At 43.6% G+C, this 72,089-nt stretch overlaps 1 protein-coding gene across 1 annotated transcript; it reads right to left on the reverse strand.

The window, feature by feature from the left end:
- Positions 1 to 1,476: 1,476 nt before the first annotated feature.
- Positions 1,477 to 29,920, reverse strand: APCDD1 (APC down-regulated 1; the record flags this gene model as incomplete). The annotated part of the gene is made up of 5 exons (XM_084280325.1): positions 1,477 to 1,928; positions 3,951 to 4,272; positions 18,461 to 18,992; positions 20,340 to 20,523; positions 29,863 to 29,920. 5 exons carry the CDS (start codon positions 29,918 to 29,920, stop codon positions 1,477 to 1,479), a joined length of 1,548 nt encoding a protein of 515 aa, XP_084136451.1.
- Positions 29,921 to 72,089: the final 42,169 nt, after the last annotated feature.

Genomic DNA, 72,089 nt, shown 5'->3' on the forward strand with positions numbered 1-72,089 from the left:
CTGCGAGCCAAAACGTGTGCGTGTATCGGTAAGAGCCACAGCCCCTTAAAGCAGGGGAGCAGGGTTCATCTATGAACTTGCACCTCCTTGCTGGCCTTAAGTATCTCCCCTGCTGTCTCTGGAGTCTGCTCAGATTTACATCGCTGCCCGTAAGGGGATATTTGTCACTGGGGGAAACCTGAGGGTTCCCAGGACCAGCTCTTGTGGAAGAATGCTCTGAGGGGCTCTGCCCATCCACCTACCCATCAGCATCTCCCCAAAATAATACTAGTTTAAGCTCCCTGAAACCATGGTATGCGTTGGGACAGTCCAGCAAGGAGAAAAGGGAGGGGGCAGCTGCATTTGTGCAGCTCTTGCTCCTCCCTCTGGTACGACTTGTCCAGTCTCTCTGGGATGGATGCCGGTCTGCTGCTGCCTGCTGTTTTGCTCCGCCGTGGGGGCCGTGGTGTTGCCGAAACCCGTTACTTGTCCCTGTGTGAGACTGCATCACTAGAAATGCGCTGCTAAACAGGGTGACAGAACATATTAGACCCCACTTGCCTTTTTACCTCGTCCACCTGGCTGGCACAAAATCCAAGGCACGAAAACTGCCCGTGGGGTACATAAGGCCTTGGGAATACGAAAGCAGAAGTTGTCCCTGCAGCCTTTTATCAGCGACTGAGGTGTGCTGTGTGCATCTAGCAGGAAAACGCCCCTCCTGTCTGGCTTTAGGGGGGCTGGCTTGTAACTATTCACTAGATACAAAGGGAGGCCTTGAAGCAATTACGTAACTAAGGAAATTGAATTGAGAAAATGCTAAACCACTGGTTATGGTTATGACTTAATTTAAGCTATTTTTAGAGTCATTATTTGGAATATTTTTTAGAGGTATCAACTGTTTAGCACTATCCAGACACAGGGCTGTTCATTTGCTGCTCCTCTTTGTGCTAGGAGATGTGAGATAATGACAAGATAGATCTTTGTGGATTTCTCCCTTATATACATATCTACATCGGAGCTGTGACATCGGAGAGGGAGGTCGCTACCACAGTACTGGCATGACACCGAGCCCTTCCCCAGAGATAGAATTTTGGTGAGAAACCCAGCGTTGGGAGAAGAGTTCCACACTGGTAAGATGGCAGAGACGATTGAAGCAGGATCATAATGTTCACCCCAGCAGTTTAAAAAAAAAAAAAGAAAAATAAAAGGAGACCCCCCCTCCCTCCCCCCAAAAGTCTTGCAGTCCTAAAGTGCAATTACTTTTGTGCAGTCATGTCAGGCCAGGGATCAGACTGGATGAAGTTCAAAGCACAAACATCAAACGAGTGCCGTTCGGGATTCGAGGAGGAGGGGGGAAGTAAGGAAAAGAACAACAGTTCTCAGGCATTCAAGTGCATCAAGAAAATAAATGTCCCTTTCTTTTGGAAGAAAAACAACCCCCAGTCTGGTGGAATCCTGGCTTTGTAGTCATGAAAAATAAGGGGGTTTTTTTCACTTCTAGCTGAGACTGTCCCAATATGACACAGTACAAATAAACAAAGCCAAAGCAAGAGCTGGGGAGCTGGGATATTTTTCTGGTGCCCTGCTGTTATACAGCCTGATTTTATTCTCCTCTGGTGACTCTTCAGCTCTGGGTACTGACGAAGCGCACTGAATTAAAGGCATCTGGTAGGAAGTGGCTCTCTTCTCGGGTCGGTCGGGGCTGGACCCGTCGCTCGGTCTCTGGCCGTTGTACAGCAGGTACCTGCCCCGGGCGTCCTGCTCCATCTTGAAGATTTCGTACTCGGTGTGAGGTAGGCGGATGCCGAGCGCGATGCAGCCGTTCGTGTGGGTGACATCCTGTTGCACCCCAACCTGCCAGGATCCCTGCGCTCCACACTCGTTCCCATTGAAGACGTTGAGCAGAGAGGCTGTGGATATATCCATGGGGGTGACCTTCATGTGATTCACTGCATGAGAGGAAGAGAAGAGCTGTGAGCAAAGACAACATGCAGATTGGGGGGTACCTGTCAAATCAGAATTGTCTCTGCTTGTTCATTCTTTAACCATTTTTTTTTTATATTCTGGGGCCAGCAAATCTATTTGCATCATTTTACAGCTTTGATGGAATTGCTTGTCATACAGGTCGCACACACACACACAAACTCAGTTGAAGAAAACCTGATGACCACATATCTCAGCCAGAGATTAAGCAGAGCTTTTCAGAAATTCTAGACAGTTCTTTAGAGATAAAGCCTAACTGGTTTTATTAGGAGATAGGTAAAAGAGGAAGCAATAAAACTTTACTCGTATTTTATTACCATCCAGATTAATCTGTAAATTGGGCTGTTTCAAATGTATTTTTAATTTTTTTTTTAAAAAACACATTAGACTGTAAAGCTAATGAAATAACTAGTTCCAATTGTAAAGTGCCACAGACGTGCAATCTTCCTATATTACCTGTCCTTTTTTTGCATGAGTTACACAAAGCATTGCTGCACTACAGGGAGATGCTTCTTCTCAAACCCACACAGTGGCTGCAGCTTGCAGTACCAAACGTAGAAGTGCTGCAGCCTCCTCGGTTCCAAGTTGCCTGTATTTCAAAAGAGCTTAAGGCATGTAAGGTTTTATTTTGCAGCCAAGTTTAAAAAAATTGGGAAAAGCCATCCTGAGCCAGCTATGGAAGCTGAACAGAGATTTTCCCTGGTGTGTGTTTCACTGCGTGTGTCAAGAAAAGGCCGGGGGCGGGGAGGGCTGAAAGGATCAAATGCTGACTAAAACAGAAGAAAATAACTACCCCTTGTGCCTCCCAATGCACCAGAATCCCAAATTCTCTTGCAGATCATTAACAGCATGTATGTTTTTCTATAGTAAGATGTGTTGGGAATTTTATTCTGAGGCTTTATAAACAGATACTCAACTCATTAGCTATACAGTTCATGTTATTTGTCCTAGCTGGTGTAAAAGGTAATCTGTAGGAAGTGAACATGAAATTTTCACCAAAACCAAGTAAGTGGCCTTGATCTGTGAGGTTAATTGGCATACCATAGACTAGAAATTCAAGCAAAAACTGTATTTACCCCCAGGAGCTGAGCTGGGACATGCTGCATGCAGCTGTAAAGAGCAAAAGCTCTACCAGGAAAGGGTAGGCATCTCCTGCCTCCTATGAAAATCCCAGATTAGGAAATAATTTCTTACAGTTAGATGCTTTCCTAAATTGGAGCCATACATGAAACTATATGTATCTCACTTGAAAACAGAAATATGGAGAAGAGTCTGTGGAGTGCTTGGGGCTTCTGAGGCTCTGCTGGGGCTGGTGTCATGGTGGGATATCATGTTTTGGATGTCTGTTTGTGACTGGTTGAGGCCACTAAGCTCTTTCTAAGGAGGACATGATGGGGCTGCGTGCACAGGAAGGCTTCTGGGCTGCAGGGACCTGGGTGTTGTCACCACCAAGTGCTGCTTCCTAGACTACCGGAGGGGTTTGGGTTAGATACATCCAGTCTCTTTGCTGTGGTGAGGTTAACCAGAGCTGCCTTTAGGGACATCTTTACGGGCCATTGGAAACGGATGAAAAGATACCTGCTGCTATGCCTGCCTTCAACAGAAAATGAGTTCTACCACTCCTGACCTGAAACGCTTTCTGAAGGTGTGTTCTCTCTGCTGAAGGAGCCCTAGGACAGAGATCTAACCTCAGACACTCTGCTTAGATGCCCGAAGTCTGGCCACTGGACTCCAAGTCTTAGTGATGCGAAATCTTATTTTCTTGTGCTGTACTTTAAGATCTCTGCCTCAAATGAGTATTGCTCCAGCAGTGTGAAATGCTGGGTGCAGCTGTATAGTTTGGCTGGGCATTCACACAACAAAAAGACTTAGCTCACTCCTGAAAAGGAGAGTATGAAATCATCAGCAACCAAATCGTTACGAGCGCATTTTGCTCAGGACCGCAATGACGTGACCACCTCCGCCCTCAGTGTGGTGAGCCACCCTACCTTTGAACACAAACTCCGTGCCGCCCATCACTTTGGCCGAGTGCACTCCCCGGCTGTAGCGTCCCTTGGCGTAGATGGTAAAGGTGGGATGCTTGCAGATGGGGTCGGAGTAGTGATAGTAGTGACCTTCCCAGGTGTTGTTGTTGTCATGGAAGATGAAGTGCCGAGTGAGGAACAGGACCTCGGGGCGCACCTCGCAGCGCTGGCTCACCCACTCCCCGTGTAGCCCTATGGTCAGATCCGCCTTGGGGGGTAAGATGGGAGGGTGGTGCTCGTCTGACCGGTAGATGATTCTGCACGTGATGCACGTGCGGTCGTGGTTCTGGAATGAAGCAGAGAGAAACCCTCATTAGGCATTATCTGTGATAGACAGCAATGAATCAGGCCACCCGTTTCATGCCAAAGTGACTCCAGCTTCACGCTTCAAGGAATATGTGGTCATCTCTTACCACGCAGGTTCTCATCCTTTGAAGCACCTGAAATGTGGCACCATGTAGTTTTGTGTATCTAGGACTGCACAGCAGGAGCAGAGTTGGGAGATTAACACCCTCATCTGCATTTCTTTGAAATGAGCATTTTAGTTCAGCTTTTTATTTGATTTAGAAGAGACTGACTTTATCCTTCAAGTCATACAAAAAGTTGGCAGATGGCAATTTACTACAGCAGAGCCTTGGCAACTCTTGTGTCAGAAATTAGTACATCTGCTAAGCTCTTATTTTGCATCTGTCTCCCTTTCAGTTGTTAGCTTTGGGTACCATAGATGGGCACAAGTGTCCTAAGTACATTTTTCAGTTGGGTAGGAGCCTGGGAAAACAGCAACCAGCAATTTTTAGCTTTTTTAACTTTTCTGAGCCCTAGCACAGGCTTGTGAAGTGTCCAGCTGCCACCAGACATGGCGAAAGCTTTATACCCTCTCCAGCGGGAACAGGGTCCGTGGCAGCTCACCACAGCTCATAACTCACACTGAGGCTTCCACCTTCTGACACCAGAAAGCGGAGCTGCAGAGACCTGTCGGTTGTTCCTAAGGCTGAGTCTTTCTGCCTCTGTAGGGCTTCCTCTTGTTGGCAAAAGAGCTTGGCCCAGCTCTCCTCTTTTCGAGCTGCATTGTGCACTTTTGTCAATGGCACATGAGACGGCAGCATTAGCGTTTGTCCCTACTGAGCTAAACCTCAAAATAAGTTTTACAGACTGATAAAGGATTGTGAAACTAATTTTTTATCTCACTTAATTGATGGCAGATAATTAGATCAAGAAGACTAAATGCCGCCCCGCGAGGTAAAAGCAGTGTTTCCCATTTTCCTGGTGCCTGTTTTGGGTTGTGCTGTTTGTTTACATCTTGGGACATGATGGTAGCAGCTTTCTAGTTGGCTGGTGACATGTGGAAGGATAGCACTTTGGGCTGTGAGCAGGCTTTTTACTGGGAGTGAAAGGCAGAGGCCACGCAGACAGTTTGTGCCTTCATCTTTCATGGACACTCAATCCTCCCTGGAGAGAGGGGGATGCACTGGGTGGGTTACTCACATCCACCTTGTTCAAGCTCAAAGGGTTGTTTTCTGGAGGTGCAATTCACAGTACACCGAATCAAGAGCTGAAGCTCCCCACACAGCCACCAGGGAGGGAAGTTTATAGAAATGCTTTTTCTTTGTGCCCCTTTCTAGCCCTCTTTTCTGAGGTCTCTCTGAGCTCCCTCCACACCATGAACACTCACAGTCATCGCTCACGCTAAGCTCACGTGAGCTGCTATGGAGTTGGCATTATCCCACTCACTGCCTTCAGCTCCCGGCACACAACCTTCATCAGCACCTCAATATTCTCCAATCATGTGACTGTAGGTAGCTCCAGAGAATCAACACACAACTCCCACATTATATCCCTCTTACACTTATTAAATAGGGTTTGTATTTGCCACTAGCCCAGACCAGATAAGACACCACAAGTCAATGGAAGGTCTCCTGTTCTACATCCCTGGAAAGTAGAATAACAGTCTGTGTGCTAAACAGCTATAAATGATGTAGATCAGGTTGCTCAGAACTGGTGCTGGCCAATGGCCCTGCTTTGAGAATCATACAATTACAGAATGCGTTAGGCTGGAAGGGACCTTTAAAGGCTATCTAGTTCAATCCCCCCCTGCACTAAGCATGGGCACCTTTAACTCTAGTTATGTTGCTCAGAGCTTCATCAAACCTGACCTTGAATGTCTCCAGGGATGGGGCCTCTACCAACTCTCTGGGCAACCTGTTCCAGTGTCTTACAAGGTTGAGGAGGGAGGTTGGACTTGGTGACCTCCAGAGGGTCTCTCCACCCCAAAACACGTGTTCTTCTTGGAACTATATGTCAGCACAGTATTGGATGCAGTTCTTTCCCACTGTGGAGCTTGTTAACTGATTTCAAGATACATTTTTCAGCTAAACTCTACAAGCAGGTGCAAGGGCCAATAGTATCTTAGTGAAAATACAAATAACATTTAATTGAGTAATTAAACTGCAACCAGTGAAGTTAACACAGATTTGATTCGTAACTAACAGCAGAAGCTGCTGCAAAACATCTGGTTCTCCTGAACACCTAGAGCACAGACAACACATAAGGACTGAGTGTCTTCTGGAATTGCAGCTTTGGTTTGGGTTGTCTGATGGTCAGGAGAGGAATTAAGATCCAGTTATGTTTCCTCTTTTGCTCTAGATTTCCTGTGTGGCTTTCCTGTGTGACTTAACCTTAGTTCACAGAAATCCAGATGATTACAACTCTTCTTTTTGGGACAGGACAGGTAGGAGGCTAAAGACACCGAGCTGTCAGAAAGCAGGCAGAAATTTCAGGGAAATGGGAATGATTAAAAATAAATAATAATTAATGTGTGTAGCTCTACTGCTGGAACAAATCTTCAGATACAATCTGACAGAAGTCCGGTGTCCACCTTCCTCTTGCCTGCAATAAAATCTCACCAGGTTTCATCTGCAAGCTTGTTTGGGACTTACAAAACCAATTGAAGTTGAATCCCTAGCTCTCTTCAGAGGACGCCAGTCATTATCTCCAGAAAGCGGTCTGGTTCACTGGGTGGTTTGTGGCACGGGGATTGCTGGGGGGCAGATGACTTCCAGGAAATGAGTTGGTGCTGGGGAAAGGTGGAAACTGCCTTGGCATGTCTCAGGCAGTGGCAGAACTGCCCCATTTCCCTTGAGCTCCAGCTGTGAATGGGGAGCCAAAAGCTGAACGTCCACACTGTCACAGAATCATAGAGCGCGTTAGGTTGGAAGAGATGTTTAAAGGTCATCTGGTCCAACCCCCCTGCAGTAAGCAGGGACACCTTTAACTAGATCAGGTTGCTCAGAGCTTCATCAAGCCTGACCTTGAATGTTTCCAGGGATGTGGTCTCTACCACTGCTCTGGGCAACCTATTCCAGTGTCTCACCACCCTCATAGGGTGTCCAGTGCTGCAAGAAGACTGTTGGATGAGGTGTGTGGTTCCATTTGCTGCCAACCAAACCACTGAGAAACACACATTTCTGAAGCGCTAGAGAAACAATACTTTGTCTTCTGGGAGGTCAGTATCTAACAAATGCTGCTGCTGCCTTGCACAGACACCTGCAGCAATCCAGGCTGAGGGGTTGCTCTGTGGAAGAGCTGTCAAGCTCTCACAGTGTGGCTGTCCTGCCACAGGGCAGACTGGTGTCACTAACACTTTAAGGGCTAATACACTGCACTGATGACAATAGCCCCACTCGTATGAAGTGAAGCAAGAAAGTGAGAAAAAGACAGTGTTATAGAACTAAACATAGCTTATATAAGATGAAGGTCAATAGTAGAAGACAATTTCTGCTACAGTCCCTTTTCTGTTGAAGTTGAAAGCTCTGTACGATCTCCCAGAGGAGACCCTTGGAGAGCAGCATGGTCCAGCCAGGGTGGTTTGGTTTATATTCACATTTCCTTCTCAGGAGCACGTCCACCACAATTGGTTTGTGAGCCAAGACAACTTAACCTGGGAAACCAGTGGTTTTTGTTGCCCTTGTTCAAAATCTGAAGAAAACCAAACAGAAACCCAGACTGTTTTCTTCTTGGTCACCCTTGACTGTCTGTGGGATTCCTCTGTTGTTTCTCAGGTCTAGTGAATGGTCAAGAAGGAGATCTGGAATCAGTCCTATTTGCAGCAACATTTTTTTCTTCTTCTTTTTTTTTTTTTTTTTTTTTTTCCCCAGGAAGGACTATCCAGCATAAATGCTCTTTGTACTGTTTTTCTAGCAGTGATTTTAGGTTTCTTCTCTGTACCAGCTCTGAAGGTCTGGCCAGTTGCCCTACTAAGAAACGTCCAGCTTGGAAGCTTTCTAATTACTGACAACGTGCCTGGATGAAGGGGCTGAGGTGAACAGGCACCTTTTGCAACAAACAGGGAGTGGGGCAGGGAGAGGTTGGAGCAGTGAGGAGGGAGGCACAAGTACCGCTGTCACAGGCTGGCTTGGTCAGGTACCTTATGTGGATGGATGTACCCTGGATGCATCCCTTCCCTGAGACCAGTGCTTGAATTTAACCCTACTTAAACCTTATTTTTTCCTGTGATGCTGTCTTTCACAGAGTTAGGAACTTCCTAGTGGAAGAATATGCCACACGTATTCTCCCTCAGTATGATTTTTGTCCAAGTAATGAACGACAGAAAGATCTAGTTTTGTTATGAGGCAATTGGACTTAATTACGGAGTAATTTGTGTTTAACAATTGACTGTATTTTTCACTGATGTTTTTTCAGGTCGCCTGCTCTTAGCTCTTAATTACACTAGCTAACGGCTTGCAAATCACTCCCTTTCCATGTGTCTCAGGGAAAGATTATTTTCTAAAACCACGTTCAAACAAAATAGGGATCAGAGGCAGAGGACATTCGAATACAAGCACGATGAAGTACTCTCTAATAAAAAGCTCATCTGGGCATGACATAAACTATAAATAAAAGGAGCAATAAAATGAGCAGTGGACAGGATGAACATCTGTTCTATGTTTTGATTATCTTAGGTGAACATTCTACCTAATAGGTCGTGCTAGAAGAACCATCCCATGAAGGATGCCTCCTTGCAGCTCCACAATGCCAAATCGATGGTGTCTCAGCTCCTCATCCTCTTGGGTGTTTCTTTAAAGCCAATTACTGAACTAATCCATGAGGCCACGTGGGCTAAAATAAGCCTGAATCTCTGTCTGGAAACTTAGTTCTTATAGTTGAGGAGAAAAAAGTTTGTGATCTGAAAATTTCCACCAACATTTTTCTTTATTCCTCCCTCCCTCAGCCCCCCCTCCACTGCCTCACTCAGCTGAAGTGGTAACAGAGCCAGCGAGCTCTGGAAGCCAAGTGGGGAGGTGTCTAATAAAAAAACCAAACTAGGATGAGGTTCCTTGATCTTTTTCCCAATTGCTGTGGATAGTCAGAAATATAAACCCTCTCAGCACAGTTTAATTTTCTCTTAAGTTCTATGGGATTCTATGACTGCCTAGGACTAATTTGCTTCTAATCATTTCATAGTGCTTTTTATGTCCCGGGCCAAAATGAAACACGCAACTGGGATGCCTTCCGAGCAATGGTGAAATGAGCTTTGAATAAAAAGTAGAGAGATCTTTTGGGAATGTGTTACAGGTTTCTTTGAAGATTTCAGTGCTGCTGTTACAGGGTAAGACATCTATGGACCAAACCCTTTTCAAAATGTACAGAAAATCTAACCTTTCCTTATGAAAGCAGAAGCTGAAATCAACAACGGTCAATATCAAGAAGAGGTCCTGCAGGATATACTGCAAGCTGTATTTAAGGACAAAGCAAACAAGCACTAATGGTAAAGAGGAGGCTGAAAACATGGTTATTTTCAGCTAAACACCTTGTTCAAAAGTATTTGCTGTCTCTCCTATCTATTTATTCTTTATATCCTGAAAATGTCCCTGTATCTCAATCCAAAAATTTCAAACCACTATTTGTCTGAAACAGCTCAAATTGTAACTCGACCCTTCTCTTATAGAGTTACAATAGATGACTATTCTGATATTTGACTATTTACATAATGGAAAAGTAACATTATCTCAACTATAACTCAGGGGGTTTTAAGGGAGGATCAGTTGCTTAGACTGCTTAGAGTCTTACAGATGTCATATGTTCTTAGCAGAACAGACTGAAAAATTAATGGAGTATTTTTCATTAGATTCTTACTGGGACATGGGAAAATATTCAGTTGAGTAAACTGTCTAGAGGAAGAGAGATACAAAGCAAAATTTTGTTTGCTGGTATTCATTTTTTTTTCTCTGAAAAGCAAATGTTTCATTAAAAAAACCCCCACAAAAAGCAATTTCAGGGATTTTTTTTTTGTATTTTTAATGGAGAATTTGGGACTACTTTCTGATAGGCTCTCTCTGTCATGTACAGTTGCAAATAGTTGGTATTTTACCAGATCAGACACATTAAAAGACCAAAGCAAAGAAGGTGGCAATGAGCAGTAAGCTCCTAAAATATGGCAGCTCCTGTTATAGGACGCCAGTGTTGGAGTAGATGAGGGACTGCTGCTGTTCAGAGCTGATCTGGGTGAAGGAGAGTCAGCAGACAATTCTAAGAGGCAGTGAACCTTATCAGTTTCTCCAGTAGAATTTTAATTCACACCAGAAAGGTCTTGCAGGAAATTACACAGCAGTTGCCCAAAATAATTTGGGAAATCATCTCTTTTTGTCTGGAGCCACTGCCCAGTGGATGCATCCTTCCTATGCCTTAACCTCGTTAAGAGATTGAAGTATTGGCTGTGCCTCAGCAAGACCAAAAAGCTCATGCTCTTTGCAAACAGCTGTGCCACCTTTGGAGTCCTCCTCCCTCTTCTCTTCCCCCACCAGAAATGCCAGTGTCAAACCAAAACCCAACCCCAAGCCCTTGGAAGAGTAGTGGCTTCTTCTGTAATGCTTCCCTTGGGGCTCAGACTTTTCAGCTTTCACTTCTTACTCAATGTGGCTATTCTGGCTACATCTTTCTCTCCCTGTCCTCCACACCAACCCATCTGAGGCCTGATGTCTCTTCAAGGGCTGCTGCCACCACCACCCTGCTCAATTATGGTAACCCCGTGCCAGCGAAGCCAAATTTCAAATTCCTGTGGCAATACCCTGCCTTATCAAGACGAGCACTGACAGTAATAATATTTCTACAATGCTCTACTGCTGCTGTCTGAGCCCCCAGGTCTGTGCTGGTGGCTGTAGCATGGGGAGCTTGTTTGGAAGAGACAGAGTCTTAGCTGATATAAATCCATCATTGACCAGTCCTGATTTGCAGTAGTTACTGTCATGTGGTGAGGAGCAGGTCTTGTTCATGGTTGGAAAAGGAGGACAGGTTGCATCTATATGTTATTGCACTAGCAAGGGCTAGCACCCATCACAGTCTTGTTGCAGGGAGGTGTGCAGTGAGGGACCAGGTGCCAGGCTTCCTCAAGCGCAGGCTTGAACAGAACTGTACATGCAGTACAGACCTCACTGCTGGCCTGGAATCTTGCAGGGTTGGACAGCCACAAAAGTTGGTGTAGGAAGCCCGTGCCCTCTGAGCACAGATATTACTGTGAGGGAAAGTATTGAAGAAGAGGGGAAGGAGAAGATGCATTTAGAAATGTTCTGTCACATCCGAACACCATGTGTCCTGGGCAGGGCTAAATGGGACTGGAACGAGGCATGCCTGGTCAGGATACTTTAGACCTCACCACCTGAGAAAACTAGGTGCCAGGTTTTAGTGTTAGCAACTGAGTGCTCCCAGGATGAGCACAAATGGCAACCCTTGGGAGAAGTCAACTCAAGGAAATGCTTCTGACTCAACAAAGCCAAGTCCAAAGAAAGGACACTTTTATGAATTGCTCAGTGCAGTATCAAGCTCTGCTCCTCCACGGCCCTAGATAACTGCAGACCAAGACAACGCTGTAACAAATGGCTACAATCTCTCTCCACCGCAGAAGTGATAATTTGCAGGCTTTCCATGACCTCATGTGAAACTGAGTTGGCTAATGTGCATTAGGCTGGCTCTGGGGAGCTGACAAGCAGGGTTGACACAGTTATAATTCACCCTGCCAGAGGGAATGAAGAATAACAAAGATTTAAAACTTTAATTAAAAATCTTGAATCAAGTGAAATGCTGCAGAGAGTGGTAACTCCTTTGCAGGGCTGTCAGTTTGGGATTTCTTTTGGTGGGGAGCAGAGAAGCTGCAAACAGGAAGGAGGGTGGAGATAGGTTCAGATTTATCTACAGACACGTACCATGTATTTTAAGATATTGAGGAACGTTTTTTTTATTAACTGCTCCCATGAAGGAAAAGATAGTGAAGGAATCCAAAGGCACTACCATTACACAACTGGCTGATCTACGATCTTGATTCTGTTGCACAACCCTGCATAAAACTGAAATAAACACAACTGCCTTGAAATGCAAAAGCCTTCTGGTTGCTCTTTTCTGATATAAACTACTTTAGCCTGGCCAAAAAACAAGAACAGAGAGAAAATTGGCCTTTTTAGCAGATGAATCTGCTTGCGTGTCACAGTATCACAGAATTGTAGGGGTTGGAAGGGACCTCAAGAAATCATCGGGTCCAACCCCCCTGCCAGAGCAGGTTCCCTAGGACAGGTCACACAGACAGGAGTCCAGACAGGTCTTGAATATCTCCAGAGAAGGAGACTCCACAACCCCCCTGGGCAGCCTGTCCCAGGGCTCTGTCACCTGCACTGTGAAAAAGTTCTTCTGCATGTTGGTGCGGAACTTCCTGTGCTCCAACTTGCAGCCATTGCCCCTTGTCCTGTCCCCACAGACCATAGAAAAGAGGCTGGCCATTTCCCCCTGTATCCCACACTTAAGATATTTATAAACATTAATCAGATCCCCTTTCAGTCGTCTTTTCTCAAGACTGAGCAGCCCCAGTTCACTCAGCCTTTCTTCATAGGTGAGATCCTCCAGTCCTTTAATCATCTTTGTGTCCTTCCACTGGACTCTCTCCAGGAGATCCCTGTTTTTTTTATACCAGGGAGCTCAGAACTGGATACAATTATAATGATATTAATTTATGGTTACATGAATATTTTTGGAAGTATCGACAAAAGAATTCATCTTAAAACCAAAGAGGGAGCTTGAACATCCACCTTGAGGAACAGAGTATCTCCAAATAAAGCTGCCTCATATGTTTATTAAGCCTTTTAAAAGCAACCTATACAGGCCTCTCAACCACATAGCAACGTTACCACTGAGTCCTCCCTTCCCTCTTTGAGAAAATGAAGCAATTATGGTTAGATGCTAACAAGAAGGCAGGCTTTTGCTGCTGTCACAGAACAGTGGTAGTCAAATCAACAAAGATGAGCAGTGATTTAAAAGTGATGCTTAGCTTTCAAAGGCTCACACAGAGAGTGAAAAGTGACCCTCTGCTTTAGTCCTTGCCTAGCACTGGTGTAGGCAGTAGGTGCAGAGTGGCACCTTCAAAGGAGGAGTCTTCTGCAAGGCCATGGCCAACACTGCTGCCTGAGCGTGGCTAGAACCAGCCTCTGCTAGAAGCTATCTGCCTCTCTTATCTCTGCAGGGCATCACGCACACTGTTATCCTTCATAAACCTGGAATGAACTGAGTTGAACATTCTTCTGTCTGTCCTTCCTTCACTCCCCTCATCATTTCCCTAACCAAGAGTCTTTTGCAACTAATAATGAACAAAAGAAACCCTTTAAGTGTTGGCCTCATCTGGAAGTCTAGTGGTGCTGCTCTGGCAAACAAAGGAGTTTTGTTCTCTAAAACTGCACGTTTTTGTTGAAATAATGTTTTGCATATTTCTCTGAGGCACTTCACATGTTTAACATCTATTTATTAACTTGCTCTCACATATTCCTGGGAGCTCCTCGTGTATGTAGCGTTCCCCTAAAGATGAAGTCACTGAGTTTCAAAGAGATGAAGACTCAAATTTTGAAAAGCACATACACCTATGTGGACTTTGTCCTTTCACCACCTGGCTAAAGGGAAGCCCGAGGACCAGCCCCTCCATACCTTGAGTCTGTGTTAGCTGCAAATGCCAGGTGCTGCAGAAAGTCAGCTCCCAGCAGCGAATAAACTTGCAACAGAGAATCAATCCATTAGAATTGCATTTTCAAGGAAAAATGTCTCAACTGAAGCTGTGTGGCCAGCAAATGCTCGAGCATGGTAAAGGCAGGAGGAAGGTTATCCTAGCACGTTTCAGGCTTCTTGCAATGTTCCAGACCGTTCCAGCCTTATTCCTAAATAATGATCTAACTAGAATGACTGGTCATCACAGCCCTTCCCGTTACTGTCAGGCGATAAAATAGCACAAGGAGTTCTTTGTTCACAGAGTGCTATTGCTGAGGCAATTAACTGCAAAGTAAGCATCCCAGTATTGCTGTTGTACATGTTCCCTGTAGTTTTACAGCAGATAGTCCTGAAAGCGTCTTCTGTCCTTCTGCACAGCATTGAATACTGCATTCACACCTTCCTTCATGCTACAAGCCCCTCTAAGCATTTGTAATAAAAGGTATGATTTTCTGACCAGCCTCCTTGGTGGTGTCCTAACTGGGAATATTTGGTGTAGCACATGCGATGGTGGCCAAGTGGTTCCCCCATCCTGCCTTTTCCACCCGTGCGCTCCCTCATGCTGGAGAGAGCAGCTGCATGTGCAATAGCTTGATTCCCTTGATGATAAACTCGTGGTGTTGAGAGACATCAATGATGTTCAGCCCTGTTCATCAGCAGGTCCTACTTGTTATCTTGAGCAAGGCTAGAGGATTGCTAAAATAAATCTACACGCTGACCTATTCACCAGCTGCAGTCAGGAGCTTCCATGTATTTTACAGGAGGAATTTTTTTAAGGTATGCTCTTATCTAAGAGAATTTGTAAAGCCTGAGGAGATGACATATTATATATTTTCAAAAGTTCCCTGATTTTATATGAACACTTGAGATACAGTAATCTCTGAATTTATCCAGATTTGTAGCTCAGTATAAAGCTGTCTAGTTTTTGGACAGCCCTTTTGATTTACCATCCTGTGGTGAAATTGCTGCAGGAATCTGGAGAAAGTCCAATTCTATTTGTTTAAAGTCTTGATCATGTGGCTTTGGCATTCCTAACATATCCAGCAATCATTTGCTTTTAATTACCATTCATTTCAACCACATAAGTAATGAATGCGGCTACCACATCCAACTTACAGGCTGGGTAAACTCTTGAGCTGGGTGGAACTTTCTTCTATAAAGAGGCTTAACTATAAATTTAACTCAAAATGTGAATGCTCTTAACCTATTTTAGGCAGGCTTTTATAAGTTTAAAATAAAAATAAATAAAAAGGAAATGAAAAAAGCCTTAAATGAAAGATTCCACACAATACACCTGATTCACTTCAGAAGCAATTTCCTGGCCTCCCCAACCTCTTGGTATGACTGCAGAAACCTTAAAAAAACCAAGTTGATTTAACGTTTCTATTTATTCATGGTGTCCAGTTTCCAGAGGAGTCTGTGACTTGTAGTTTTAAACTCAATTTAGCATTTAAACTCATTTTCAGCTGGGTCCCAGTGGAGCAACAATTAGGAAAGGAAAAGAGTTCAAAGAAGAAGGGTTATAACCTTTCAGCAGTATGTTTGCCTGGACTTTAAGAGAAGAAAAAAGGAAAAAAAAAAAAAAGCATCTCTGTTACTATTCTTCTTGCATTTGGCAAACACCAGGTCAGACAGCCGGGTGGCGATCCTGTTGGTATAGAGAATTTCACGGTTCGGTACAAACCAACACCCAGGAGTCTTTCATGGCAACTGAGGCAAACATTCATTTTTCAGGGGCATCGATAGTTCTATCTTGCTGAAAGCCTCGTATCATCAGCTCCAACTTCTCTTGAGAAGAATGAAATCTCACATCAAATCTGAGCAAGAGGAACCAACCAAAAAAACATAAAGAGAAGCTGCGCTGGTGCACACTTTAGACGTGTGCTAAGCCTACACATCTTGTGCTGTTGAAGGTTCCAGATGGGACTGGTGTCCCAGCAATCCACATGCTGCTTATATACATGGTGGGAGCCAAGCAGGCCTTGCAGGCAACGGTTGGAGGAGAAACAGAAGTACCACAAATCTCCAGAAGTCATACCTGGCCAAACTGGGAGTCGAGCAGTGGCCTGTAAGTCAGGACATGGGGCTCCCTTTTATTAAACTACAGCTGTTTCATCATGGAGAGCTGGTATCGTATGTATTTTGGTGTACTCTGAATTAGCCAGTGCTTTCTATAGTAACAGCACTTTCTGTAGCCAACAAGTACTCTTACAGATGGACTTCCAGTGTCCCAAATCCAGCTTCAAGATTCAGCCTCTGCTAAGACCTGGCTACCAAAAATCTTACTTGGAAGGTCAGGATGGTCACCAATGGATAACTAGTCTGTTTGCTTTCCCCCTCCCCCAGTTCTTGTAAATATATGATATGGAAGCCTCCCCCAGGAGCCACAGTTCAGGCTGTCTCCGATCAGAGCGTATGGGTACCCCTGGGCTGGACCTGCCGGGCCAGACATGTGGGACTGTGGGATAACAACATGCAGGGCAACTCAGGCAGGCAGGCTGAGGATGCTCTTATCTTGCACATAGAGATGTCATCCGCTCAGGCTGGGATGGATCAGGTCATCCCTGAAATAATGGGCTTTGTGACTGTGAATGAGAGTTTCAGTGCTCTCACAGTTTACTTAGTTATCTGTGCTTGAGAAAGAGACCTTTTACACAGATATGATCCCTTAAATTCGGGCATTATATTTTAGAGGGGAAAAGTGATGCTACAGTAGCAGAAGAGACAGGTGGGAAAGTTGTTACCTAAAATTTCAGGACACCTGAGCAAAAATCTTATTTTTATAGAGCTGGTTGCCAGTACACCTGATCAGTCTGACAGTCATGACATTTCTACAAGGTGCAAGTGTGAGCACTTAGTATATTTTTTCTCAGTTTATAAGACAACAACTAGATTTGACCCGATAGACTTGAAAAAAAATAATGAGGTAGGGTGAATTAAATCAAGATTTTGTCTCTGTGTTATGTGGTTGGAAAAAGATGTACTGCATTTTCTAGAACAGATAAAAGATATAACTGGTTTCAGATAACTTGTACCTACAGATACCTGCAAGTAAGAGATTTAGGAAAGAGCCCTCACTCACAAACAAGCAGAGAGAAAGTTGATGTGCTTGTTTTAATTAATTAAGAAAAGTAAAATTGCTGCATCTGACATTTTGATGAGGAACACGCTGTGGATCATCTGCTGCCGTTGAAACTCTCTGCTCTGGGAAAATATATGTTCAAAAAGAAAAAGGAAATTTATCCCTGGTCACTTGAAGAGAGCATAAGAATGACAGACAGAAATGAGAGCAGCTTTCAGAGACATAGTTGACCGTGGATTAAAATTATCACCAGGCCAGGCTATTAAAACAATTAAAGACAGATCAGGTGAGGTCCTGAACTACTGAAATCTGATGTTCACAGAAGGCAGACAGAACCCAGGGTGGATGTTTTTGGATGGAAGGGAAAGCTAAAGCATCGCTTGTTGAAAGTCCCTCTTCCCCTGTTGTGTTTCCTGCTATTACTGATAACCTGTAGCTGTTTTTTTGAATCATTCACATTAAAAACGTTTAAAATTATTATTTAAAGTGATGATTAAAAACAGGGATAACCCATTAGCTGGAAGTGATGCTGTGGCAGCACCCAGCTGGAGCACACACCAGCAGTTGCAGCAGCTGGCAATGTGGTTCCAATCGCCGCCTGCCTTTGAAATGTCACCAGGAAAGACCTACAGACAGCCCTCCCGCCACAGGCCATCGGTGTCTGCTCTTCCTGTTTGATTTCTATTAACTTACTATGGGTAGATCGGTTCCCAATGAAGATGAGGCCTCTTTGAAAATGGAATTATTAAATAGAATTAGAACCCCATTCAAAATTCACCTGTTTTTCATTTCACTGTGTGCCTCCATCTGGATCCATGACTTGTGCAGCCCATCAGGTTTGTTTTTTTTTTTCCCTTCATGCTGCCCCTTTCATGTGTCTACCTTCCAATTTCCTCTTTTTCTTTTCAGGTTATGGAAAGGAAACCCAACTTCCACATACTGACACAACTGGATTTCCTCTCTCCCTGGCACTCCTGCAGCTACACAAACATCCACTGATGCCCATTTCTCTTGTCCTTCCCCAGTCCTGTATCAAACCTTCTCACTTCTTAGCAGCTGGCCTACAGCTGTGGTCCCAGCCAACCTCTGCATACAAGTCTATGATTCCAGCTTCAGAGTGGCAATATTGACCTTACTTCAACAGACTGCTGCTTGCACATTTGATGCAGTCACATAAACCACAGAAGAATTACTATTCTCACAAAATATGTTCTTAGCTTTTTTTTTTAATTGGCTACTTCATCTACAGGAGTGCAAATCCACCTCTGATTTTAGAGCCACATCTACACTTTAGGTTACATGAGTGCACTGACTCAGAAGAGCTGACTAACGTGGGCTTTACCACTATTATCTTAAAAGGAGGGCATATATACACACGTACCTTGGCATTTTGAAGAGGAGGTTGATAGCTAGAGGGCCGATAGTACCTCCTCTGCGCAGCATCGGTGTGAATGTCTCCGAGAAACAGCTCCTCGACAAGGTGGTCTAAATTGTGGTGCAGGTACTGCTTCTCCATGCGGATCAGCTGGAGTTCATGCATGGCAAAATTCAGAGCTTTGGTGCATTCACAGCCGTTCTCCTCTCTCAGCAAATCGTAGCTCACATCCTGCTCCCAGGGACTGTCTTCTGGTATAAATCCAGGACACGTGTGGTTCACCAACTCACTCAATTTTTTGGCTATTGCTTCATTGTGGCATATGATTTGTATGTTGCGCAGCTGATAATCAGCCTCAGTGCCCCCTCGGATGATCCAGGATGCTTGTCGGAGACGTATTTTGCCACGTATGACCAAGGTGTAGATGGGGTTTGTGCAGCGATTGCCGCCGTAATAAAACTGATAGGCCTTAAATGTGTTGTTGTGGTAGAACCTGTAAGATCTTGTGATGAACTCTGGGCCTGCTCGAACTTCGCAGCTGTTGGGGAAGACAAAAAGTGACGGAAACAAAATTTTAGCAAGGTGGCACAACATATACACCACAAGGAACAATGCTGAGCAAAGCTGCACGGGTCCACAGAGACACTGGGTTGCTAATGTCCCTGTGGCACGAATAGGAGTAAATAGGAGCTAGGCATCTGTGGCCTGCCAATTGACCAACAACTTCCTCAGCTGTTGAGTTGTTATTAATACACCATGGTGACCATATCTAAATAACGGCTTTGTCTCTGTAGGTGTAAATTCTTGGAGTCATGTTTTGTTTTTCCTTTTTGTCTAAGGACCACCATATCACTCAGTGCTGCTCTGAAAAAAACAGGTAGCAGCTTATTAAACATCTGTGCTTCTCTTCTGCATTAAGGACACAGCAAAAGAACTGTGATAACATCAGAAGGTGAAACACCAAATGCCCACAGAACAGTAGAAAGAACTGGCTCCTGCAGCTGCCGTAGAAGCTCCTCAGTGGAGCTCCACTGGCTCTCATCTGCAGAGGACATGCAGGATTGTGTCCTCAGCTTTTCCACTCAGACCCTCAATAGGGGTGGAGTGAATAGAAACCTCTGACCGTTAATGCGAAACTTCTCTTTGGCTTGAATTTGGACCATGCAATACTCAGGTTTTGTGAGTTTGCTCTGTTGTTGTTACTTGTTTGGTTTTGGGGGGCTTTGGTTGGTTGGTTTGGGTTTTTTCTTTTCTGAAGGTGTAAATGGCAGTTAAATTCTTCTTCCTTTTGTGCCTTCAAACTTGTCCCTGTTGTCACATCCACACTGCTTAACATAAACACGCTCCTTTCTATTAAAAACCCTACTACAAGTCACTTCAAATATGTGGGTGAATATTGCCTGCTGAGACACAGAGAGCAAAACAGCTCTCTGAATTAAAAGTCATCAAGTCTAGTAACAGAACTGGTGAGATACAGCTTCTTATTTTCTTTTTTGCTAATAAAACCTGCAGTAGATGCGTGCTCTGAAAACAAGGACCCACTCAGTGGATCTAATGCACTCAGTCAAGGATAGCATAGTGTTTTGTTTGAATAAGCATCAATTCTGACAACTTGTTGGGCTCCTTCCTCTTCAAAGAGAGATTTACAGATATTTCATGGCATGAAATCCAGGCTATAAATCAAGACAGCTTCATAGCACACCATTCTAGTGTACGTAACACTACTCCTTTTTATGCATAAACATATAGAAAGCATCTGGAATGGAGAGCATCACCATATTAAAGAAAATATTTCCTCTGTCTCTTAAAGTGTAAATATTAAACCTTCCTTCCCCTCTTCTCTTCCACATATATCACTCAAGCGTCTTGCTTTATCTTTCCTTACCCAGTAGACACCCAGTGACCCTCAATATTGGGAGGCATCTGCACAGTGATTCGGGCTCCATTGTGGAGGTGTTTCAGCATATGATGACACTGTGACTCCTTGAAGGCCCTCCATGCACTCTTCTCCAAGGACCGAGGGTGGGACCTGCTGTCTGGGTGAAGAAGAGCAGAACCTTCTCCCAGCCCTGCAATAGCAAAGAGAAAATTATCGTTAGATCCTGATGAGAAGGACTTCAGTGTGATTAAGGAGGTTGTGACCATCTTGTGTGGAACGATGCTTGCAACATTACGTGTCTGAGAAAGAACTGTTTACATTTCTTGTCTCAGCTGAAAAAATAAGTATGGGAAGCCCTTCCTCTCCGCCAGCCTACTAAGAACCAACTAAATAGGGATGCTTGATGAAATAGAAGGGGAAAATGGGCTTGAACCAAAATGTTGCATTTCCACACCCAGGAGGTGTGCCTTTGAACCTGAATTTTATAGACACCTCTTTAATCTCTGGTCAGGACAATCAAAAACCTGGGCCTTGAAACTTTCAGAAAGTTGCACCCAGATCCAGACATAAACCTTGTGGTTTCAGCCCACCTCTAATTTGAACTCTTCTATAATAAACTTGTAAATAAAGACTGCTCTTTAAAGCCAAGGGAAAACAGATATTGAAAGCAAAGCCTCGGCACACAGGAAGCTTCTGTGATGACTGAGGTGGTCAATTAAAGGCAGATTCTGCTATTTTTATTTTAAAGGGGAAAAGGAATTTCAAAAGCTAATTTTATCTCCAGCACACAGTAATTTTGGTTTCTAGTAATGTATACATACCAAACCCACCAGCGCTTTCTCTACGCAATATTAATTGAACAAAATGAATACGTAGCTTCAGAAGGAATGCGTTTTTACTCTCTTAGGCACAGCCTGCTCTTAGATATGTTGAAAAACGCGGATCAAAAGAAAAACACACATCTAGAGGTTAAGAGGTGACAAACATGAACCTTACATAATGGGTTGGAAACTGTATTACTTTGCCAGAAGGAATTTAAGCGCCAGCGGGCTAGAAAACAAATATGGGGTGGGTGGAGGGGTTGGCTGTCTCAGGAGAAGCTGGGGCAGCCATCTCAGGAGAGGGATGTCTCTATAACACATGCTCCCAGGGGCAAGGTCTGGAATTCACCTCAGTGTTTTCTGGTGCCTTCTTAGCTGACTAAGCTCAGGAACTGGGATGTTTGGGATCAACTTTACATTGCTCCCAGCCACCTAACACAGGATCCTACACTTTCTTCCCCAGGCCCCATCTAATTCTTAGGCACATGCTTGGGTGCCACACAGCATTGCTACAGAAATTGCTAGAAAAAGTCAGCCTCATTTGTTTTTAGGTAGACACTGTTTCTAACCTTTGCCCTTCCCTATTGCAAAAATGAAAGTGGTTTCAGTGATTCGTTATGTTGTCTAGGTCTTGGATCTTCTGGATGAAACTTGGGTAACATCTGGGAAAATGGCATTGCTAAAAACATAAGTACATGCCAACCATTTAAAAATAGCAATTCCTAAGCTAAACAGAGGCAAAGACTTATCCAGTAGGCGGGATAAAGAATTATCAGAAAGAATACAATAAATACCTGCATGTAAACAGTGTTTACCACTGGACGACCTCACAGTTTGGTGAGGTTAATGAATACAACCTCATAAAATCCCTACTGGAAAATCTGGTAGCTTTGTTGCAGGTTACAAATAATTCTTCCACCTGAATGATAATTTACGGCATTACTTTCTAAAGGGTAATAAATGCTAGGGATGCTTTGATATTTGAGCACGCCATCTGAGATGCCCTTAAAGGAGCCTGATTTTCAGAGGGTCAATACTTCTCCCTTTCAGGAAGTCAAAGTCTCTCAAGTATTTCTACATTGCTAAGCAGTCACTCATGTTGGTGTCAAACAACTCCCATTCTGCAGCCAGAAATGGTGTGGCTGCTTCAGCAATGGTACGGCTCATGGTATGGCTGCTCTGCTTGAGCCAACTGCATCTTTGGAGAGGTGGGATTTACTACACACGGTCAGTGCCTCACGTACACGGTGGAACAGCCTCCTGGGCTGAAGCCATCTCTGTAGCCCACCTCGCCTGGAGCAGCACTCGACACTCTCAAAAACTTGGGCTTATTTGGTTTATCTGAAACCTTGTGGGTACGGGGTGGATATCATAGGTCTTCATGCCACCAGGAGTTCAGCCAGGTACAGGCAAGCTTACCAGTATATTTATTTTTGTCATTACAAATCACAGCCAGTGACCGAGACCTTGCCTTCTAACACCCTCTACATATCTAAATCTACACACACTCAGAAGAGGCCACGTTAATTCAGCACCTTATTCTGAAATGGAGTGAGTGCTCCTGCCTATGGGCTCAGAACATTTTTTGGGTCAGAAGTGACACCTCTGGCAAGGTACCCAGTAGATGCTGTAGCCACTGGTACTAGCTTTCAACAGAAGCACGGCTGTCAGGATATCGCCTGCAGACAAATTGTCTTGCTGAAAAAGTCTTTGAAAGTGTACAATTTCCATTTGAAGTTGTGAAGTGTTTGAAGTCTCCCATCAAGAAGAGGTTTTTGAAAGTCAAGTGACTATTTCCAAGGCATATTTATTATGCCTCTTGCTTTTAAGCAGTTTGCCTAGCTCATGTCATATGATTCACGAATGCAGATGCACTTAAAAACGAATGATTTATTCATTTAAACATACTTGGGCATTTAGCTTCTCCAAGCAAAAATCCTTCTGTGGGAGGATACCATCTCGTTTGTGCACATATCAAAGGAGAAGCTGCAGTAACCACATTAAACACTTCCAATTATTCCCTGGAGGAAATAATGAAATGAAGAAGGGGATTAGAAAAGGAGTCAAGCTTCATGTGGTATTGTACCGTCTCATCTCTTTGGCTTACAAGCAAAGTGGGTCCCAGCTCTCCCTGTCAGGTGTATGTAGTTCTGAATGGTGAGCTATAGCGAGCGGACGGGAGATTGGCGCTGATAGCCCCCCAGAGAGCTGTATCTGCAAAGAGGCCATTTGTTTGGGACTCTTACTCCATCAAACCGTGACAAATGAGGGTAGGACCGAGTCTGGATAATCAAGATGGGCATGAGAGCATAACAAAGGCCATGGAGACAGAGTAAGGGATGTAGAAGACAGAGATGTGCCAGGCAACATCACATCATTAGGATGTGAATATCATCATATGAGTTACAGTATAAAATTAGAAGGCAGCAACGGGACCTTTACCTGTGTTTGTGCTGCTGGGGGAAAGAAATACTTAATTTAGCAAGAGCCCCTTCATTACCAAGTAACCATTTCAACGCTTTTTTATGTTTACTGACATATGCCTGTACATACAACTACCATACAAAGGAGCCATAACTTCCCCCCCTGTGCTGCCTGAAGATCAAACACAGAGACCGGTGATAAGCTTCCCACACGGGACATTAAACCAAGCACCGTCTTCCTGCGCTTTTCCTGCAGCAGGTGCTCGGAGCCAGCAGAGTGTCCTCCCCCCCCATCCCCCCAGCTCCACCCTTGGCAACACACAGTGAGGGGTTCTGCAAAACCAAGCTCCTGCAAGGGTGACATCGCTACCTTTAAAAGATCTGTTTGGCCACGTTAAATGGGACATCACTGGAAAAGAGCTTCATGGCTCTTTAAAAGCCCACTTTGAAGCCTAGACACAGTTGCAACACAGTTGGAGCCACCACTTTCATTCAAGGAAATCAAAGTCTGCTGTTGTCTACAGCATAGGCAGGTGATAGGTTTCAGTACCTCCATGACAAACCGTATAAGTACCTCAGACCCAAGCAAGAGTATCTCATACTCTCTCTGACTGAGGGTTTTTTTGGTGTGTTATGAAGAAATCTTACCTACTTGTTAAAAACAAATAAATAAATAAACAAACTTATCCTGTTGTTACTCAAAAGTGTGGCAGACTTCAAACAAAAAACAATCTTTGCATGAGACTAATAGCAATAATTCTGTGAAGCCTCTCATTGGCTTCCACTTTAGCTACACCACAACCAGAGGCCATAAGACTGTATCATCACCCACCCCACGGTGGTTCTTTATGCAAAATGGGCAAGTCCAAAAGGAAAAGCGAAATCCCACCACCCATCTGAAACACCAGCTAGAAAAAGCCAAATGAATGCATTTTCTGATGAGTTGATATCCAACTTCTCTTTAAAAACCAAGCCCTAGCAGTGTAGATCACAGCTTTAACACCAAACTAATGAAAAATGGCATAAGAGGTGCTACAGCTATCTGGGGATCCCTGCCCAGGCCCTCACAGTTTACACTGGCCAGGGGAAGATGCAGCATCCATCTGTATGGGAAAGTGGAGTTCTGCACAGCTGCCACCCCAGCAAGGTGCGGATAGGAGCACGTGCTGCAGCAGCTGGAGGGCTTCAGGGCTCTCAGGTTCACCTACAAACCTGTATCTGATGTGGGAACAACTGTTCAAGATAGCAATGGTTGTTAAAGGAAGATAGGTTACTTTCAAGTTCTTCAAAGATTCCTGCACATCGCTGCGAGTAAAATACAAATCCTAGAAGGGCCTGTTCACAGAATCACAGAATTGTAGGGGTTGGAAGGGACCTCAAGAGATCGTTGGGTCCAACCCCCCTGCCAAAGCAGGTTCCCTAGAACAGGTCGCACAGGTCAGCGTCCAGACGGGTCTTGAATATCCCCAGAGAGGGAGAAAAAAAAGACCCAAACGTCTCTCAAAAATGGTGATGGCAAAGCTCTCCACTGGTGTTTCCAAAAAGAAAAACCTGCAAGCTGATGGAATAAATGTTTTGGTTTTCTGAAAAAAAAAAAAAAAAAGTATGCAAATGATGTGCAATTGCAGATCAGATAATAAGCAGAGTTGTGCTTGAACACAAATCCTTGTAATTTAATTTGTGCCTAAACACCCTGGCCAAATTCTGTTGTCAGCTATGCCAGATCGCAAAAGTATAATGCGAATAATCTTAAATCTTAAACTGTTTAGATTTAATCAGCTTAATGAACACTTCTACCAGAATCTAAAGTATCGCTCCAAGCGTGTCCAAGGGTAGCGCTTCAAACCAGGCTGAAAGCAGGCTTGCCCTCTGCTAAACGGGAGAATAAACGTTACCTGAAAGCAGGCTTCGAAACTGGAGTTAGACTGGGATTGCTCAACAGGAGCCACTTCGCTTTTTCTTTCATTTACAGCCATGTAACCCAGAAGAGCATGGTTTTATGGCAAGTTAAAACAACCTCGAGTGATAGTGCGAGATCAAAATACGCGACGCCTTCATCTCCGACAGAAACATTCTAACGCTTCATTTCTGCACCAAACTCTTTTCAAGTTAGAACTCGATTGAAACTTGAAAAACCTTTGCAAGCAGATAAAGGGTAATTGGTTGGATTAGGTTTATAGCCCTCCTTATCTGGGCAGTTGCCCCGCACAATTAAATAAATAGAAATTTGGCTTACACCCCTGCTTGATGTGGGATCGTGTTAGATAACGCCCATGACAGGCTTTTAGCTACAGTGCAAACTTACATAATTGCAATGGGGAATATAATGTCCTGTTACCAAGCCGCAGTCTGTGTTTACCAGTGTTTTCCCTGCACTTGAAACTTCAAAGGGTCCCCGCAGGATTGGGACCTAAATTAGCTACTACAAACAAAAGGGTTGGGAAAGGAAAGCTAGGTTTTATGGTCACAGAAGCAGACAGGACAATGATTTCCTTTCACATCTATCTGTTGCCTTTCTTGTGCATACAGAGTTTCCAGGTACAGCTTTCAGAGACCTGAAATGAACGTTATGGAGTGTGGAAGACCCTGAAGAAACACCTAAAGTACATTTAAAATGGACAACTAAAGAGAAGCTCTTCAAGACTGACTGGCCCAGCATTGAGGTCCACTGTTATCCTACAATTCAGCCCTTACTCCGTGTCCCACCTTGGAAGAGGTCAGAGAACCAAGCACCAAGCAGATGCACAGCCCATGAACTCTACTAAGTTGAAGTTCATCTTTTTAATTGGGATGACTGCTGATATGCATGCAAGGTGAAGTGCCACTGCCCAGAGTGCGGGCTTCTTTATGAAGCCCCCAAGAATTAAGTCCCACATCCCTCCAAGGCAGGAGGAACTCTGCCACTGGCACAAGTGGGTGTTGCACCGGGACATAAGTGTAAATCAACATCGACCGTAGTTCGGTCTCGCCCTCTTTGAAGGCAACATCTGCTCTCTGTCAGAGATGTCTGCTGGGCAGCCTGCAGACTTCTGCCCTGTCCTCCACCCACACCTTGGCGCCAGGATGTATTCAGGTAGAACTGCCCCCAGTGCTGAAGGGACTTGTGTCTGGGTAATGACAATGCAAGGTGAGCTCGCTACTCATAACCCTACCCTCTACTAGCCCCGCTTAAAAGCACCACATCAATAATAAGATACTAGCCTTGCCTCGAATAGCTGAAGGTGTTTGCCTTCAGCGTGGTTGTGGCTTGTTTTGGGCTTCATTGCCTGGCAGCCCATCTCCTGCAGCCAAAAAAGCCTCTTTCCATTCAGGACAGCTACCTCGTACCGCTGTTGGCCTGCAGTCACGCTGCGGAGATGAGTGAAATCAAGTTTTGACCCAGGCAACTATGCATAAAATGGAGTTAATCTTCTGATTCTCCCTACAAACTCCAGGAGCCTTGTGCTAGGCAGCATGCCTTTCTCTCTTCCTCTCTTTGTTGTCTTCCAGAGTTCCAGAGGCAGGTTTTACTGACGGGGCAGCTCACACACGCCTCCAGCATGGAGCGCAATATTGCTCCATCTTATGGATGTGGGTATTTATGTCACCTGATACACAGTTACTTATTTTCCTGAACAGGTTTTGAAATAAAACACTTCTATGGAACTAATTTAAGCAATATTGCCAGGGAACTTTTAAAGCATAAACAGTTTTGCTCTGAAAAGCCTAGCAGTCCTGTCTTCATCATCTCTATTAGTACTGTTTCCATGATGTTATCAACAAATCATTTTACTTAAGGTTTCTAATTCATTACTCTAACAGTAATATAATCAGATACACGCTAAACTTTCTTCTTAGCATCTGTATCTATAAAAAAAAAGAAGTTTACATTTACAAAAGAAATTAGCCACATTTTATTCAATCCACTCGAACGTAGCTCTTATTAAACAGCTTTTCTGGAGCTGAATGATCTTAGCATTTGACACTTGAAACTTCTGTGGCTTTTTGTCTAAGCAAAGAAAACAGTGATAATGGACAACTTCCAGCTGCAAACTTGTTTTTTTTTTTTTTTTTGGACATTGTACAGGTTTTCTTTTGATTAATGAAGAGAAGCTTTCCCAAATTTCGATTCACTGATGTTAAAGTAGGCATTTCTTAATGTAATGAAGGCAGAAGCTTTAGCCTTCCAGGACATTTTAACTTGAGTTATAAAGCTTTAAGCCCAAAAATCCTCAACCACCCACACTCGCTTTTAACCCTTAAACTGCTGTGTGCGAGAGAAGTGCAAGAGGAAACACCACATGCTGCAAAGAGGCTTAACACTGCAGTCCCCCAGGATCACTGGTTCTTCTTCTGTGTTTCTGATTTGGGCTAGCCGCTGACCAGAGATGATCCTATTGACTCTACGGCATAGCGGGAAAAGCTCTAGGCCAAGTTAAAGCTAATGGGGTAAAGACATTTCGATGGGGCTTCATTTCAGGGTGTTATATGCCACTTGATGTCATTTTCAAGTTTGTAAGAGGGCAGTAGCTTCCCAGCTCTTGAAGCTCAGACTCAAACCGTGAGCTGCCGCATTGTTGAGGTCTTTATATACAGAGCACCCAGTTACATCTTGCTCCAAGAACTTAGGTTTATGCTATTTGGGGAAATATAACTGCAGATGGAAGAAATAGACAATTTTCCTCCTTCATCCTCTTTTGGCAGCTGCTGTTTTGATCTGATCACTGGCCCTGATTTGTTTCCTGCTCCAGCCAGAGTTCAGCTCTGCTCTGTAATTCCAAGCAGATGAGCCGGGGAGTCCAACCCTGTAATTACACCTCCTCTCTTTACCCTCCAACTTCAAACCTCCCATTTTGACTTTTACATCTCAGATCACAGAGTTTTAAAGAACACCTCTGGCGTTTCAGCAGGTCTGGCTCAACTAAAGACATTTCTACACTCTCCGGGTTTCATAGCTGAGCTGCAAGGAGAGTATAAAACCCCCTCCTGGGGAACAAGGGCTCCTGCTCTTTCTTTCTCAAAACAAAATACACGCTCAGAAGCCCATGCTCTTTTATTATTTATTGAATACCATCTGTGTGCTTAGCACTTGTACAAACACAGAGAGAGACAATCCCCTCTCCACAAAAAAAAAAAAAATCAACCCCAGGAACAGCCTTGAAATCCTTTCCCCAGCTCACAGACCTCACACCGAAGCCATGCAGGTAATTTGCAGTGTAACTGTTTAAATAAATTCCTCTTTTTATGAGTAAGCTTGGGGTCCTAAGGAATTTAACTGAAGAAGGCTGGATGCTACAAAAAAACCCCAGCTTCGGAATTAGGAACAGCCCTCAAAACGATGCTGCAACCGAGTAGGTCGAGTCACTCTTTCTGAGCAATATTGCGCCTGGATTTCTCAAATCTGGCTGCCAAATGTGAGACATACCTAAGCAGCTCATTAAACAGCCGCCTTTAGAGAAGCCGTGCTTGAAGGAAAACTCATCTTTCCAGAAACTCAGTGAAGTGCCTAAATACGGATGCACAAGACGAACTTGTAAGTCTAACTTTAAACTTGCTGGCTTTTCACGCACACATTTTGTCTATTGTGCAGTTTCAGAGAAACGCTGGTGCAGGGCTGGGCTGAGAGGGTGCCCAGGCAGGACCGCCCCTAATGACCCCCAGAATCTCTGTGCTCCGCGGTAAAACATCTTTCATGGGGTGCCCGACCCGGTGCTGGCAAACTCTGCTTTCCCAGAGAACAGCTCCGCATCACAAACCCCTTCTGTGTGCCTGCAGGCGATACGTGGGCCCCATGGGACATTTCGGGCCAAAGCGCCACGGAGTTTGGTAGAGCTCAGAGGTGCCTTAAAGCATCGCCGTGAGGTGCCGGGACCAGGGGCTCCATCCAAGCCGTCACAGGCGTGCGAAGTACAACACCGCCGGTACGAACTTGGGAGCGGGGCGCTTTCTGCGTGACTTTATCTACGCCGGCTGGGCGCCGCACCCACGCGTTTTGCAAAAGGGGTGCCGCTAAGAAGGGGGCTCAGGCAGAGCAAGCAAGGGCTCTGCCCGCTTCGGCATCCAAGCGAACCCTTCAGAACCTCTCTTCTGCCTACACTCCTCGGCCCGACCAGCCGGGACCCCACACCCGCACCACAGGACGGACGACCGCATCCCGCTCCCCCCGCACCACCGGCGGGGTTATGCGGTCCCCTCGCACCCCAGCCGGCTTTTCGGGCGCACCCATCGGGCGGGAACCCCCGAGGCAGCCGACCCGACTCCCCCCACACCCCTCTTCGCCCCAATCCTCCCCGGCCCCGCACTCACCGTGCAGCAGCAGGGCTGGGAACAGGTATCTCATCAGGCTGCCGTACGGGACGGACATCTCCCCGCCTCGGAGCGCCCCTTCCCCTCTCCTTCGCTCCGGCCGCCACCTTCCGCCGCGCCGCCCGCGCCTCAGCGCCGCCGCGGACAGCCCACGGCCCGGCGCTGGGGGGCAGGCGGCTGGCGGGGCCGGGGACCGCTGGGCACCCTCCGGGGCTGGGGACCGCCGCCGCTCCCGCTCCTCAGGGCTCCCGCCCCGCACGCCGCCGCCCTGGCAGGGATCCGACTCAGCCGCCGCCGCTCGGTGCCCGAAGATGCCCGCTCCAGCACCGCTGCTGCGTCCCCCACGGTCTCCGCGGAGCGCGGCGGCGGCACCGCTTCATATTTCCCCTTCCAGCAGGAGGAGGAGGAGGAGGGGACGGGAGGTGGGGACTCCTCCCGGGGCGGGGAGGGGGGCGGCCCCGCCGCCGGGCTGGCTGCCGCGCCGGACACGGGTCCCACGGCGGGGGAAGGGACGCCCGGTACCCGGCGGGCGTCTCTGCAAGGCGTGGGTGGGGGGAACGGGAGACAGCGAGCACCGGGGCTGTGGGAGGCGAAGCGGGCATCCCGGGGGTTGTGGGATCGGGCGGCGGGTGGGATGTGCCCGTGGAGGGGGAAGGGAGGAGGGAGCTGGAGGACGCGTGGGAGAGCGTGCGGGGGTGGTCGGTCCTTCCTCAGCCGCGGGGAAACGTCCCGAGCTGGGACGGGAGGTGCGGGCAGGGCTGCGGGTCCCGGTGCGCGAATCCCGCTCTCCGAGGGGCGCCGGGCGGGTGTTTACCGCTGCGCCCATAAGCCGGATGGAAAGAAAGTCGGCGTGCGTCCTTGCTGCGGAAAGAAACCTTGGTGTGATTGCAGCTTTCCATGTAAATGGGGCATTTAAAAAGCTAAAAATAGATTACAGGGTTGCTGCCTCTGGTGCTGCTCTCTCCTGCACACTTTCTCCCATAGTCTCTTGTTGATTAGTTTTACTTTTTAGTCTAGCCTTAGGCCCTGGTCATGCAAAGGCTTTATACGTGCGCTTCATGTACAGCGTGAGTGACTCATGTGCCCGAGTTTAAAGCATGAGGCTTTCGCCTGTAAAGTCCTCTGGACAGGGACATCGTGTTTTCTAGTTTGTGTTTGGACTCATGGGCTCAGCTGTAGGGCCTCATGGCAAAGAATGTGTAACGAATTGGAGGAAATTTGGAGAAAATCAACACGGCAGAGTTTCGAACAGCTTAACCCAGCCAAAGTGTTTACACACTACATGCTTAAAAAGAAATGCAAACAACGATGACTCCTTCCAGCTCCCTTGAGAGAGAAGAATAAATTTAATTTTCCTCACTTGTATAGGGAGGAAGCTGAGACAGAAACAAGTAAGTGGTGAGTCAGAATTGGAGCACCGGTGCCTTGGATCCTCAGGGTTCTGCTTGCGCCTTCACACAAGTGTCTCTCCAGCCAGAAAGGCTGGTTTCCAGAGCACTTGGTGGCGGTCTGTACAAGCCTGTAGTGGTCAGGTCTCCTCTTGGTGACCTGGAGAGAGATGCACAGAGAAAAGCAACATCCTTTGAGAAACAGGTGCCTATGAACATGAGCAAGAAACACTGGGCAAGGCTGTAAAAATATCCTCAGCCAATGTTGCTGGCTCATCTTCAACACTTTTCACAGAGTTGCCACAGAGGTGCGTGTGGAGGGAGGTCATTCCTGTTGTAGGCACAGGGCCTTTGGAAAAATTGTTTGGGAAGCCTTGCACTTGGCTGTTTTCAGGACTAATCCAAGGCAAAATTTTGCTTTTTCCACTTTTCACAATCCTGCAGTGGCAGAGACCCCCAAGTGTTTTTTATTTACTCGTGGGTTCTGTAAATGAAGCAGAGATACAGTGAGCGAGGAAGGCAACGTTTGCTCAAGTACAGCACAAGCATCTGTATGCCTGAGTCTTGAGGACCCATGACGTACTTCAGATCTGTGCATGATGGTTGTGTCTCCTAAGAGAAGTTCTTGCCACGGTGATCAGTGATGTGATGCCAAGTGTGCAAGCAGGTGATACAAAGAGAAAAGAAGGTCAGGGTATGTGGAAAAGCAAATTGCCCCATTGCTGTTCACAAGCGCCTGATAATTACAACGAGGTCCTGACTGGTGGGAGATGCTGGCTTGAAAAGTCTCATGTGTTTGGAGTAGGTACAGATAATATGGCATGTAGGAAGGCTCCTAACGTAAGTCACCTCCTATTTACCTGAATGTAAAAGGTAAACCAGCATCACCATAAGCAGTATTGAAGGACTAGCAGTTTTGATGTATAACTGTGTAAGAGCAGCAGCATCAGTAGGAAAAGGCTCTTTTCTGCAGACACAACCTGCTTTAGCCTACCCAGATTGAGCAACGTAACAGTGTGCGAAAAGATGAGACCAAGGATCACCATCCAAAAGTCATTTACCCCGAAAGACAATTATCCCAGAAGCTCACAGTTTCTCCCCTGTGAAGTGACGGCCCCCCACATCAGCATCACTAGGAGCTTTTCCTAAGAGGAAAAGGGAATGATTTCACTGTCTGTGGGCCAGCTTGGTAAATGAGGCTCCACTTGTGATTTGCTATCAGTGCAGCTTCAGATGTGGTAATGAAATAAAATGAAATCAATACCCAGTGGGTTCAGACATGGGAGAACTTTCCAAAAACAATGCAGACTGCACTTTGCTCTATTTTATTTTGTGTTATTTTAAGGATAAGGTTTTGGGTTTTTTGTAGCCTGATGCACAGTATTATTTTTTTAAAATATACTCAGTCCTACTTGTATCATTACTGTGCCCCTGTTCAGGATGTGCTGTAATGGGTAGCAGTGAGAAACGATGGCTCTTTGATCTAAGCAGCATGTCACATTGGTGCTCATTAAAAACTGTATTATCCAACCCAACCGTGACTTTCTGAACTTGGGGTTCTGGAGCAAGGTGTATACCCAATGTAGGTAAAATCATTTATAATGTCACCTCTTGGCCATATTCTCTAAAATTTCACAGAGGTCAATGTGTTTCTGAAAGGAAGTCATGAGCGTAACTTTGCACAGAATGGAGCCTTTTGGGGAAAAAAAACAAACCCAAAACCACCAACAAGCCGATGGGAAATTTACTTTGTGGCTGGAGGCCTCTGCAAAAAGTATTAAAATAGGAAGAAAACTAACTTGTTGGACTTGTTGTGTGACACTTCAAAGATCCAGGCATATCAGCATAGCATTTGTCTAGCTAAAGCCCTGGCTGGTTGGCTGGCCGCCAATGCCAGTCTGGTGGTGAAAGTTACTTAGGGTGAGGATGGGAAAGAATGGAGGGAGCAACATGGGAGACACTTTATGCTAGGGAGAAGATTGGGATGGGGCAGCACTCTGCAGCTCAGTGATGCTTTGGCAGTGCCACAACTATCGTTTGCTAATGGCTATATTATGTTTTTTAAGAAGACATGAGCTTCCAGTTCTGGGCTCCCCGGTATAAAAAAGACAGGGATCACCTGGAATGAGTCCAGCGGAAGGGCCTGGAGCATCTCCCCTATGAGGATAGGCTGAGTGAACTAGGGCTGCTCAGCCTTGAGAAAAGAAGACTGAAAGGGGATCTGATTAATGTTTATAAATATTTTAAGAGTGGGACATAGGGGGAAATGGCCAGTGTCTTTTCTGTGGTCTGTGGGGACAGGACAAGGGGCAATGGCTGCAAGTTGGAGCACAGGAAGTTCCGCACCAACATGCGGAAGAACTTTTTCACAATGAGGGTGACAGAGCCCTGGGACAGGCTGCCCAGGGGAGTTGTGGAGTCTCCTTCTCTGGAGATATTCAAGACCCGTCTGGACACCTACCTGTGTGACCTGTCCTAGGGAGCCTGCTTTGGCAGGGAGGTTGGACCCGATGATTTCTTGAGGTCCCTTCCAACTCCTATGATTTGGTGATTCTCTTGAGTAAGTCAGATGAGCAGGACCTGACTTACTGATTTAGATGAGTGGAGTGACTAATTTGCAAAGAATCAAGCATCTGTCAGATTTCTGTTTGTGAATTGCCTGTGACAAATTTATCAAAACAAGTGAGGATTTGGAGAGGGGTTTTTTCTTACATGTCCAGTTTAAATTAGAATCCGCTAGACCAGCCTAGAGCCTATCTGATACCTAGAAAAGTGCATTATGTGATGCTTAAATTTGGCTTCAGGTGTTTGTGGGAGAAATTAAGACATTTTGCAATGTAAAACAAATGGCAGTTTGTTTCTTATTTCAATTTGGACTGAAAATGCTGTAGTTTATGGAACATAGCAGGGTTTATCAGATAGTGTATTTATAATTTTTTATAATTTCAGAATAGGCTGTTTAAGCTGTTGGGTTTTTTTCTTATTCTTTGTTAGCAAAAGTAATAGAGAGAGCCTTTAGCAGCATTTTCTAGATGTTCAGCTTACAAAGTTGTGCAAAATACTTCACCTTCCCACACTAGAGACTCAATCTTCAATGTAGCCACTGAAGTCAGTGGAATTATATGATTATTTTAAGGGATGCTGAATCTGGGCTTAATTTTCTCAAGCACCTACCTGTGGTGATGCTGACCTGCAAACTGTGGGTCTTGAGATGGTACAGGTTACTGCAGAGGTCTGTCAGCTGTTGGTCTCCTTGTTTAGGTACATAACTAGCCTGAGAAGTCTGTTTTGGAAATGAATTTATGTTATGTTAGGCAAGTAAGACATGATACACATGTTGAAACTTGCTACCTGGTAGCAGCATAGAAAATACAGACCAAACATAGTGAAAATGAAGGTCTTATGGCTGTTGTCAAGGTAGGCTCTTTTTCCTCTGTTTTTTTCAGGTACAGGCAGAGACATGCACACACACACACACACACACACACACACACACACACACACACACACACACACACTCTGCCCGTCTGCTCGAATAGACTTGCTGGTTTCATGAAAATATAGTTACCTGAAGCAGGATTTTTACTTCTCATAGAACAGTCTGAAAAGTAAGTGGGAATAAAAGCATAAAGCAATGTGAAGAGCAGGCCCGGCAGAACTCAGGCCACCGCAGACAAAGCAATCACAAGACAAAGGTAAAGAACTCAAACAAAGCCAATGGCTTTCCATAAAATAACCTCTCTCCTTGTTTCTCCACTTGTTTCTGGCATTTAAAATGTGCTTGTGATTGGATTGTTCGGAGCCAGAGAGAAACTTCTCTGTGTAGAATTACTTTACTAGGAGCACGGACAATTTCACGGTGCTGTTGCTGCAACCAGAGCTGTAGGAGCTGCTCCAGCTCCCCGTGAACTCGTCGGGGGGTCTCCCCATTGTCTGTGGCTGGTTCAGGCCCCGGATGAGGCTGCTGGAAAGGGCAGTTGGAGCAGTGAGTGCTTGTTGTACATTGATGGCATTTGTCTGGAAACACGGCCAGTGGGGGCCAAAGGTCTTTCTTCACCCAGCGTGTCTACGAGCCACCATCGAAACGCTCTCCAGCGCTGCTGGTTTTGTTCATTCCAATGAACTCCAATACTGTGATAACAAGAGTGTGGTAAGAACGCCTTCAGAGATGTTGTTTATGCCTTCTGTTGTTTGCACAGTGGCTTTCTAATTGTTATGACTTAAAAAAACAAACAACCCAAACCACTCCACACAGCCATACCAGCAGATTGAAAATCTGCTGCAGTTTGAGCAAAAATGCCCTCTGTATGTCCAGGACAAGGGGGAATGGACTAAAGCTAAAGGAGAGAAGGTTTAGATTAGATATTAGGGGGAAGTTTTTTACAGAGAGAGTGCTGAGGTGCTGGAACAGGCTGCCCAGAGAGGTGGTGGATGCCCCATCCCTGGAGGTGTTCAAGGCCAGGTTAGATGGGGCCTTGGGCAACCGTGTGTAGATCCAGGCCTGGAGGTTGGTGTCCGTGCCTGTGGCAGGGGGGTTGGAACTCTATGTTCCTTGGAGTCCCTTCCAACCCAGACCATTCTATGATTCTGTGATTCTATATATCTATATATCTATATATCTATATATCTTCTGGCTCTTCAGTGAGGTTGGAGTAATGGCTGTTTCCATTGCTAAAGACAGAAGAAAGCTTCTGGAAAAATTTAAACATGGTGTTGTGCATTGCTGCTTATATTTTCACAGAGTGAAATTAAACTTTGATTTTGATTAATTTCTCAGAGAAAATGGAAGTTCTGGCAATTTTTTATAAACTATCCAAAGAAGAAGATTTATTTTCCAAACTGAAAAACGGATGAATATGATCTGCCAAGCTTGTGTGAGAGTCTCAAGTAGCAGCTAATGCACCTGGGAGCTACTTTCTTAGTTTATATTCTTCTTGTAGTACCTTCAGGGCCAATGTTTCTCCAGGTTAATAACATCCCTGGGGAAATGAGATTGTTATCCCTTGCAGAGCACTGCCCCTGGTCTTCCTTCCACCTGGCAAACTTCTGCAGCATGGGAAACATACAAGACAGAGACAAAGAGTGGGAAATTGAACATATTCCAGGCAGCCCCATTAAAAAGAGAGACGGTCCTCAGCAAAGAGAGGAGGAAGCCCTCCTGCCCTTCTGCTCATAGCTGACCTGGGTGGTTAGCTGGACTGGCTGGTCCCTGAGTATTGCTTTGAGGGAACAGGTGGGAAATTGTCTTACGCTGCTTTGTTCAGTGTTGGTATTTGGTGATAGGTGTCTTGTAATGAGCCTTAGATACATGAACAGCCAAACCAAAGTTGAAAGTGTGACCCTGTCTCATGGTGCCTGTGGGTTTTTGTAGTGGTATCCAGTCTCATTCTTGTACTAAAGTGGTTTATTTCTCGGTGTGATATTACAGCAGCCACTTTCAATCTTGGCCTTGAATTGCGGGTGTCCCATTCTTGGAGGTCTGTGGATACCCCAAACATGCCCAGGTGTAGGTGTTTTTTCTTTATTCATTGCAAAGCTGACCGTTGTTCAAAAAATTCACTGAATTTTAGACTCAGGGTCCTGGCTCTCAAAACCTCTTGTATGTTCACACACAAGCACACTTTGTCTTCTTCCCAAAGTGGGCTAAGCAAAAAGCTACCACTTCCATGCACTTTCAAACAATGACATAATCCATGTGTCATCATGGCCACTGTTGTGGTTTAACCCGACAGGCATCTAAAACAACCATGCAGCTGTTCTCTCTTGCTCCCCACTTCCGGAGAGGGATGGGGAAGAGAGTGGGGAAAAAAATAGTTAGAAGTCATGGGTTGAGGTAAAGACTGTTTAATAGGACAGAAAAGGAAGATGATAATAATAATGACAACAACAACAACAGCAACAATCATAATAACAACAACAACAACAACAACAATAACAAGAGAATACACAAAACAAGTGATACACAGTTGTTCACCGCCTGCTGACTAATGCCCAGCTAGCTCAAGAGCTGTGGTCGCTGCCTGGGACAGCTTGCTCAAGTCATATACTGAGCATTATGTCATATGGTGTATGACATAATGTCATACAAAGTCACAGACTTTGGCCAGTCTGGGTTAGATGTCCTGGCTGTGTCCCCTCCCAGTTTCTTGTGCACCCCAGCCCCCAGTCCTTGGCTTGATGTAAACATTGCCTAGCAACAACCAAAATATCAGTGTGCTATTAACATTATTCTCATCCTAAATTAAAAAACGCAGGACTGTACCCACTACTAGGAAGGAAATTGTCTCTATCCCAGATGAAACCAGAACACCACTGTGGGCACAGTCGTCTACAAAACCCCCCAAACCCTAAATCCATAGAAGCATAGGCTTTCCCAAGTAGTTTGAAAATAAAGGGGCGGAAAAAAATAAGGCAACAAGAAGTCTTGGAGAATTACCACTTCTAGTCTTGGCAACCAATGTGGAATGGAGTCCAGGGGCAAGCCTCTGCTCTGGTCTGTTTTGCAAGGCTAGTGCAAGTCATTTGGTGTCTCAGGGCCTTAGTTTCCCCAGTTGCAGAAAAGAGTACAAATCTGTGGATAACTTCATGGACTAAAAGTAGTGCCTGTACAGTATAAAGTGTAACTTAGAATAGGAGCTCACCCCAGGATAGAATGGCTTTAAATGAGATACGTCACAGAATCACTGAATTGTTGAGGTTGGAAGAGACCTCTGGAGGTCACCTAGTCCAGTCCTCTGCCTTAAGCAGAGGGCCACCTAAACCCATAGTGCCCAGGACTGTGACCAGATGGCTTTTGAATACCTTCATGGTGGGAGACTCCAAAACCATTCGGAGACCAACCTGTATATACATCATCTCAGGATATTCCCAATCAACCGCAGTAAGTTTTGAATTCCTTCCATCGTTTCCACCTATTTACCAATGCAAACCATCTGTTATATACATATATTTGTATAGGTGGTGTATGTACACATACAGTACATATATATGCATAAAATGTCTATTTTACGTACGCATAAAGTCCCTGAAACATCTGGATAGTGCGTTATCCAAGCACATGCTTTTCAAGTCCGCATGCAGCCAGCTAGGCAGCTTGCTGACTGCCTGGATTGAACTACAATCTTCCCAGACAATTCTGTCTGCAGCTGTAAGGTGTTCTCCGGGCTACTTAAAAGCTGCCAGGTTCTGTAGGAAAACTGCTTATCTGCTGAGAAAATATTGCCAGCAGCTTCTTGGAGAGAGGCTCCAGGCTTCTTGGAGAAGTGGCTAAATTACAGCTGTGGGTAATAAAGAGATATGAGAAGAGGGAAGAAAAGACACCAACCAGCTGAATTCTGGCTCATTTCTTTCCTCTCTTGTTTCTGTCCTCAGTAAAAAAGGAGGAGTATAACAGCCGTGGTGGGATAAGACATCTTTTGAGTTTTCTGGGGCTGATGCTATTTAGGCTCTAGAAAGTAGCTAATGAGTAACTGCCCAGAGTAACTGAGAGCTGCTCTGTCTCTTTTTGCACCTTTGCCTATTATAGACAACTGCTCCAAATGGTGGCATGGTCTCTGTGTCCAGAGGTCACCTTGTATCTCCACTCCTGCCTTGTCTTTTTTTTGGTCTGGACAAATTTACAAGTAACTTGGGTCAAACAGGACATGGAGGTACCTTCTCTTCCTGCTGTAGTTGGAATTAACAGCAGTGTAGAATCCCTTTGTCCCTATCCCATCCACTGACTCTCAGCCCCAGGAGCTCCAGCAGCCCCTTCCCCATCCCTCCTCCTCTCAGCTCCTTCCCTTTTCACCCCTGCTTAGCCTTACACCAGCAAGGAACACGTTCCTGTGGCAGTACCAAAGAGACATACCTACATCTGTGTTACCTTGCGTGGTATGGGGCTGCCCACGTGGGATGCTCGAGGAGGAGAACAGAGAACAGAGATGTGGACCATGGATAAGACAGCCAAGGTGCGCTGACCCCGGTGCTTCTCTCTCTGTCAGACACACACAGATAAACACCCCCCACACAGGTGGCCCGTGAAACTGTTTTTCCTATTGGAATAATTGTGGCTGCTCCATTTACAACCACACATGTGAATGGCTTGCTCCTGGCAGATCATTTGGTGATCTCAAAGCTATCAAATTACTAAAAATATCCCCTTCAGCCTGCTCTTTAATTATTGTGCTGTTCCTCATCACGTTATGGAAAGGAAAAGTGCATTTGGTAGTAATTGTCTGATGGGAAGGAGTCTACAAACAGAGCTCTCTGTTCATCATGCAAGTGCGGTAAACTCCCCAAGATATCTTTAAAGGAGCATTCTGCAGAAGTTGCCTCCATTATGAACCAAGGGGCAGGCAGCTGTTGCTGTTTTCCCTTTGGTCTCTACTTTCCCAGATCTAAAGGAGGAAGCTAATGTGGTCAGAGCGAGCGGTCTGTTGGTGACTCTGCATTGATGTGTATGTGGGGAGTTGAGTTTTCTTCTGAGCATCGCTGAGTAGGAGCAAACTGGGATGCATGGACCTGCCTGGAAGGAAGAGGAAGCGGTGAAGTTCATACAAATTCCTCATGTCATACCAGATGTGCCCCATGGATTTCAAGTTTTCCACAGGGGTCACTGAGAGACCCAAGCAGTGGAGAGGAGCTAATATTTCATGCACAGAGTATGATTGCCTTTCTGTGTCCTGTTTTTACTGTTGTTTATAATGCATATTGGCAGTAGCTTGCCTACTGTTTTCTGACGTTGCCACGACAATAGGTTTCACATTCCTATGGGCTAACACCTCCAAGGAATACCAGGGAAGAGGAGGAGGAGGGATGTCTGGGTGTAAAGGGCCCTCTGCAACATGCTCCAGCATTCACAGGCTCTCTCCATCCTTGCGTGTCAGGATTGGGAAATCAAGAGTTCAAGAGAAGTGTGATTTAATTGCTCACCTGCTTTCATGGTCAGCCATTACCAAACTCTTATTATTCATCTTGTTCCTGCCTGATTTGAGTCTGTAGCTATTTATGAGCTTCCCAAACTTTCTTTTACTTGCTTATACTTGGTTTTGGGCATCTTGACAGCACATAAGTTTGTTCTGAAGACCTACATATTCCTTACTTGCTGGTGAAACATCCGAGATGTAAGCACTGGGAATGCTTTATGGCATGTTAGGCAGGGTAACTCATCCTGGGAACATAGATACTCACAGTGGTCCTTAAATAAAGCATGGCAATTGGCCTACTTTTTTGCCAACTCCAACGATGATGATGAAAATATACATTTCTTTAGTTGCTTTTCCAACTTTCAAGCACCCCTCTACCACCAAGTAGGTTGTTCCAAGTTTTATCCAGTTTTATACAGTTCCGTATTTTCCTATTGCAGTCAGTGGGAATTTCGCTCTTGATTTCAACAGAAGTGGGATAGTTGGTAGGGCCAGTGACAAATCCTTTATAGTTCAGTGTGAAAGCAAGTGCGAACAACTAAAAGAAATGTCTTAATAAAGATAATTTGCATGTTGAAACTTCCATTGCGTAAATGTGCCATTAATATCATTAATATCTTCCTGGAGATAAGATGCAATGAACTTCTTTGAAGATGAATTGCTCAACTCACCCCTGGCATGACTTCAGTGGAATCTCACCCATCTCTGACAGTGATTTATTTCGTCTGGAGCACTTTCCTCTGGGAGTCCAAGATGTCTATCTTTTCAAATCCACGCAATCTAACATCAGAGGACTCAGAAGCAGGACTCTCAAGTTCCAGTACGAGCTCAGCCATGAACTAGCATTATGCTGGTTATCTCATTTCATTTCTGTGGGCCTTGGCTTAATCATAAATCTCACAGGCATACTTATTTCTTGCAAAACTTTTCAGAATCCCACTTTGAAAGGTGTACTCATGAAAAATTTAAATTACCACAAATTAAATGCTTCTAAAATACTTTGCAAATAGAGAAGGATATTTATTCTCACTAAAAGGAATGGAGGAGATGTTCCCCGAGGCTGTTGTAGAAGTTTTTGGTTGTGTCTAATATGACGGACTAGGATAGAAATACTCTTGGGATGTTTGTTTGCAACAGAGAGAGTCCCTGTCCTCAACTTTCTCTGGCAGTGGTTGGTGTTTGTTTGTGTATTCAAAACTTAAAAGTGTTCATTTTGTTGTAGGAGAGGTGGCATTGGTTCAGGCTTGAGCATGAGCTGTGATTGGGCCGCGTTTAAAATTCGTTGCATTTGACATGGAATAAAAAAATTGTCTGTACAAATGCCAGTTTAAGGAAAAATGATGACACTTTAACCCTCTACATTAAGTGAACAATTGGGTTCACTGCCTTGCCTCCTTGATGTTGGCTAGAAGCTGGTTTGGTTCTGAAATAACTTTAATTGTTCATTTTCAAAGTCCTACTTTTTATGCATGCTTTGCATCTTGCCTCCAAGAAGATATGAATAATAAGAGTAGGAATGGAGGCACATTTCCACAGCCTATGTTTCAAGGAAATATGCCTGTATTGCAGCAGGGCAGCACAGGCTTTTAAGGGTGAATGGAGCCCTTATTGGCCCTCTGCCTTCATACCTCCACTCTTTTTTTCATCTTTTTCTTTCTGTAATGATAACACCGAGGGACCCCCGGTCTGGTCTGACCTCTGGCTTAACAGAAGGCCTTTAATTAATACTGCAGTCACTTGTTGCTGGAGCCCAAGAAACTAAGAGTAGCTAAAAGGTCGGAGCAGAGATGATTCGAAACACTCATAGGAAAAAGAAGTTTTATTATCAAGATCTAAGGATGTAACACCCTCAGAGCTATGGTGACAGTTAACACAGTTACAGAGGTGTGCTAACAAGAGAAGTTTTATTAGCTTTTTGTAAAGAAATATTTATCTGCTGATGAAGGACACTTGGTAAATAGATGCAGCTGTGGAAACACTAAGCAAAATGGGGTGCAGTTTATCACACCAACTACATTACATTCTCCTGTTACTATTTATCTTCTGCATATATTAGTGTTAAAATACTTAATCTATATATTAAGTATGTGTCTGTTCATATATGTGTTTGTGTGTGTGTGTATATATACACACACACATTCATGTATATATATATATTTCTCTATGCCAAATCCTTTTATGTTTAAACTCTAGATTGTGTCAAAAGATTAAACGGCATGGGTTTGTAAAACTAAAATAAAACATCTGTTTGGAAAGACCCTGGCATTGTAGGAAATTTTTGCATGCTGTATCTGCGTTGGGTGAATAGTAACCCACATAAGTTTTTATAATTGTTTCAACTCAATTCTCATCACACACATTCGGCAGCTGAAGCTAAAGGATCTGTTGAACTTCAGCAAATGCTTCTCCTGAGCAGCAGTCGTTAACGTTTGCGTAACGTTCTCTATGGCAATCTGCTCTTTTCACTGGCTGGTGAGTTTTCTGAGCTGTCTTAGTTGGGTCCCTACTTTAGGATGAAATATGTTTTTTCAAAGACTTCAGCAAGAAATGATTAGTTTTTCATCATTTCTGTGAAAGGCAGGAGAAGTTCACCTTACTGGTCAGAAACTGCCCTCTGTGAGTCCAGTGAGGAGACCTGGGACTAAAACGAGGGATCTGGGGATCAGAGTCCTTCTTGTGCAAGGCAACTGTACATCTTTAAAAAATATAGCTGAAATATATGGCAAAAAATGTCCTCATCTCTGTCCAAAATTAGTGGTCATTTATAAAAGCATCTACATGCTTTATCCCAGTCTTGGTACCCAGCTTTCTGAGATACATGGCACTGTTTTGTCTATAAGACATGGTTGCTTCTCAGATGGCAATGATTCCAGATTCCATTCAGTTCTGTTTCCTGATGAGCAGAAGGTATATTTACCCATCTGGGACAATCACTTTATGATCTACCAGGGAAAACCACTTTGTGACTGCCATACTTTCTCCCTGCTGTTGATACAGATTGGTTGCCTGATGCCCTGATCAGCAGTAATTGAATAGCACAGCTGGTGCAGGCCTGCCTCTCCTCTGGAAATCAAATCGCTTCATGTTATACACCATAATTTCCCAGTCCTTTCTGGATTCCCCTCAGATAAAACAGCTCAGATTTGAATGTTTGTTCTGAGAGCAGGACGAGGACAGAGAAAACTGTTGTCTTTTCATCAACATAGCAAAATCTGTCAGAGTAAAGAAAAAGAAAGTTCTTCCACTCTTTCTGCCTGAGTAGAGGCCAAAGCAGGAGAATAGGAAATTGCCGTTGTGGAAAAATGTTACATTTTACAGTGATGATTGTCCTTCAGTAAAAGGCACAAACTGGGAAGCAGGATGGATCAAATTCTGAGAGAGATGCTCTTATAAGAGCAGAGACCTAAGAGTCTACATGTACAGGTGGGGGTCTACATGTACAGGTGGGGGTCCTTCAGTGTCATTGAACGTCTGAACAATTGCACTAGGCTTCCAATTCTTGCCCTCTTATCCCCACACTCATGTCCCCTCAACCATGCAGACTAAACAATCAAAGTACAGAATTGCTGATTTTTAATTTTAGGCCCCCTTCTTTCCCATATGCTTTGTGTTTTGGTTAGGCCACTGGCTAAGACTTTAGAGACTGCTTATTAGTATCCATGTGGATGTAATTTAACTGTCTTTTATTCCAGTCATGCTTTTATTTGAAATTTTGAAAGATACAACTACAATGCTAAAAGGAAACAAAGAAAAAAATGTTAACGCGTGATTCCTTTCAGAACAGGCTTATTCTATGAGATGGTGGACCACTGTGCAGAATAAATCAGGCTATGAAAGAATAAGAATTGAAAAGAAGAACCAATAAATAATAGCAAGTATCAGTGTCCAGCAGATACTAACGCACTGGCTAGATGCCACGGACAAGTTTAGGCTCTGTTCTTTCAAGTGCTTATGCTCTTGAATGATTGTATTGATGTGGGGGGCATCTATACCCATGTCTGGAGGACATGGCTCTTTGCAAACCACACTGCTACGTGGAAGGAACTAAGACATCCATTTCACTGTTAGAGCTGTAGGTAAGTGGCACTAAAGCATTGTATTAAATTAAATCAGATTAAAATGTTGTCGTAACAACCTCAGGGAGTAGGTGAGCATTACCACATACATACAGGAAAAGGTGAGGCATTTTCATGTGTGTGGTCTGCAGGTCAGGCAGCTAAATTAATTTTGACCAAGGTCTATTTGTTTGATCTTTGTTAAGTGTATTAGATCCAACCAAAATATGTGTGCTTCTCATGTGAAATGAAGCAAGATTCCGTATCCACATGGCCTATTTGTGATGAAATCTCATCTTACACCTATTTGTCAACTTCACTGTTTCCTTCCTGGAAGCTCCTAACACTGTGCATAATTTCATCAATTTCCAGTATAAACATTTCTGGCACAGCGTGTACCTGGGCATGCAGCAGGCACACACAGAGTGTTCACAGAAGCCAGCATCAGCAGGATGGGTTTACCTTTACATACAGGGCTTTTGGGCTACGAGGAGGCCAGCATGCTCTGGTATGGTAGGAGGGGCAGAGCTGTGCTGTCCCCTCATGGGTGGCTGTTGGCATTCCCCGGGGCCAGGACAAACTCGCCCTTGTGATAGGAGCTGGGATGTCCAGCTCAGCTTTCTTAGAGATGGAGTCTAATTTAACGTGATGAAAGAACTGAGCTGGGCTTTCTGCTTTTGGATTTCTCCCATCTGGGAGAGCAGCTGCTTCTTTTGGTCACCATGAGCTCTGCTCACCCAGTGATCCTGAGCAGGGAACTGATCTACCCCAAAAATAACCACTGCTCAGTCCAGGCACTTTTTAGCATGAAGACATTGTGTTTATGCCAGCTCCAGGAGAATTAGGAATGATTGGCCAAGGATTAGGTGGTACTCCAAGAAGCACATCCCTTGGAAATGGGCATGAGGGATGCAGAGCACCATGAGTCTGGGACTGCAGGGAGGTCCAGGTGGGATGGACTTACATCTGAAGACAGGGGTGTTGTTTGACTGTTTCTGCTCTAGGACATTGTATGTATTATGGGTGAAGCGAAATAGATTTACTTTCAGTACTTTGCCTATTCAAATGGGAAAAAAAGGCATAATTTCAATTGCATTTTAAACAATAATTTGTTGCCATCTTTGTTCTCTCATCAGTTTTCCAGATTTGAGTATAGAAAGGTAAAAATATTGATTGCAATTTTTAGTTATTGTAATGACTTCTTTCTTTCCAGTGCAAAACTGAAACAAAGGTAACAGAGAGGGGATCAAGAGTTTTCATGCACTTTTAAAGCAGCACATGTCAAAGCTTTAAAAAAATAATTAAAAAAGAATTCAGTTTGCATTGTTTAAAAAACACAATTATCAAAACTCTATGTTTATAAAAATCACATTTTTGATAGAAGAAAAGACTCTTTAATTGAAAAAAGGCCTGCCATCCCACCAACTGAATTATACAATGGTTTGGTGACAGTTCCAGAAATCAGACCTAGAGGTCTTCATGTCAAGCAGGCCACGTTGTCCCATTCTTTTTCCAAGCGTAGCCAATTCTTAGGGCAGGATGCCTAAGCAGGATATTTTGAGAGTCCTCAGAAAAGATGAAGTTGGGATGAATCTGGGATGTTACTGGCCCTTTTTGACTGACTATTAAGCAAGTCCAGAGGATTTTTAGCTTGACTGGCAAATTTAGCAACATGGGCTTTTGTTGCAAGTTCTGTTGCTCCTGCATTAGTGTTTATGCTTTCAGTGTGTATAATGAATTTAAAACTCTCTATTTTGAACAGATGGGGGAATTTTCGCATGCAAGCAAGCAAGACAGAAAGTTCACAGGCCCTGAATGTTTAATTAAAGTTAGAAAAGCTTGAAAATATCTTCATTCGTCCTGACAATTAAATGTAGTTATCCATTTCCTCCATAACATCTGAAGTTTTCTCTGCAAGAAGTTTTTGTTTTGTCTTGTTTTGTTTTGTTTTTTTTTTTTAAATTACTTTTCTTTACATTGGAGGGCAAGATAATCTGATATAGTTCTTGAAATATCATACAGGCATTTGTACAGGACATCACTAAAGCAGGATTATCTTATAGCTTTTGGTTTTTATAAAAATGGAAATATCTTTTTTTAGCTTTATGTCATGCCAATTAAGAGCCCACATTATGGGGAACTGGGTATTCTGTGGATTAATTTATCAGTTTTTTACACATCTTGTGTAAATCACACTGTAAGTACCAAAATGTCATCATGCATGTGCAGCTCCCCTTGACTTCATGTATGGGTGCAGTTCCTTATCAATGGCTGGGAAGTTCCTTAGGTAACTTCATGGAAGACTTTTCTCTGGAAAGGTCATATTCTGTGGTAAAGATGAAGGACAGAAATGTTGGAAGAAGAGTGTCTAAAGCTGTTTGTTCTCACAGGAAGAGTGGTGGCAGGTAACTTGGACATGAGACAGCTGAGATGCTAGAAAACATGTTGCTAAAAGTGGTTTTCAGCATCTGGCAGGCAACTTGCATACAAGATGGTTGGGATGCTAACAAAACTCTGCCACTAAAACTGGTTTTCAGCATCAGAGAAAATAGGAATGTAGGAATGGCAGTGCTGATTAACCTAGGCACCCATCTAGCCTAAGGTCCTCTCTAATTTTGGCAAGAGATGGATGTCTAGATAAAAGAACAGTTTAGCACTTACTGAGTGGTATTCGCCTGGTGTCTGCTCCTGCCAGCCCTTATTTTGGGGCTCAAACCACCCCTGAGCCAGAAGCTGTGTCTGTAAAATGCTGCAGCCCTCTGCACACCTTTGTTTTGTGAATTTGCCTGGTTGCTTTTTAAAGCTGCTGGTCCCCACAACATCCCAAGGCAAAGTACTCCAGAGCTTAATAACACTTTGTGTGGAGAGCTGCTGCCTTTCCCTTGTTTTCAACCTGCCACCTTCTGGCTTGGTGCTATGCCCACGGTTCCTGCCTGGAGGGGACAGTGCTCCCATTGTGCCCAGCCTGCTCCCACCCTCGGCTCCCCGTGACACAGGGGTGTGATTTATGGACCTCTGTCGTTTTCCCGCTCGGTCGTTTCACTTCCAGCCTATTCTGTTTAGTGATTCCTGGTTGGGAAGCCGTTCCACACCTTTGATCATCCCGTGACCTTTCCCTGAACCTTCCCCAGTTCAGATATATCCATTCTGAGGACAGAGGAGCTGCACAGGGTGTTCAAGGTGCAGGCACATGAGAAATACATGCCGTGGCGTAATAATAACAGCTTGTTTCTGCCTTTTCTTTAAAAGCTCTTTTAAAAGTGGTTCTTTTTAAACCACCCTTACTGATGGTTTCGTGATACCAGACCTGTATTTATGTGAAAAAATCTAACTAAAGGTTTGTATTCTAGAGGGGCAATCGATGTAGAGGCCATCATTTTAGGCTATGCTGGCCTAGGTGAACAGTACCAATCTAAAAAACCCAGAAAACAGAAAAAAAGTTGTTTGTTTTAAGAGAAGCAGTATAGGATCATATCTTTTTTTAGATCCAGAATGAAAAAAAAAACATTTTTAGGACAATAAACCCAAATTTTCTTTTCACACTTTTGTTTGAAAAACTTTTATGTGAAAATTTTTCTTTATATTTCTTTATTTTTTAAAGAAACTTTCAGGAGAGAAACATTCAGAAGATATGATTCAAGAGGTTTTAGGCCTCAGACCTTACATCCAGATCTTGCAAAAGACTTTGAACTAATGAAATAAAATGAACCTGGAAAATCATAGCAGGTGTTTGCAGTGGGAGAGTATGTTGGGTAAATTCTTGGATTTCTTTGAGTACACCAAAGTAGAGGTCAGTGGATCAAGAAAGCTGAGTTGACCCAATTTATTTAGACTTTGAAAGACCTTTGATGGCAACTATTCAAAAAACTGAGTAGACACTGGTAAATGTCAAATTGTCGTTATTACTGAAAATGGGACAAGAAGTCAGTTGCCAGCAGTGATGGGTTTCCATTCTTGCAAAATCCTAAGAGCAGGCAGGGCCTGACAAGTTTCCCAGCTAGGGCCAATGTTTAGTGTATGCAGCAATAACCTGGAAATGCTGGTGAGCCCAGAGGCAGTAAGCCATCAGGTGGCCCCCAAATTGTTTGGGTTAGTCAAGGTGAAAGAAGTAGGTAGGAAGACAAAGACTGGGAAAATTTTGGTGAACCTTAAGAAATCCAGGTAAATGAACTACTCGTAGCTAAACAAAGAGCAGTATTGCTAAATGCAACTTAAAAATGCAGTAATAGTTATAAAAACGATGGATTAAATGAAGAGCAAATGTACAGAAGTGCTCTGTACACTGTAGGCAGTGGTATCATACAGTAATTCAAGAAAAAAAGGTGAAAAACCCTACTCAGCATGCAACTACTAAGCTGCTACAAGCAGCAAATGCAGTAGGGAAAGTCCTACCCACACAAGAAATAGAAACTATTAAGGCAGTCAAATCATTCCTTTTAAATTTAAGAAGTTCCTGAACCACACAGGTTTGAAAGACAAAACATTCATAAAGCACATAATTTTGAAGATGCCGCTTCCCTTTGTGAAATTATAGTTTTGGTAACTGGTAAAAAAATGTTCTGACTGGCCAAAACCCCCACTTTGACTAAATTAGTTTAATTATCATCGTAAGTTGTTTGAAGATTATAAAGATAACTATCTTTTGGTGTACTGATATTACCAGTAAGTTTGAAAATTTTCAAATCACAGACTTAGTTTACTTAAGACTCACGGAATAATTTCTATTCTGTGACTGACCAGTGTAGTAAAACAATCCTGCTTCTTGCAGAGTTAGGAGATAAAGTGTATTTAGGGGTTTTTTTTTTCCTTGCTATGCAACCTTGTGTATTTCTTCCTTCTACAAACATCTGAGCTACTAAAACGGGACATCATAAATATCCAGATAAAAACAACTATGAAAGAGAAAAAAAAGTATCTGGGAAACATTTTTTTAGAAAGTTGGTCAAATATTTGAATCTTCTTTTTTTCTTCCCCCTCCCCCCCAAATATTCACTTTCCCACGTTAGGCAAAGGGGTGGCTTTTCTCCTTTGTGTAGGCAATACTTTTCACCTGGAGACTTCCAACTCCTTTTCCAAACATCAAGTGATAAATACCAACTTTGATTTGGTATTATGTCGCTGTCATCTGAACTGCGCTCACCCATGTTGTGAAGGAGGCAGGGCAAAACAATTTGAAGCGACCTCCCTTAGTTTTAATGGGGTGCTGGTATTCTGTCAAAGGGGAAAAATGAATGGTAGGGATGGAATTTGACCATCAGATGTGGATTGATGCTTCCATTGCAACAAAGAACATCCTGCGTCTTTTTGTGACTGCAAATGGCAAGGGGCAGCATTTCATCTAGACCATCCGAGTGACTCACTGGGTCATGGAGAGGATGGGGAGAAGGTACAGAAGGCTGCAGCATTTGGATCAGAAGTTGCTCAGAAGTCCTGCAGTATCGTACAGATCCGCTTCCAGCTGCTTTTAATGCAGGAGGAGGCGTGTAAGGCATCAGAGAGCAGACACCGTGGATCGTGCAGGGGGCACTCAGTGAGCTGTTGTCTGTCTCTCTTCTCTTTCTTTTTCTATCTTCTGCTCAGGTAGATTTGCCACAGCTTGAATTGAACGGATTCCATTTGTCAGTTTTCAGGGTTGATGCAGTATCTTGCCTTACATCTTGATTGACTTTTCACTCTGGGCTTTTTGCTCTGCAGCTGCTCACAATTCTTTACTGTAAGTTGTCACAGATGTAGACTTTGACTCACATGCTTGCAAAGTGAATCAGTGGCAACATCTGTTCCCCCAGAGGGATGGGTGCACCAGCCTCAAACCACCCACAGCGGCAGTGCCTATGGAAGCTGGTATTTCCTGGCTTGCATTCTGGCAAGCATGTTCATTAGTGGGGAAAAAAAAATATTAAAAAATCAGCCCATGCTTCTGTGCTTTTGTGCACAGGTGTGAAGATGTCTCCTGTATTCAAAAAGACAGGCTAGGAGAGAGGGAATTGGCGTGGCATCACTACTAGCGTGCATCTGAAAGTTTTGGTTCCATCCGTGCTTCCCTAGAGGGTTGTCACAGTCAGAGATGGCTTTATTTTCATCTGTGGCAGATGGTCCAACACCCTTTGAGGAATTATTTATTCTTAAAGCAAACAAAAGGGAAGGATACAGTTTCAGTGGACGTGCATGCACGTACCCGAGGCTGACCTATACAGATGTTCTGTGCAGACCTGAGTGTGGGTCCTTGTGCAGTCCTGCCAATCTGCAGTGGCATGGTAGTGGAATTTTGGGCAGTTCAGCAGAAGAGATACCAAGAAGAGTAGAATATGTATGAGATATTGGTTTCAGTCCTAAATCATGACCCAAATCCATAGTTCTTCTGCAATTAGCTGTGCATTCCCCTTTAAAGACTGTCTCTGAAAAGGATCATACTGTTGAAAAATCTCCAACTTCAGTGGTAAAATGGAAGGAAGCCAGAGATGAACAGCCACAGGGTTAGAGACAGAGGAACTGATTTATGAAGGAGTATTAAAAATGAAGGGAGGTTTACCAGGGTGGCTTAGTTTCCCTTACCCACCATTAGTGACACAAGGAACATTGCTGATTGTGGGTGAAGTGATCATAAAAGAATTGTGACAAGGTATGGTTTCATGTCTTCTTTGTGGCTGCAGTCTGCCCTACAGCATCCTATGCAGAGGTCTGGGTGATCAGCAGAAATGTCCTCTTGAGTCTGAGCAATCATGGGTCAGGGATGCGGGTTCGTCACGGGGCCAGGCTGTGCAACCATCTCAGCCCACATGTGCTCTGACAGTTTAAACATCTTGTTTCTATAGTTTTAATACAGGGGTGCATAACGCCAGGACCACTATTCTCCAAGACAAAATCCTTGGGTGGAAATACCTTCATCTCTGGTGTGAGCACATACGGTATGTGGGCAAGCAGACTGAGATCTCTGTGCTTGGCTGGCAGCAGCTGTGCTGGGAGAATCGCAAGGGAGTTACCTCCTTACCAGACCCTTAGGATACCAGTTTACAAACGAGAGGTCACAATAATTCAGAGGTGGCTTGATGGAAACCTGACTGAAGGAGTTGGGCTTGCAATCAGAAGTGGGGTCATGAGCCTGGAAGTGCACTGGGAAGTGAGGTCATGAGTGGAAAAATGTGAGAAAGTGCTCTAAGAGCTGTGTTTTGTGCACAGTTGCCCTTGGCCTCTCTTCCACGCTCCCATCGCTGTGTCCTTAATGCTCCTACAGAGGATTAAAAAACCCCTTCCTGATCCATGAGAATATTCACTTGAATCCCATTGCTTTGGTACAGTTCAAAACACTTGCCAACAGGCTAACAACAATCTCCTTTGTCAATGTGAGGAAAAACCTGGGAACTTTGTGATCAAGGACTATTTCTCATTTTCATGAAAGCAACAGGAAAGGGTTGAGCCACAGGGGAGACGTTTGGAGTCAAAGAATAGAACTTGCCTCAGCAAAGCTGTAATGCATATACACACACCGACTGGCAGAGCTTAGAAATCACAGAGTCCCGCAGCATCAGAGGAGCTTCTCTGTGAGAATAATCCTGCATAAGAAACGAGACTTAATAGCTATTTGTAATTAAAAAGGGCTATTTGTTTATTTGTGCTATTCTCAGGTATCCAGAAGTTTTCTCAGCCTAAATGCCCAGAAAGTCAAATGATCTCTCATATTTGCCTTTGGAACTGTGTTAATAGAGAATCTAACATAAGGCATGTCATAAGGTGGTGAGATGTTTAATTAATGTCAAAGCATTAGAAAGGAAGACGGTTCGTTGTTCTATGCAAGCAATACAGTAACTTTACGTGATATTCCTTTTACTGCACAATATTTAAGGCCATATAGTTTGTGGCTTATTAGGAACATTTTCCTGAATGTGCAATGAGATCCTTATCCATACACATTAACAATGTCCCTTAATAAGGAGGCCTTAAAGGAAGTTCCGCGATCTTCAGGAGAGGCAAGTGAGATGCAGGATTTCCTTAGAGCTGCATTTGATCTATGAACAAAGTTCCCCTCTGTATCTCTGGAAGTTTAAATGCCACCTCTTAAACAAGAATAATAAGAGTATCTCACAGTTTGCCAGTTTTGAATAATTATTTTAATTGAAAATGTTGGGTTGTGTTCCCATTCCTACACTGAAATATCTTGCAGGCACAGAGAAGAGGAATTATTTGTGGAATGCAGCATCAGCCAAGTCTCAACACACACTCTGGGAGGAATTGGCATAGGCTCACTTGGTTTTGCATGCAGGGGAGTGTTGAAGGGTAGGAGTTTGGACAGGTTTTTCTTTTTAATTCTTTTAATTAATGCTAAAGAACAGCAGATCCAAATTTATCATTATTTGCTTGTTTTTTCCATTTCTCAAAGTCAGGATAACCGTGGCTGTCAGTGGGACTTACCTGGTTGCAGACAGCATCAGACAATCTCTCCTCTCCTCTCCTCTCCTCTCCTCTCCTCTCCTCTCCTCTCCTCTCCTCTCCTCTCCTCTCCTCTCCTCTCCTCTCCTCTCCTCTCCTCTCCTCTCCTCTCCTCTCCTCTCCTCTCCTCTCCTCTCCTCTCCTCTCCTCTCCTCTCCTCTCCTCTCCTCTCCTCTCCTCTCCTCTCCTCTCCTCTCCTCTCCTCTCCTCTCCTCTCCTCTCCTCTCCTCTCCTCTCCTCTCCTCTCCTCTCCTCTCCTCTCCTCTCCTCTCCTCTCCTCTCCTCTCCTCTCCTCTCCTCTCCTCTCCTCTCCTCTCCTCTCCTCCTCTTCCCTATTTTCCTTTTCCTTTTTTCACCTGTCTTACAATAATCATATTGTCTTCTCCTCAGACATGCTTGGCACACCTTTTCCTGTTGCAGCAATTTGTTTTTGTAGACTGGAGTTTTTATAGCAGCTGAGCAAGTGAGGTTGAGCAAATGCAATTGATTGTATCATTGGGGCTATGTGGAGAATTTATTTTCTGTCTCTGGTGACTGGGTTAATTTTTTGAGGGTTTTTTTTTTTTTGGTTTGGATTGAAATGAATCTAGACTCTTTTTTTTTTTTAAATATCCCCTTTTTTTTTGTCCCCCAAGAAGAATGAAAACTACCAAAATTGCATTTCATGTTGAATGAAACATTCTGTTCAACCCAAAATGAAACATTTCATTTTCCAAACCTTTGCAAGAAAAGCAAAGGAAATGAAGGGATAGATTCACCAAACTGGAAAGTGGAAAGGAGGAGTTGGACACTTTTAACCTATTGCCAAAGAACTCTTCTGTTTTGTCACTTTCCAACTTTGTATAAATATTTATTGGAACACAGAAACCACCCCAGAGGAGTGTTCCAACTTGCAGACTACCTACGCCTTCTCCTGTATCTATTTCCCTTGAAGATTTAAGAAAATTATTTAACAAAAAGTAGACCAGAAGGCAGCACCTTCACTCCAGTACCTGTTCTGGTAAAGACAAAGGGTGAGTTTACTCTCGCCTTGTCTGTACGGCACAGCTTTTAACCACTTCTGACAGGTACAACTCAATTTTCCCATGCTACCGAGCCCCTGGATCAGAAAGCAGTGAATTTTAAGTCAGATCTCTGTAGCAAACATTCAAAACGTGAGGTTTTAGTGGGGGTCCTTGTCACTTCTGTTGATGATCTTCTACCCTGTACAGGATTTTTAGAAGCTGAGGTAACTAGAGTGAATGAACACTTACTCCCTACCCCAGTGAGTTGGGATGCTCAGCTGAAAGATGGGAAACCTGCAGTCTTAAATGCTTTACTAATCAATGAAATTAGTTAGCAGGGCAGACTGAGACAGATACCCTGCCCTGAATATGAAAAGATTTGTGAACTTCTGGGCTGTGAGAGCTACTGGTTACATCTCCTCTGGCAGAGGCAGGCTGGTGCTTTCTTACATCTGCCTGAGTTCTCAGGCTACTGCAATACTAGTTATAAGAACATTGCAACCAATGCTTTCCTGGACCTGGCTTTTTAAACTTTTCTTCAAGCCAAATTGATTCGGGGAATTTGACCAGTCTGCCCTTTGCTACATGTAATTACACCAAATAAAAAAAATGTCCTTGAACATGTGTGAATTTACAGTGTAAATCCAGAGTAAATAGTAGGCTGAATAAAGCCTTTAAGCTGAAGCTCACCTTTCCTTTCAGAAAGATCTAGAAATCAAGAATGTACATGGGATTTTTCTCCACATGAACAGAGCTACAGATGAGTGGTCTACAGGCAATGAAGGACTTCGAACAGTAGATTTTATTGGATAGATACTGTATCCTCTTGGTGCTTTTTTGTACTTTGAGACCTTGACTGAATAAGCTCCGCTGAGGCTGCTTTTGGCATTTGTGTGTCTGTAGAGAGAGTATTAAAGAAGAACAAGAGCAAACAGCCACTTCAAACTGCCTTGCTTGATGAGGAGAAGCTGAGAGATTGAATTGATTTTCCAGAGCTGTACCTCTCTGTGGTGGTATCTTCATTAACACAGGAAAATTCCCATGTTTTCTGGATGCAGACAAGGAAAATGGCTGAGACCAAGCCAATTGCTCTGCCTGGAAGCAAGTTACTCATCCTTTAAACTGCAAACACTTGCAAGCTATTTCCAAATCAGTTCATTCTTCAGAAGAACTCTTATAACTGAATTGGGTTTTTGTAGAAAATTGCATTTATGTATGTGTTTTTGTATATGCAGATGGAGAACTTCCGTTGGCAACTTCAGTTTATGCTCCAAAAGTCTAATGTCAGTTGACCAAGCTGCATTATTAACAGTCGAGTTAATTAACATTCATAACTTGAGGGTAATCAAAGAGACAGAGCAAGAAATGAAATTTTTTTTTTTATTCAAGTTTTTAGATAGAGCTAGAAGATGAGATGTCATTTTGGAAAGTGAATAAATTTCCTTTTGTTCATAAAAATTTAAAAAAAATAGAAAAATGTGAAAAGGGAGAAACAAGTCCTTACCCAAGCATTCCGTACAAGATCACGGAATTTGGAGTTTGGTAGCTGAATTGAGGGCACTGAAATAGACTGTTGCTATAGTGGTGACCACAAGTGAAATTATTTTCCCTGTTTTGCAAGGACTCAGCGTCAGTACTTGTGGCATTAAAATACAAAATTTCAGTACATTTCAGAAACAGATAAAGAAGAAAATGGTCTCCACCAAACTTTACCACTGTGGCTAAGTGGATGCACATAATTTACTTTATGTTTGCTACAACTGCATATATTTACAAAAAATTATATTCATGCTAAAAGCCATGTACCTGGATGTAAGTATACCATAAAAACAAAAATAATGCAAGGTTGATCAAAACCTTTCATTTGACTTGAAGCCAAATATTCAATTTCCTTTGTGAGATTTTAAGCTCTTTAAAAAACTCTTTAAAGTAATAGGGCAATTTTAAAGTAAAAAAAAACCCAACCATTTTGAAAGAAGAAAGGGAAAGAACACGGAAAATATCAGATGAAACACTTTGCCCTGTCCTCCATCTTTCCAAGAACTGTTAAATTTAACCTATCCTTCCCCTGCCCCCTCACAAAAAGTGTTTTTCAGCAAGTAAAACACTCGCTGAGAATAAATTGCCTAACCTACCCTACAGCCCTTGCGCTGTGCTCCTTTCTCTACCCCACACATGCTGCATTTGCTATTATTTGCAAGCTCAAGTGCGTGCCCTGGTACCCACTTCCCCATTCGGTTGCGTGCAGAAACTTATGAGATGTGTTCTTCAAAATTTGAAACAGAAAAATCTGAGATAAAAATGTACTGGGGCTGCTGCAGAATCTAAACAGCTTCCAAAAACACAGAGAGCAGGGTGATTTAACTGCTGACACTATTGCTTCATGGGTGACCACGCTGGTACTGCTTAGCTCCAACTCCAGGCCCCTGTGCTTGCAGAGGAAGTCAGATTCTTTCTTGCACGTTTGTGTGCTTGTTTTGTTTGCTTCTGTCAAAAACCTTTTTTCTTAACCTGAGAAAGAAGGAGTTAATAAAAATAGGCTTTCTGCTCTTGAAATGTCAGCCACAGCTTCTCATCACCCCATGAAAAGCCCTCTTGTTTCCTTGCTCAGCTCCTCCTGAACTTCAAACAGTCCTATAATCCCTTTGACCTTAGAAGGTCGAAGATATATAAAAAGTATCATTCTTTGTGTAAAAGCACATTAATCATTCCTACCTAGCCCTTTATTCTCTTTTGAGGGCCCTGTGATATTTTAATTCACAAACCACCTTCCAGCATTAACATACATAATTTCAACTCTTTTCTTAAGCAGGTAAAGGAGGAGAAATCCCTACTGTCCCTGCTTTTGCTGACTCCCTAGGCACAGGCATCTAATTTATTTTTGCAATTCATTTAATTGCATAATTTAAATATTAATACTGGCTTAAAATACACATACGTATGTCCAATTGTACTATAAATATTGTTTAATTAAAAAAGGTTAACGAGCAGAGGTAGGTTTTTAAGCAGGCTGCTCTCCATTTCTATGAATTTGGCAGGACTTGAAAGTCCTAGGACCAAACTCTGATTGCAAATCTGGAGTTTAATTTAGGTCAATGGAAAAAAACCCCACTCCTGGTCTTTCACCTGAAGACAGAATTCATCTCCCTTGAAGACCTGTATCCCGCAGTGGAGGGGAAAGGGGAATTGTCAAAATAAAACCCCCGCTAGAAATGAGGCAACTTGCAGCCAAACTTAATTAACTCTGTGGAGCCTGTCAAAGGTCAGGGCAAGATCACCGGCAGGAAATGCAAGTGAGAGACTGAAACAACATCGGCAGCGGGAGAGCAAGGGCAAGGGCAGAAATGAGCCCTTCCCCCAGGGATCTCTTCACACTGGAGAGCCAAGCCAGGCCTCCTGTGAGGTTAGTGTGCCCACCAGGGAAGAGCTACCGTGTCCTCAGGTCCTACCCGTGACAAGGAACTTGTGTGCTGGTGCCAGTGGGCAGTAACCACGCTTGTCCTTGAGCACGAGCTCAGTACACTGCTCCGTGAGTAGGAGCTGGAACCAGCTGCACCAAGGAAGTCCCTGAGAACTGGTCAGGCACTGGAGTTGTTCTGAGCCTGACTCGTGCTTTTGCAGCTGCCCACTCACAATGCTTTGGAGGAGTAGCTTTTTCCAACTGACATACCTGTGCACTGGTACTCCAGTTTTCTTTTTTTCTTTTTTTTTTTTAATAATAATAAAAAGAAAAGTAGAATTGTTTGGAAGTGGATTGGCAGGACAGCTTTTAACTCCAGTTTCATAAGCAACATTGGGACTAGTATGTTTGCTTGCATATTTGAAGGAAGTCTGTGATGAGATGCTTGGAAAGGGAGTGTGCAGAAGCCTTTCTGAATGGTGTGGTTCAAAGGAAAACCACAGGCTGCAGGACCACATCAAAGCATCACAGTTGGGGAAAAAAAAGCCAACGAGGTGATTTATTCCACCTTTTGTATTGATTTTATTTTTTCTGTATAAACAGCTTTGCACTAAAAGAATATAGGTGGTGACCCGTTGCTGTGTTGATGTGCCAGGGAGGTTGTACTGATGTGTCCAGACTTGTCCACCTTTTTCTGTCCCTGCTCTTTTAGGACTGGAAACCAGTTCTGAGTACACGAGGGAAAAGCAGTGCCCTGAAATTTGGGTAACTCACACAGCTGTTCTCAGCTTCCTTCTGCCTTCCCGGCATTATTCCAAACTTGGCATAAAGTGCTCACTGATCTTAAATCTTCGGAGCAGGACACTGAAGTGATGAGAGAAGGACTACTCAAAATGCATGAAAAATCCAGGGAAAAATGTCTGGTTTTAATGTGTTCTCTTTCCCCAACGGGGGAGGCAAAATGCCTGTTCCTGGTTGCTGTCTCTTGCTGGCTAGGGAAAGGCTGTTTCTGACAGTTGTGTGATTCCTTAGTATTTTTACCTTCCCTTCTCTCTTCCCCTTGTCAGGAAGAAAAATCATGTATTGATACAGGAGGGCTAGGGTGCACTCCAGGCAAAGCTTGGCTGAGAGCATGAACTGAAGAGCCATTGGGCTGTTCATGCCAGTGAAGAGCATGTTGTAAGCCAAGGTCTTTCCTGATAGACTGCAGGAAACTGTCTCGTACCTGGGAGAGAATTACATGACTCGGAAATTCTCCTGCTCCTTAACATGGGATCCTGCTGCCAAATTTATCTCAGACCATCAGCCCACGGCCCTGCCATTTGTCTTTTCAGCCCTTTGGTGCTGCCACCCTTGCAGCACAGCAGCTGTCTTGAGCTCCACCACCCACTGGGATAAATGCCACAAAGGGATTCTTCCCTGGGTCCTGGCAAGGGTGCAGCACTGTGACTCTAGGCTGTCTCCATAGGTATTTTTATCTTCTTTCTTCTGAAGCTTCAGAGACTTTTGTCCTGAAAGAGTTCAGGCATCTCTCTGACCCCAGGGATGTGATCCATTTTAACCTCCTACTTTCTTCACTAAACCTGGCTTTTATCTAGCCCTGCTGTTACACACTATTTTGGCCACTGAGCCAACTGACTGTACAGGAGGGGCTTTTCCCAGTCCTTTTCTCATATATGAGGACTCTAAACCACATAATGGGAGCCATGTATTTACTATTCTGGGTCAACAGCTTTTCCTTTGTCCAAGCCATGATGGCATGGTGTCCTAATCCTGCTGAAGGTACCATCTGAGCTGGCCCAGCCATTATGAATTCCCACCTGGCTCAGACACCTGATATTGGGCATGAATTTCTCTAACATACCTCCCAGAATTTGAGAGAGGTAGGTCAATAGTTCAAACCTGATTCGTGATTCCAGCTCAGCTTGGAAAAGCATTGAAATCAAACCCTCCCTTAAGGTAGAGAGGACAGAGCTCTCCTCCAGAGACCTGTTGAGGAAAAGTATGTAGTTGCCTGCAGGTTTATTGGAGGGGGGTGTGGAAAAAAAAAAGCTTTAAAATTAACCTAGGAAATGTCAGGCCAGGTGCTTTACCCAGTGTTAGGGGTTTGAGAGTATTGGCAAGCTCCAATGTTGTTAATGGACATCCCAGGTTTCCTGCTGGGACACAGTGAATCGGGGCATTTATATTTTAGCAAAGAGTATTTCCAGATACCTGTGTGAAGGAAAGAATGAAATTGCAAGGGCCTGCATGAAAATTAAAGAATCTCTTGTTTATATCTTTGGGAACCATGCACAGTTTATTCTGGGTACTTTGATGTGCAGGGAAGGTCTTGTCTAAGCCCCCTTGCTTTGGTGGAAGCTCTGACTCACTTCTTGCCTTCTCCTTGCTCAAATCCTTCCCAGGTCCAAGAAGCATGAAGACAGCCTGAGATGTGTGCCCCATACTGAGCTCCTGCCTGTTTCTGGTGAATACGAGGAGGAGTTCATGGGAAGGATTTGAGGCATGGTCCTCACCCAACACCTTTGCTTTCTTTTTACTCCCCTTTTATAGCTGGAGCAAAGCTAATAAACCTGCCTATGAGAAGGCTTTTCATGTGTTACAAAGAAGCTGGGTGGAGGAAGTTGACAGTTCATCAGTATCCAGGAAGAGGTAGATTTCCTTCTTTATAAACATCTCAGAATAAGGCTACAGAAGTAATAAAATATTAAACCTCTACCTATTTAGTTTCTTGTGCAGCCTATCAGTAGAGAAGTGAGGGAGAAAGTCAAAGAATCATCGGTGTGCCAGTGCACACAGGTTGGATTATTTTCCCAGGAAGGAGAGAAAAAGGTCAGTCTGTTACTATGTTTTGTGGGTAAGGAGGAACCACAATCTTCTTGCTGTTAGATTCATGAACATCCACTAAGCCCTTCTTCCTTTACTGGAGACCAGCAACTTTCTGGGTCACACTGCTTCACATGTATTAGGAGATGATTAAAGAAAGGATCTAGTACAAGCTCTAGAACTTATTAATGTTTCCCAAGACTTTGAAATGGTATATTTTTGTGCTGCCTGGTGAAGAATCTGTGCATATCATCTGTCTTGTTCTTACTGAGTTTCCTAATATTAGTCAGAATAATTTTAAACTTATTTTTTAATATCCTGTGTAAGGGAAACTTATTGTAAATATCCAGGGGAGCAGCTAAAGATCATTTCGTCTGAGTAGCTTTGAGCTTTGGTGATATGGAAGAAGGCAATGCTTTTCTACCAGTCCCATCCCCAGATCATAGTGTTGTCTAATTTAAACAGTTTGGGTGTGTTATAGCACCCAGACTCCCAAAGAGCTTGGGCGTGCAGATGAAAAACATCCCACCTTCTCCACCCAATGCCATTGGAAGAAGCCAGCAGATCCAGCCAGGGTGTAGACAGGGGAGTGGCATTCATCAGTGGGGTTGGGCTTCTCTTGCTCAAGAAGGAGTAATTCAGGTGGAGAACAGGCACCTTCAGATCAGGAGAGGCAAAAAAAAAAGAAAGGCAATGCCCTCATGGCTGCTTGGTGTCCAGCCCCCCTGTGATATTCCCAAATATTCAGTTGTGTGGCAGGGACTGTAAGTTATGAAAGATGCTACCATTGACCCCATAAAAATTCCGTCATGGTCAACACATTTATTGGACTATGGAGAGCAGGATCGAAGTGGGAAAAATAGGTAAGGTAACGTAAGAGACTATCACAAAAGATACAGTGAGACTAGAAGGGTAACACGAGACTTGGACATTTGAATGGTTAGCACTGCCTTGGGTTGATGTTGTCAATTGCCGAAGTAGGAATTGTTTTTTTAACAAAACATAGAAAAAACCATCTTTTACTTTGAGTGTGCACGGTGGCTCCAGGATATCTACTGGATTCAGGGCCTCCGCTGGATTAAAATACTTAAATGCAGGAATGTAAAAAGAAATGCAAACAATTTCAGGCCAAAAAATCTCCATAAAAGAGGGAGGATTTTTGATGTGGAAGAGATGGGATGTCTTAGCAATTAATATAGGCTGGATCTTGGTAGTCATCACAGATAACTCAGGATTTACTCTGCCATGTTGCTCTGCCTTGGGAGGTAAAATGCACACAGTAGGATATGGGTAATCAGACCTCCTGACCTGAGACAAACTGGGATCAGGTTTGGAGAAGGGATGAAGGTACGGCAGTCAGTTAGAATCTGAGAAATAGGTTGCACTTATTCAGAAGGTCTGGTCAAGAAGGTCCTCAGAGGCTTAATCACATGATTAGGGACTATAAACTGCAGAGCAGATCCTGGGATAGCAGATGAGATAAGGTTTAAGCAATGTAAGACAAGCAGGTCAGGATTAGGAGAAAGAAAATTAGCAAAGGTCAAATCAGAAGTCTGTGAAGACGGGTCAAGAGGTAAATCGGGAATTACAAGTGAAGTTCAAAGGCCAAAGCAAAGACTGAGCAGACAAGGAGCACTGTATGCTGAACATACATATCCTTCATGGCAGAGTCTACCTCTACTGGATTAATTAGGATCAGAAACTCTGATTTTGTGCTGGGTCTCAATTTCTTATGGGGACCAAACTTGGAGGCTGCACTTGTCTTTCTTCAGAGAAAGGAGATTAATTTATCACAGACAGAATCCTCTGCAATTCTTCTGTTTGTAGACTCAACAAAGATAACTTAAAAAGAAAAAGATGTGAGGCACATGATGGTAGTTCTTTCTCTTTGCTTGAGGCATATATTCAAAATAATTTCCAGTGTCCAAACCCTTCTAATCTGGACTTTTCAAGTCACCCAAGGGTTGTGGTCTGACTGCAGGATTTGATGAACAACTTCTGTGGCCTGGATGCCACAGGTCATAATCATAACAGTCCCTCTTGTCACCAAGTATCAGGATGCTGTGGAGAATGTCACATCTTGTTTCACCTGCAAGGACCCCTTACACATAGCTGTTGTTCTAGTTAGTCTTCTATTTCCTCTAGGTTAAAATTTCCTCTAGGTTAAAAACTGGCAGGCAGAGGAAAGAGGGTAAAATCATTGCCACGTTTCTTGGCCTCAACAGGCTACAGACCCATATAATGGCCTGCAGTAAAAAGATGCTGGAAAGGAATTGAATAGTTTGGAGTAGAGTATTTGAATGAGCTTCAAAACCTTCTCTGTTCCAGTTGAAAAATCAACATCATTTTGGTTTGAAAATGCTGACACCGCTCTGGAGGGCTGTTGCTGTTATGACTTCATTAGTGTGGCACAGATTCTTGTCTCCTTTGTCCTGGGTTTACGCTGAAGTAGCTCTGTCAGCTCACTGGAACTATGTCCGACATATATATATATATAGCTGAGAGGAGAATAAGGCCATAAACGTCCTAGACCTGAGTCTTTCAGACAGGAAGTAACTTCTGGTTTGAATCCCTTTGGGTTAAGAGAGGAAAATAAAAAAAAAAAAAAAAGAAAAAGAGAAAGAAAAAATGCTTTTAAAACCTCAAAAACAAACATAACCTTTCTTTCCCCTCAGCAGCAGGTTTTGCTTATGAAGTGATAGTATATGATTTTATTTAGCATGTTGGAGCCGCCTCACAATGATACAGCGTGTTTTCTACTTCCCTTCTGGGAAAAAGTCGACTCCCCAGCGAGGATGTGTGGACACAGTTGGGTCAGCTGCTGAACCAGGGAACAGTGGGTGTGCAGAGCTGATGCACTTTGGCTGCTTCTGCCATCTTCCATCCTCTGATGACATAGACAAAGCTCAAGGCGGGCATGACCTAGAAGGATGTTTACGCAATAAAACAATGAAGTATTTGTTACAGGCAGCTCTGATGACACTGGAATCAAATCACTAGAAAAGCAACTTTTCCAGTGGTAATTGCAGCCTAATGATAGATTTAGACCTTGACAGAATTTTATTAGTTTTACTGCCTACATGACCCAATGCAGGTGTACTGCAAAACACCAAGTTAAGCAGAGACCTTAAAAGGCAGAGCACCGACATGGCATGGGAAAGGTCCCATCACAGAGCAATGGCAGAACTGCTTTTCTGTTCTGGGTTTCCTAAGTCACAGTACCTGAGGTGTCCTTTTTACATGACACCGTGATTATAGCATACAGGTCTGGTGGTTTGCCAGGCAACAACAGAATAGATCAGTTCTTCCCCAGTGTGAACTTGTGGGTGCAGCTGAAGATTTTGATACAGATTTACATGCAACAATCTGACACAACGATTTTTGACTCCTTACTTACACAGGTTGGAAGGAGACCTTTAGAAGTGCTACTTGTCTTGACAAGTGAAAAAATGAGTGGATTGTTAGTGTAAACAGTGGTTTAGTAGTATTAATTGATTGTGATCAACTAATGGTAGGTCTACTAATTTTAAATCCCAACCAATCATTCTACTCCTCGACTGTTATGATTACTATCTCTGGAACTTTTTGTCCCCATTGATCTAGGAGAATTTGAGGCTACTGATCTTCATGAGAAAGTACAAGGCTCAAGTCTTTTGTCTGGTGAATGGGAGTTGTTGCCTCAATGTTAGTTTTATTCAGTAGTTTGGTGTAAACCAATCTATGTGATTGTCTGTCCACGCTCAGAGGCTTTGGTAGTAGAGGCATCTATAAAACTACCAGTGTACTACTTGGCAGCCTGTGCTAGGGCTGGTGCAAGACAGCACTTTACAACACGACACAATAGGATTCATCAAAGTGATAGCAGGGTCAAAAGGTAGACTTGCCAAGACATAAAGTAGTTTAGAGGTAATCTTAGTTTCATTTTCTTTTTGATTAATGTTTAAACTTTGATTACGAGTTTCCATAGGAGAACAACAGAGCTGTGAAATAGATGTTTAAATCCAAACTGATAATGCAAAACAATTAAAAAAAAAGTCCCCATAAACATCTCAGCAGAACTTTTTCTAAGAGAAGTCCTTTATGCCAAAACTAAACAGTCTGTTCCCCTTCCACCTCTGTTGTTCTGTGAATAAGGACTGCCTGGAAATAAAACTAACATGTTCATCTGTTATGCACAGCTAAAGGACATTTAAAGACAATGCTGCCAGGACTCCCACAGATACCATCTAATCCTGTAAACAGTTATTGGACTCAGTCTGTCAGTGGCATGTCCTCTGGGTGAAACTCCCACAGCATGTGGTCGTTTTGCCACGGCCTCTGTCAAAAAGTCCTCAAATTCAGATGTTCCCTTTGCTCCATTTGCCTCTCCTCCCTCCTGGGTTACATTTTGCATCACTTGTGATATGGCTGTTCACACTATCATCTCTAGATGAACAGGGTTTTGATTTTCTTGTATGGTGATGAGATTCCCTGTTGCCCCAAGGAGGGTGTTGAGTCACAGTGTGAGTGGTGGACTGTCACAAACACTTGCAACTTGAAAAAGGGAATTTTTCACCCTGAGGTGGGGCTGTGTTTCTTGTCTTTAGTCTTACAGAGCTAGCTGCTGATCTGTGTGTAATATTGCTGAGATGGCTCATCTGTAACCTTGTCTTAGGTCTACCAGCTTTGGAAGGCTTTATGAAAATGCTGGTCCTATACACACTTCTAGATAAGGCAGAGAGGGCTTAGACTTTCTCTTTGGAGCATGCCATGGTCCAGGTGATCAGCTCCTGTGTAGTGGATTAGGTGTGATGGCATGATGTTATCCCACATGGGAGACTTGCAGCTGTTGCAATGTTTTTAAAGCTGGCCAGAGCACAGAGGGTTGTGTGTTATGTTTGCTCACCTGTCCAGGCCCCTCTATTCTAGCTGAAACTAGGACAGTGTGTCAAGCCACAAAAATGTGGAAAACAGGCTGCATGGAAGGGCAAACAAGTGTTAGCTCAGACACAGTTATGATGGTCCAAGGTCAGTGAAGTTATAAGCAACTGAGAAATTGGCTTTTCAGTGGTAACTGCGAGCTCTGTGGCTGGTCTGTTTTGGTGGATGACTTGGGTTCCAAATCAGATGCAGATTAATGCAGAGGAGACACACAGAACCATTCTTTTCCACTCTGGTGAAATGGCAACTGCTGATTTTCCTGATGAAATGAGGGATGTTGCTTTATCTATATGGCAATCATGTATAACGGCTGTCATAATGCTCCAAGGAATACTTTCTGGAAAATGGTCCTTTAAATTTGGCAGAGGAAAATATCTGTGGTACTAACACAGGCATTTTCTGACTTGATCTTCTCAACTGGCAAGCTTTCTTAATTCTTCTATCCACCCCTTTTTTTTTCTTTGAAGCATTGCTGAGAAAATTTTATAATTTTAATACACTTCATATGATAACTTTGCTAAAATAATCTCTGTAGAGTCTTGAGTCCTCTGAGAAGCAGACTGCACGTCCATCACAGACAGCTTGAAGAGTTCTGACAATAGGAAAGTGTGGCCATGACCCGAGATTTATGGTAAAAAAAGCCATGTTTTGTGTGGCCTGTTAAAGTGGGAGAGGTTGAGGAGAACGGCCACACTCAGATGTATTTTGACAGCTACTTAAGTTTCCCTATTCTTAGCTACCTTTAATCCTCTGGGGATTGAGACTTGATTTGGTGGACTGGGTAAATCTGTTTTGAATTGCCACACAATGTATGTATGTCTAAGCAGGGAGAAGAACAGTAGGGCTGTTTGTAGTGCAGATCAGCATACATTATGTTTGCTTTCAAAAAGCCAGGAATGGGACTACTTATTTTTTGAAAAAGCTCTGCTATACCCTCATCTACATCCTAATTATTTACACATATATAGGAACAGAGTGGTATCTTAACATTAGATACTCAAGGCAGTAGCTAAGTATCTAAAAATCTTGTTACTTTAAAATACTTATTACTTTACTTGCTTTAGTTTCTTAACTTGTGTTTGAAAAGGGCAAAGGGTGATCGGAGTAATTAGAGAGCAGCAATATCTGCATCAAGTAATTTTTCTTTCTTAAAAGGTACATTGAAAATGAAATAAAAGATTAAGACTGTCATGATATACTTGAATGTAACTGGCACAGCTTTTGCAGTCTATTAATAAACTTAAATTGGGACATAATAAAATAACAGATAAAGGAAAGTCAGTTGACACCTTTGATTTAATTGTTCATCTTGGTAATAAGCCTCCACAAAAGGTTTAGGCAGCCATGGTGTGAGAAACAAAGGGCTTTGAGAAACCAGGAATGTCAACACCTCCTACCCACCCTGCCAAACCCTAAGAATATTATAGCAAAATATTTACAAAAAGGGATCTGAATTAATATCCTGGGATAGTTGCTACCTTATTTACTAATGATATACAAAAAAGAGATTTAAAAAAAGCTATGTAATAGCACAAAATCACTTCAACAAATGTGACTGGGGAAAACGTGAGATGGACTTAACTGACTCCAGTGAATGACAGATAAGGAAAAGGTGTACACTAATGTGCTTTTGCAAGAAACATGTAGAACTTTGAATTAACCCAATCACCACAGAAAAAGATCTTAAACTAAAGCCAAGCAGCAGTGATAGGGAAGATCTCCAGCATGAAAAGAGGGAAGATTATCTCAGTTATTTGTTGTAGGTCTTCTGTATCTTCAACTGAACCACCTAGACATTCTTGGAAACAGGACCATGAACTGAGACTTTGATTCTTACACAGTATGGTAGTTTTTCTATATCCTGAAAATTGCTATTAGGGTGCCATTTTGAAAACTTTGCATTTAGCATGTAAAAAAAAGAACTCAAAATCAAACCTATTTTTCAAGTGCCTCAGAGATAGGATAGGAGACAGTTAAATGCTCCAATGTCTTCACAGTCGTGTGACCTCATGGGAAATTCTGTGTTCAGTTCAACCACCTGATCACAGAATTGTAGAATGATAGAATCTTTCTGGTTGGAAAACACCTCTAAGATCATCAAGTCCAACGTATCTACTATAACATGTCCCAAAGTGCCATGTCTACACATTTTTTGAACACATCCAGGGATGTTGACTCTACAGCCTCACTGGGCAGCCTGTTCCAATGCTTGACAACCCTTTTGGTGAAGAAATTTCTCTTAATATCCAGCCTAAACCTCCCCTGATTCAACCTGACACCATTTCCTCTTGTCCTACTGCTTGCTACTTGGGAGAAGAGACCAGCACCCACCTCACTACTTGCTACATTAAGACACTTGTAGAGAGTGCTAAGGCCTCCTCTCAGCCTCCTCTTCCCATCTTCTGACCTTAAGACCAATTTTAGAGTTTATTCTGACAAGGAGATAAATATCTCTGAGGATGCTGCTAGGGACAGGTCTTAAAGATTAGGCTGTAGACTAGATGGGGCAATTCCTCGGATTTGGTTCAACAGAGGTATCTTTCCTTTGTCTTTAGCATGTTAAACATTTAGGCAATGACTGTTTCATTTCCTGAACTAGCATTCATCTTGGTTAAAGATGCACTTAACTGGTATTTAATAAAATATCATGGATAGTCTTGAATTTAATGAGTTGCCATGTCAGATTTCATTTAAATCCTTTGATTTTTGTCTTAAGTTTATAGCCTAAAGCTCTGTGTTTCATTTTGACCAGAATTATTGCTCTAGCTATTGGCACTGGATTGCCTGTATTTACATACCTACAAAATAAAGATTGAGCCAAACTAAATTAAAACTTAATAATAATAAAAACCCCTCAGAAAACGAAAACAACAACTGAGCTCCATACTTCACCTCCTCAGAAATCCTAAACCACAACACATCAGCAAAAAGTACCTTTTTTGCTTTATTACTCAAGGCATGTTTATGTATTTTGGGCCTGAAATGAATGGGCCCTTCTTAAATACGACATCTGTGTATTTTAGAGCAAGCTAAACTTTTCTGTGGGGATTATGCTAAATTGACACCCACGGAGATTACAGACTCGTCTTTTCATGTGGGGAGGATGTCACCCCACATGTTTGTTTTGGTATATGTGTGTAACCCATGCTCCTGCAGTGCCTAAAATAGCTGTTTTTTTCTGGGTGGATTGAGGGACAACACGGCCTGTGCTGCTGGAGCTCCAAGTCTGCTGGTGTTTGCATGGATGCATGTGTCTGCACATAAGCAGTCATGGACATATGCACATAGGCCCTGTGGTCATGACATGTTGCTGCAAATATCCAAGTGAACTGGAATGCCATACTTGTGTGTAGAAAAAGCCATCATGGGGCTGTGTTACTTTGCAGAAAGCTGTGAGGCTTTTTGATAAAACAGTAAAACAGAAGGAGGTGTGTACTGCCCATGCAGTGAAAGAAATTGGTCACAGAATAAAATGTCTCTTTTTCTATGTGACTGACATTTTCTTTTAAAGTCTGCTTGAACAGAATTTTTGCAACCAAGAATAAGTTTTTGAAAGTGCTTGAGATTATGATTATTTTTTTATCACAAGATAAATTCTTGGATATGTTGTGGTGTTCCAGATTTTCAGGGCGGAGAAATTCGTGGTTCTGACCTTTCAATTACACTTTAATTCTGTTTGGTAAAGTCATTATTTTACACATATATAGAGTGATCACCACTATGTATGCAGAACAACACAAATAAGCAAACACTCCGGAGTTTGTGATGTGAAATTCCAGTCCCCGAAACTGCTCTTCATTTTATATTATACTATATTATTTGAAAAACAGAAGCAAGCATGCTGTTAGATAAAGAATCACAGAAGCACAGAAACACTGAAACAAAGAATATCCTGGGTTGGAAGTGACCTCAAAGATCATCTAGTTCCAACCCCCTGCAGGGACACCATCCACTAGGCCATGTTGCACAAACACCATCCAACCTGGCCTTGAAGACTCCCAGGGAGTGGGCAGCCACAACTTCTCCTAGCAATCTGTTCTGGTGTCTCACTACCCTAACAGGAAAGAATTTCTTCCTTATATCTAATCTAAACCAGCCCACTTCAGTTTAAGACCATCACTCCTTCTCCTATCACTACATGCCTTGTAAACAGTCCCTCTCCAGCTTTCCTATAAGCCCCTTTAGGTAGCGGCAGGCTGCTGTAAGGTCTCCCTGGAGCCTTCTCTTCTCCAGGCTGAACAAGCCCAACTCTCTCAGCATGTCTTCACAGGAGAGATGCTCCAGCCCTCTGATCACTTTGTGGTCTTCCTCTAGATTTCCTCCAACAGCTCCATGTCCTTCTTGTACTTAGAACCCCAGATCTGGACACAGTACCCAAGGTGGGGGTCTCATGAGAGCAGAAAAGAGTGGCAGAATCACTTCCCTTGATCTGTTGGTCACACTTCTTTTGATGTGGCCAAGGATATGGCTGGCTTTCTGGGTTGCAAGAAGGCAATGCCAATCATGTTGAGCATGTTGTCCATCAACATTCCCAAATTCTTCTCCTCAGGGATCTTCCCAGTCCATTCTCTGCCCAGCCTGTAGTTGTGCTTCAGGTTGCAATGACCGATGTGCAGGACCTTGCACTTGGACTTATTGAACCTCATGAGGCTTGCATGGGCCCACCTCTCATGCATGTCAAGGTCCCTAAATATGGCATCTCTTCCCTCCAGCATGTCAACTGCACCACATAGCTTGTGGTTGTGGCTGTGACAAAGATGAATCAGTGCAAGAGAACCTCATGGAGACTAAGCTTTGGCATTTCAAATTCTCATATTTGCCCTTACACTTAAAACATAAAACTGAATCTTGTCCTAAATTAAATTTCTAATGAGAAAGGTGTTTACTTAACAAAGTGATTTTGTGAGTGTATTTTTGGTCTCATCTGAGACCTTTTAAAGTACTTTTTGAAAGGCAAACAACACCTACTGCAACCATATTCTGAAGAAGCAGATGCTCAGGTGCATTCTGGTCAGATAGAAGCAGCTTGTGATGTTAATTGGTGCATGTAGCTATTCATTGTAAGATGTATTAGATGCTCTTTTCTTTACCTTTGATGTAACCTCTTGAGAAAAAATATCTGCTGGAGAAAATGGCACTACAAATTCTGCTTGCTAATTCAAGAGCCATGGTAAAGTTGTAATCAGGTTTCCCCCCCGCCCCAGACTCCATTTAACAAACATGGGAGAAGTTTATTCCCCTTTTGTAGTGAGTTCAAGTGTGACAAAGGATTTTTGTGGCAAAGGATTAAGAGGAAAAGACGAAAGTAGCTTTTATAGCATCATGTCCCTCTTTAAACCAAAACTCAAAATGGTATATAAAATACTCCCCTTCTTGTGCTTCTGTAAACCACAAAGTTCTTCCCCCAGTTTTCCTCTAGCTCAGAATAGGGCATCTTATTTTCAAAGTAAAAAATGTTATATAGTCTGTACTCCCCCCCTTGCCCCCTTTTCTTCTAAAGTTTTCCAAGGGTTACAAAATAAGCAAACCCTACAAAAAGCAGCTTGAGAAAGTGCACTAAACATCCCCTTGTTAATGAAGGAAAGGTGATTGAAATGAAACATAGATGTGTCTGGGGCTTACTCTTTCAGTGCTGATAATGAGATTTAAAAATGAAAAAGAAGAACACGCTCCTTAATTAGGCACCTGTTATGTTCTATCGTGATCGGGGAAGTGGGGGACAAAAATGCCAAATGACAGTGACATTTTGCATAGCTTTGAAATGAGACCACTTCTTCTTACCCTTTGCTTAAGAAAAACAATGAAGTTTGCTTTGGTTTGCAAATAGATATTTTTAAAATCATTTTGGGAAAAGTTATTCCATGAGGTAAAGATCCTGTTTGAAGTCAAAGCTGTTCATCTGAAGAAACATCTGTCACAAGACATGAAAAGAATGATTTCTTTGTGACTGGGAAATCAATGAGACATCTGTTTTAATGTACAGCCCAGAAATAATGCAGCTAGTTCAAAAGGGAATCATAAAGAAGGCTGCTTTTTGTCTCTTCTCTCCAGAGTGTTTAGGATGGGGTTCACCAACTATTTTGCACGAGCTGGACTTCTTGAGTTTGTGTCCTTGGTTATGTGGTTGAGGTGGATCTTTTGAGGATGCTGAGTTTTAGTGCTAGGTGAGTTATAAGGATTCAAGTATACCGGCCTCATAAAACAATCCCATTTGAGGCTGGATTTGCCCCTGTTTACCGGGCACAGCTTGCTCAAACTTGATCCTGCCCCTTTCTTGGTGGGGAGCAGGAACTGGAGGTTGTGCAGCTGCTGGGATGTCTCTGGCTGGAGCTTGAAGTGCTGGTCCATCCTGAGCTTGCTGTTCCTGGAAATACTGTGCCTGGGATGTAGGCTTTCTATTTGGAGAGAGCATGTGTGGACAGCTTTGCACATGTTGTGATTGCATCCCGTTGTCCTACTCACTTCCTTTCTCTCCTCTGGAGCCCCTGGAAACTTTGCTGGGTCTCTCTCTGTCTCGCCTTTCAAGTGCATACGCAGTGAATTTGTGTTTGCCCTCGCAGGCTCTTCCTTACAGTCTCTTTAGACTTCCTGAATGCTAATGGTGTGGGAAGCAACGGAAAGAGGTTTAGTAACAGTATACATCTTAAACTGACCATCCCCACAAAACCTAGATACTCTGGATGAGACCTAACCCCTCATTTGTAAGGTTTTTTTGGGACACGAAGAAATTAAACACTAAAGACTCAGGGCACATGGGGTTGGTAGTGTTTTATCCCTCCCTGGTGCGTACGTACTCTCTAAGACACAAGACCAAGAGGTACACCCAGGCATTAGGTAACAGCTTTGTTAGAGCTCCACTGGTGTGTGGAGTGTGGAGTCTCCTTATGGCAAAATTGGGCTTGCAGATGCCTTTTTTTTTTCTTTCTGAAAGAGGGAGAGAATAGCAAGAGGATATGCAGCTCTGGCAATGTTTGAAATCTGAGATCAATGGTCGCCCTGGAAACAGCATGTTGGAAGTCTGAAAACCCTCCTGGCAGCACGTGGGTGGAGTAAAAACAATCCTTGGGGTTTTGTGTGCAATTCCAACAAGTTGTGCTCAGCGGGAGGTAAGACGGCTACTGAGGGGGACACACGCACACGTTCTCTGGGGAACCATCTTATCGTCCCTGCACACAGAAAGCTGCTGAAAGTGATTTTGTTTAGGACATGCTTTCCCTCGGGAAATGTCAGCAAAATAAATGCATTTTTGTTTCTGTCAGCACAGTCCCGTGGAAAAAAAGTCTGCGGAGAGATGCACAGAACAA

Source organism: Gallinula chloropus (assembly GCF_964237585.1).
Source record: "Gallinula chloropus genome assembly, chromosome: 2".
In the NCBI taxonomy this organism is placed as follows: domain Eukaryota; kingdom Metazoa; phylum Chordata; class Aves; order Gruiformes; family Rallidae; genus Gallinula; species Gallinula chloropus.